The following is a 72,089-nucleotide window of genomic DNA, read 5'->3' on the forward strand; positions in this document are numbered from 1 at the left end:
GCATACAGCATAACATGACAGAAAACGTAATATGTCAAAGGCATAGACAGTGTTTAAAGGCAAAAAGTGTACAGAGAATATCACAATGCAGCAGCAAAAAAAAAAAAAAAAAAAAAAAAATGTAAAACAGTCACGATGTTGAGATATCATAGGGCAAAATGTCAAAGTCAAATGGTGTGTTATACTTTAACTAGTTCACAGTGCATACAAATAGAACAGAAAAACAGTCATACACAAAAAAAAAATGAAAAATGTGCACAGTCTGATGTGTAACGACAAGAAAAGCGACCTGTTAACCTTACCTTGCCGGGCACTTGCCAAGAAAAAATACGATAGTCATCATCAGTAATTAGTCATATAATTATAATTGCATAAGTGGTCATAAAATGTGTAAGTTCATCTGGAAAATATGCACGGTCTGATGTGTAACGACAAGAAGAGCGACCTGCTAACCTTACCTTGCCGGGCACTTGCCAAGAAAAAATACGATAATCATCAATAAGTAGTCATCTGAATATAATTGCATAAGTGGTCATAAAAATTAGCAAATAGCATTACGGCGTGATAAATCATAAAGTATGTTTACTCAATAAAGGGTTTTATGTTTGACCAATGGTGGTTGCCTTTCGATTTCCTGGTTCTCAGAGTTTCGACGTGTACAACATTGGGGTGAGGAATGCTGCGAATCCGATATGGACCTGCGTACAGAAGTTCAAATTTACTGCACTTACCTTTTAATTTGCTGGATAAATAGTGTGTACGTACTAATATCTTCTGTCCAACGTGAAAGTCTCGGCGTCTACAAACCTGTTTTTGCTGTCTTCTCCGGCGCTCTGCGGCACGTTTGATGTTGTTCAGCGCAATATCAATTATTTCGTGGTGTCGTAATCGACGAGATGTAGGAAATGTTACTAATTCTTTGATTTTGTTTGGTGGTTCAACGTTTTTCAGTATTACAGACGGAGATATCATAGTGGATTCATTTGGAATGGAATTAATTACATCTTGAAATGAGTGTATGTGTGTGTCCCAATTAACATGTCTTTTGTGGCAATATATTCTACACAGTTTACCAATTTCTTTCATTATTCGTTCACAAGGGTTCGAAGAAGCGTGGTACTTGGATATATAAATCGGAGAAATGTTTCTAGCTCGTAACATGCGTGTCCATATAGCAGAACGAAATTGTGATCCATTGTCAGAAATTACTTTCATCACATGCCCTACATGAAATAGAAAATGCTTTACAAATGCTTTCGAAACAGTTTTAGCAGTAGCTTTGCGTAACGGAGTGAAAGTAACAAATTTTGAAGTGAGTTCAACAGCGACAAAGATGTAGCAAAAACCTCTATTAGTTCTCGGAATTGGACCAAAAATGTCTACTGCGGCCATATGTCTTAATTTAACTGGTATAATGGGATATAACGGAGGAACGTGTGAAGTTGTGTCAGACTTAGCTTTCTGGCAAATTTTACATGACGCTAAAACTCGTCGTATACGTTTTTCCATGTTCGTAAAATAACAGTTCTGTCTCAGTATAAGAAAACATTTTCTAGCTCCGTAATGTGCATAACTTAAATGAGTGTACCAGATTAATTTGTTAACCAGTTCGTCAGGAATGCATAATAACCAATTGTTGCTGTCAGGATGAGAGCGGCGAAACAGAATGTCATTGCGTACAGTGTAGTGGTTCCTAATCGTAACATTATTCTTATCTTGCCAGAGGTGTTTAATTTGTTTCCACACGTTATCTTTATTCTGCTCACGTGCTATGTCTTGTAATGACGATGAAACAAAATTTTCAAATGCAACTTGCTGATTGTACATGACACTGAAATTTGCTTTGCAGAAGTTGGTTGCGACTTCTTGCTGATTGTTGCTGAGGGAACGAGAAAGTGCGTCTGCTATAACATTTTGTGTGCCGGGAATGTGAACTATCGTAAAATTAAATTCCTGTAAATAAAGTTTCCATCTACTTAATCTGTCGTGAGTGAATTTAGCTGAAAGTAAAAATTGAATCGCTCTATGATCTGTGTAAACGGTGGTGTGTCTTCCATAAAGAAAGTGTCGAAATCTCGTAAATGCCCAAACAACACATAATGTTTCCAATTCTGTGACGGAATAATTTCGTTCAGCAGGTGACAAAATGCGACTTGCAAATGCGATGTTCTTAATTACTTTAGAACCATCTTCTTCAATTTCCTGAAAAATGTGTACGCCTAAAGCTGTGTTGGAACTGTCGGTGGCAATGGAAAAATTTCTAGTAAGATCGGGGTGCGATAAAAGTGGAGCATTCAACAAAGCATGTTTCAGGTTCATAAATTCAGAGTGTGCTTGCTTATCCCATAACCAAATAGTGTTTTTACCTGTTAATTGGCATAATCTAGGCGTGTCTAAAGCAGAGTGATGAATAAATTTGCGAAAAAAGTTAATTAAGCCCAAAAAACTGCGTAATTGTTTCTTCGTTGTGGGAACAGTAATGTCACGTAGAGCTTGAAGTTTTTCTGGATCAGGCGCGATGCCTTCTGCTGAAATTACGTGTCCAAGAAATTTTATAGAAGTTTTGCCAAAATGCGATTTACTGAGGTTAACTGTGAGTCCTTGTGCATGAAAAGTTTGCAACAGTCGTTCTAAAATCACATTGTGTTCAGACCAGTTAGCTTCTGCGATAAGAATGTCGTCTACATACGTCGTAATTCTGTCTTTAAGTTCTGTCGGAAGTATTGTGTTCAAACCGCGAATAAAAGCTGCAGAAGAAATAGTTAAGCCGAATGGCAATTTGCAAAACTGATAACAGTCACCAAAACAGAGAAAAGCTGTATACTTTCTGCAATTCGGATGAAGTTGAATTTGCCAAAATCCCGATTTCAAATCTAATGTAGAATAAATAGCTGTACCGTGAAATTTCTGTAGTAGTTCCTCTAAAGTCTGTGGTCGGTCGGTTTCACTAATAATAATGTCATTAATGTGACGTGAATCAAGTACAAGGCGAAGTGAGCCATCTTTTTTCTTAACAATATGTAGCGGGTTTATGTACGGACTAACTGCTGGTTCTATAATTCCTTGATCGAGCATATCCTGCAACTCTTTTTTAACTTGTTCTCTATGAATATACGGAATGGGATAATGCTTTGCTTTAAATGTGTCGTGCTGTTTCACCTGAAATTCATACATAAAACCGGACATAGTACCAGGAATGTTGTCGAAAACTGAAGCTTGCTGCAAAAGAATTTTGTGTAATTGCGTTCGCTCGTCATCTGTATTTGCACTACTTTGTTTAACTTTGTCGGAAATCATCTGCATTACGTCGTACTCAGCTTCGTCTGGAGTATTATAGTTATGTACGTACGTATCCGTAAACAATGTGGAACTACAGTCTATGTTACGTGTTGCGGAAATGACCTCTGTGCGGTTAATTGTTTGTTCTTCCGCAGATAAAGAATGCTGAAACTCTAAAGCCAATTGCACATTTTCGTCCTTCAACATTAAATAGGAATTCTGAAAATCAACCACTGCGTCGTGTTGTACGAGAAAATTAGTACCTAAAATTACGTCTGTTGTCAATAAAGGAACAATCCAAAAATTTGAGTGAAAAGTATGACCTCCAATACAAAATGATAAATGCGTCTGTAATTTAACGTCTACTCCTTTACTCGATACTGCTCCTTTTACTTTCGTTTTGCCTAATGGTAATGTGGGATAAGTATTCTCTTTGTTGCACTCATTAAAAGTCTCCTCATTTATAACTGACATAGGTGATCCGGTATCAATTACTGCTGAAAATTTTGATGAACCAATTTTAATTTCGATGACAGGATGTGAAATAGTTTTCTGAACAACTGGTCTTTCCTGCAAGAGAGTGTCTCTGATATCGTCAAAAGTAATTACATTTTCGTGAACAACATTCTGCGTGTCTAAAGTAGTGCTTGTGTTACTGGAAGATGCGATCTGTACTGTATCTAGTCAAATTCTATCTGACGTGTTACTATTATCAGGAGGATGTCGTGGCATTTCTACTATTTGAACAGTTCTATTACTTCTTCCAGACGTACCACGCTCTGGATGATACCTACTGTCGGGTTCATTCACGAGAATATGTTGTTGCTGATCATTTTGCTGCTCGTAGGACCGACTGTTATTATATGTACGCTGATAATTGTGCTCATCGTTTCTACGTCTGTCGTAATAGTCATTCATATACGGTGCATTGCGATAGGAATTGAAATACTATCTTCTCTGTACGTAGTTATTTCCTTGCTGCCGTGTGTTACTATTTGTTGTAGCTGGGAGTATACGTGCACGCGGCGAAACATTAAAGTTGGGTTGACCTTGTGTATTACATTGTTGGTTAGGTATGCTAACCGGCTGGTTTTGTTGCTGTTGTTGTGAAAAACTTCTATTATTACTAAAATATGGTTCCTGTCGCTCATAATTTTGACGATACCGATAATTAGAATTTTGTCTGTTACCAAAGTTCTGGTAGTTGTCGTTTCTAAAGCGACTGTTACTTTTCCTATTGAAATTACGTCCCTGATCGTAATTACTGTAAGTTTGTTGACCTTGGTTATTATACGAAAAGTTTTTGTTTACAAACGAATAATCAGATTGTTGTACTTCCAAGAGCTGTAACAGATCTCTGAATGCTGAAATATTTTCCTTTTGCTGACCGGTTAGAAGTGAAACTCTTAATGACCGTGGTAATTTAGAAATGCATAATTGTATAAGTGCGGATTCACTATAAGGTTCACTTAGGTACTGGTTCTGCTGCACCATGTGCTCAAAAAATTGCGTCACACTCGGAAAGTTTGAGTTCTCATAGTTCGGTAAGCTAATTAGTTGATCTTTAATTCCGCGCTGTGTCGTCTTCGACCAGTACGCTGATAAAAAAGCATTCTGAAATTCCTCTACTGAATAACATTGTCTCGCGATCGGTCTCATACGAGTTGCCGGTTCGCCTTCCAAAAAGCTACAAATAAATTCCAGTTTGTGCGTTACAGGCCAAGTCGGTGGAAAAGCAAAGCTAAATTGTTGGATCCAATCTAGCGGGTGAATCTGTGTTCTGTCGTTTTTAAACACTTTAAATTTTCTTACTGACAGAAAATGTTTGTAATCGAAATTATCGTCTCTGTGTGATGGAACAGGATCAGGATTGCAAGAAAATCTGTTGAACTGTGGTTGTTCGGAATCTAAGTCCCGTACTCTCTGTAGATTACTCAAATTACACGCGCTGCGTGAGTCTGGCAAATGTTCGAAAAATGGCGTCTGCTGTGATGTGTTATTAACCGAAATGTTTTTTATCTCTGCTACCTCTTGCTGTAAGCTTGACAATTTTCTATGCAAGGTGTTATTAGACGAATCGATCTCATTAATCGTCTGCTGTAAATTTTGAAATTCAGGTGTTTGATTAAAAGAAACCGGTGTAGTATCGTTTGATTTATTGTCATTAGTACTTTCGATGACGTCAATACGACTGGCCAATTCATCACATTTTTCAGTCAGTATTTTAACATGATCATCGGTTTTAGAATCAGAGGCGTTAATCTGTTTTTGCAACTTACGTGTAGTTTCGTTCAGTTTTTTAACATCAGCTTTCACGACATCGGAATCCTGTGTTAGTTCTAATTGTTCGAGTCTGTCGGTCACTGTTTGAAAATCTGTTATGTATGTGTCTGTTTTCGATTTCAGATCAGAAATTTCGTCACGTAATTCTGTGTTTGACTGTTCGATGGTATTAATTTTGTCGGACACTGTAGCAATATTGTTGTCCACGTATGTTTTCGCTTTCGCAAACATCTTACGTTTGTCTTCCTGTCTCTGAGCAGTGATTGTTTCCATTACTTGACGTTTTACTTTATTTTGATCATCAATAAATCTGCGGAAACGCGTATCACTGTTTTCTATGTGAAGACTAAGACGTTCGTTTATTTGAGTATTCTGTTGTTCGAATTTCGCGTCAATCTTTTCATCCATTGAGCGCGAAAGTTCTGCTGTCATTGCTTTAAACTCGTCGCGTAATTGTGTAGCTTTTTCAGAGCATTGTTTAGCGACTCCGCTAATTTCGTCTCTGAGTGTTTCTGTTGCAGCTGTTTGCAATTCCCTTAATTCCTGAGCAACAGACTTAATTTCTTCGCTACTTTTTCGTGAACAAGCCTCAATTTCCTCGCGTAACTGTTCCTTAGTGTCATGGCACTGCGCGGCAACGGCTTTAATTTGTTCACTAAGCTGTCTCGAATTGTTGTCTAATTTTTCATTTAAGTGTTGTTTGAGATTTTCGTTATCTCGTTTGTTCTGTTCTCTAAGTTGTCTGAAATCTTCGCTCTGTTGTCTGAAACTGTCTTTAAATTGTTTGTTATCTTCACTCTGTTGTTTGTTCTCTTCAAGAATTTGCAACAATAATGCCCTAATTGGATCCGACACAAAATTAGCATTTCTATTCTCTGTGCTGTTTAATGGTCGATCTGGAATTGTCTCGCTTTCTGTAACCATTTGGTTATTCTGAGATTTACAAAAAGGTTTGTCAGTCGGATGTACACTGTCAGACATTATTTCGGAATTAAATAAATCCGTCGTACTTTGTGTATCCTGCTCATTTTCATTAGAGAAATTTGTCTGTACGTTATTTGAATTTTCCAAACCGGGTGTGTTAAGCTGCGCAGCGCTCATTCCAACAGAACGCCCCGCGTCATCAATTGTCATCAAATTAACAGAAGAGACAATTGAGTTCTCTTGTTCATCATTAAGGTAAAAGTCGTCATTCGCGATTGGAACGCACTGACTGTTAGTGAACACAGCATTGTCATCACTACTCTGCGTGTCACAATTGCTATCGGTCAAGTTGTTTAAGTCGATAAATTCGTTCACTACACCTCGCGACGTACTATTAATAGTCTTTCGCGGCATTTTTACAATAGTCACAATAAATCACAAAACAAATAAACACAATGCAAAAAAACAACACTCAAATACAGCAGAGCAACGAATTGCCGATGATCTGAGGAAAAAAGTCACAAATTAGTAAAAGCGTTGCGCCAAATTATAATTATATTTAAGCAAATAAGAGCAGATATCTGACTGTTTTTTAAAAGATTCTCACGAAATACGATCCTGGACTGGGTGTCGCCAAGTGTAACCTCCCCACAACAAATTCGAATGACAATACTTTAGAAATGGGAGCCAAGTGTAACCTCCCGCAAAAATATTAATGACAAAGACAATTAAACAAAAATTAGCAATCTGACCCAAGTATAAGCTCCCATAAAGTAATGAAAGATAATCCCATGACAATGGAAGTACAGTGATAATCAAAAAATCAATTTAACCGAAATGTCGGTCTTTGGCCCTGTGCAAAAATCAGAATTAATTTCTTACCTTAGTAAAACTGCATGTCAAAATTCTGCTCTTATTCTGCGCCACAGCTTGCAGCAGATGCATCGCAATAACTAAATTTTTGGAAGTTAATGGAAATTTTTTGTTTAAAGGAAATGGAAGGAAATCGAATGATTCTTTGTTAAAAATTGCTTTTAAATCAAAATTATTATTGGGGCGATTCTTACAGAAATTACACTTAATTAACATCATTAGCTGATCGCAAAGCTGCTTAATAATATACCTTGTCCTGAATCTCGACCATTGCGGTGCCGACGCCCGCCGAGTGCTCTGCGCTACCACTACTCACAGACTCCTCTCCGCTACATAACTCGGCTACTGCTCCCAACAGACTACCGTACTGCACTGGACAGACCACTGCTCGCTACTACTGCAACAGCACTACTGTGCCTCGAGCGCAACAGCTCTGCTCAGAGATTCTACAATGCCTCATCATCGTTGCCAACGAGTACATACGCCTTTCAGTATCCGAAACTCGATTACAACACGCTATTTCTCACGCACCAACATTGTTACGTTACACACCGCCATGTTACACGCCCCAATTCGGAACCCTCTGGCAGCAGAGTGCTGCAGATATGTAGAGCTGAATAATGTAGATACAGAATGATAATAACGTTTGTTTTATTTGAAAACGTTTAAGTGTTTCACATAAAAAAATAGTTTTCAGCATGTCCTCCTGCGTTAAAGATTTGACACAGTAAGACAAGTAATCAAGTTACAAACTGCGTGTATGCCTTGAGGCAGCCTAAAGCAAGGCGTGTAAATTACACAGGCTACATGTATATTCATCCAATATTTCAGAATGGGATACAGAGGATCTCCCACCAAACTTTACACGTAATATCTCTTCTATTTGAAACTTTTTCTCGCCGATACTCGTCCACAAAAGTAAAAAAAAAAAAAAGCTTATTACTTACTACACTTTCGCCATGCATACTGTAAAACGTCTCAAAAATCAGATCAACAGTCAGTGCTAAATGGCAAAGCAGGGATGGCTAGAGGACAAATGTAAGGATGTAGAGGCGTATATCACTAGGGGTAAGATAGATACCGCCTACAGGAAAATTGGAGAGAAGAGAACCACTTGCATGAATATCAAGAGCTCAGATGGGAACCTAAGCGTGAAGAGTTTGACAGAGCACTGAAAGACCTAAGTCGAAACAAGGCTCCGGGAGTAGACAACATTCCTTGGGAGAGACAGCCCAGACAAAACTCTATCATCTGGTGAGAAAGATCTATGAGACAGGCGAAATACCCTCAGACTTCAAGAAGAGTATAATAATTCCAATCCCAAAGAAAGCAGGTGTTGACAGATGTGAAAATTACCGAACTATCAGTTTAATAAGCCACGGCTGCAAAATACTGACACGAATTCTTTACAGACGAATGGAAAAACTAGTAGAAGCCGACCTCTGGATTCCGTAGAAATGCTGGAACACGTGAGGCAATACTGACCCTACGACTTATCTTAGAAGAAAGATTAAGGAAAGGCAAACCTACGTTTCTAGCATTTGTAGATTTAGAGAAAGCTTTTGAAAATGTTCACTGGAATACTCTCTTTCAAATTCTAAAGATCGCAGGGGTAAAATACAGGGAGCGAAAGGTTATTTACAATTTGTACATAAACCAGATGGCAGTTATGAGAGTATAAGAATCGAGGGGCATGAAAGGGAAGCAGTGGTTGGGAAGGGAGTAAGGCAGGGTTGTAGCCCATCCCCGATGTTATGCAATCTGTATATTGAGCAAGCAGTAAAGGAAACAAAAGAAACATTCGGAGTAGAAATTAAAATCCATGGAGAAGAAATAAAAACTTTTGAGGTTCACCGATGACATTGTAATTCTGTCAGAGCAAAGGACCTGGAAGAGCAGTTGAACGGAATGGACAGTGTCTTGAAAGGAGGATATAAGATAAACATCAACAAAAGCAAAACGAGGGTAATGGAATGTAGTCGAATGAAATCTGGTGATGCTGAGCGAATTAGATTAGTAAATCAGACGCTTAAATTACTAAATGAGTTTTGCTCTTTGTGGAGCAAAATAACTCATGATGCCGGCCGCGGTGGCCGTGCGGTTCTAGGCGTTGCAGTCTGGAACCGCGGGACTGCTACGGTCGCAGGTTCGAATCCTGCCTCGGGCATGGATGTGTGTGATGTCCTTAGGTTAGTTAGGTTTAAGTAGTTCTAAGTTCTAGGGGACTGATGACCTAAGATGTTAAGTCCCATAGTGCTCAGAGCCATTTGAGCCATTTAACTCATGATGGTCGAAGTAGAGAGGATACAAAATGTAGACTGGCAATGGCAAGGAAAGCGTTTCTGAAGAAGAGAAATTTTTTAACATCGAGTATAGATTTAAGTGTCAGGGAGTCGTTCCTGAAAGTATTTGTATGTACGTAGCCATGTATGGAAGTGAAAAGCGGACGATAAATAGTTTAGACAAGAAGAGAATAAAAGCTTTCGAAGTGTGGTGCTACAGAAGAATGCTGAAGATTAAATGGGTAGATCACATAACTAATGAGAAGGTATTGAATAGAATTGGGGAGAAGAGAAATTTGTGGCACAACTTGACTAGAAGAAGGGATTGCTTGGTAGGACATGTTCTGAGGCATCAAGGGATCACCAATATAGTATTGGAGGGCAGCGTGGAGGGTAAAAATCGTAGAGGGACACCAAGAGATGAATACACTAAAGAGATTCAGAATGATGTAGGTTGCAGTAGGTACTGGGAGATGAAGCAGTTTGTAGTTGTTGTATATTTGGAAGTTCGATTTCTTAAAGTACTTATGGTGGAGGGATTTTACTGCCAATACAGAAATGGATGATATTCTGGTATTCTTCAGTAGGCCTACAGACGCGCTCATTGTTTGAAGGTGTTGCCCAGTTCCAGAATGCTATTGCCCAGTTCCAGAATGCTATCACATAATTGAGTAATAGCAGAATAAGCGACTTAAAGTGATTTACGTATAGTTGTCAATATGACAGTGTATAATGACAGCAAAATTGCTATTTGTACGATGTGGAGCTCAACATGAGCAAAGTAAGATGACATGTCACATGCAAAAATGTATAAAATTGTAGCCATACCACAATAGTGAAAAATAAGTACTTGTCAAGGCTTCAGGATAGAGAACTGGGAACACACTTCAGCAGATGCAAAATTAGACTTCGTAACCCCACATACTTAAATAAACACGTGATTAAAGACGTTCATATCATTTTCAGTGTACTTCACGTAGAAATAATTATTAGTACAACTCGAAATACCTTTGCATAAAGAAAACCCATCCTGAAGCTGCATAAGTGAGCAAACTGATTTTAACAGCCTGAGTTACTTCAGTAATTTTACAGATATTTCTTTCCCAAAAACGATTACAGTTTAACAATTATACACACGTCACATCTGAATTCTATGGGAACATATCGTCTTAACTATTGTCACATCTTAGAAAAGGGACAAATACGCAATACAGCTGTGTACAGTTACTATTAGACACGTTTACAAAAAAATGTAATGTACGCGGGTATTCAAAAGGTAATCGTGTGGAAGAAAGTTGACTGTGATTTACTACGTATATTACACGAAATTTAAGTCTGTGCAACTAATAACAAAACCAGTTTATTTTGATCATAATTATTTGATCATAAGTTTAAATGCTCCTGAGTAATAGATCCAGTGAAAACTGCTACATACAAATAATTGTGACTAAATGACGTTTAACTCCTGAAAGTATGTCACCAAGATTTAAAAGAACAGCATGGGATGCGACTGAAGGTGTATTATTTGCTTCTAACGACTAGAAGAATAATCGCAACGGGAATAGTATAAATAACTATCTACATGTACCCGTACACCATTTAAATAATGTAATCGGAATCGAAAATAAAAAATACTAACGCAGTTACAGAGGCGCTGAAACACGGTGATCACCATTTTCAGTGAGCGAATTAATTAAAATGTGCACTTCAATGTGGCAACAGCTGTTACATACAAAAATATAATTAGATGCGCCAGCTGCAAGCAGCGTAAACAAACGTATCACAGAATCAAATTTTAATGCCACACTGATTATATCCGATTTAGCTGTCTCCAGATTCAGATAAAAATGAATAGGTCAGAACAGAACATGTGCGATGACTGCGTTTAAACTGAATTAACTTTACATTAGGTGGTCCACATTACTTCATCTGAGGATCATTTTGGCTAGGTATATAAATTTTCTTGGGCTTTGAGGCATATTATCGGACTATGTCAGGCTCTTAGTGCGTTTATGATACGGCGTTACTGAAGGAGGAGACGGCGGAAGGGACCATTTGTCGTCTCCAACAGAGTCTATCCATCAGAGGTGCCCAGAACAGAGGCTATATATCAACAGCAGAAATGACGAGGTCCATTTCAGACGTGCTCTCCGCTCGTGTGCATCAATGCTCGTCTCACTGTGACTGGCCAATACAAAAGTTTTAAAAAAATTATCATTGCACCAAGTGGCTTCGGGCGCCAATTGAAAAAGAAAATTTAACCGCAGTTCTGCAACTGCCTTTTCGAGTGACGTTCCATTTTATTTTAGATTGTTTGGTTCATCCGAGTTAATTCCTTTCTTCCTGCCAGAGGACTAAAGGGGCATCCGTTACTTGCGCTGTCGTACTTTGTTCAAGAGGTCTATTCCGCTTCCAGGTTGACACTGGATTTCTTTGTGATAAGTTGCGTGGACGTACGAAGAAACACATCAGTACTGTGGCGGTCTAATTACACATGTGGTTTAAACCTCCCTCTCCCTCCCCCCCCCCCCAGCCTAAAATACAGGGTGTTACAAAAAGGTACGGCCAAACTTTCAGGAAACATTCCTCACACACAAAGAAAGAAAATATGTTATGTGGACATGTGTCCGGAAACGCTTACTTTCCATGTTATGGCTCATTTTATTACTTCTCTTCAAATCACATTAATCATGGAATGGAAACACACTGCAACAGATCTTACCAGCGTGACTTCAAACACTTTGTTACAGGAAATGTTCAAAATGTCCTCCGTTAGCGAGGATACATGCATCCACCCTCCGTCGCATGGAATCCCTGATGCGCTGATGCAGCCCTGGAGAATGGCGTATTGTATCACAGCCGTCCACAATACGAGCACGAAGAGTCTCTACATTTGGTACCGGGGTTGCGTAGACACGAGCTTTCAAATGCCCCCGTAAATGAAAGTTAAGAGGGTTGAGGTCAGGAGAGCGTGGAGGCCATGGAATTGGTCCGCCTCTACCAATCCATCGGTCACCGAATCTGTTGTTGAGAAGCGTACGAGCACTTCGACTGAAATGTGCAGGAGCTCCATTGTGCATGAACCACATGTTGTGTCGTACTTGTAAAGGCACATGTTCTAGCAGCACAGGTAGAGTATCCCGTATGAAATCATGATAACGTGCTCCATTGAGCGTAGGTGGAAAAACATGGGGCCCAATCAAGACATCACCAACAATGCCTGCCCAAACGTTCACAGAATATCTGTGTTGATGACGTGATTGCACAATTGCGTGCGGATTCTCGTCAGCCCACACATGTTGATTGTGAAAATTTCCAATTTGATCACGTTGGAATGAAGCCTCATCTGTAAAGAGGATTGACACATTGTTGGATGAACCATTCGCAAAAGTGTACTCGTGGAGGTCAATCAGCTGCTGATAGTGCCTGCACACGCTGTACATCGTACGGAAACAACTGGTTCTCCCGTAGCACTCTCGATACAGTGACGTGGTCAACGTTACATTGTACAGCAGCAACTTCTCTGACGCTGACATTAGGGTTATCGTCAACTGCACGAAGAATTGCCTCGTCCATTGCAGGTGTCCTCGTCGTTCTCGGTCTTCCCCAGTCACGAGTCATAGGCTGGAATGTTCCGTGCTCCCTAAGACGCCGATCAATTGGTTCGAACGTCTTCCTGTCGGGACACCTTCGTTCTGGAAATCTGTCTCGATACAAACGTACCGCGCCACGGCTATTGCACCGTGCTAATCCATACATCAAATGGGATCTGCCAACTCCACATTTGTAAACATTGCACTGACTGCAAAACCACGTTCGTGATGAGCACTAACCTGTTGATGCTACGTACTGATGTGCTTGATGCTAGTACTATAGAGCAATGAGTCGCATGTCAACACAAGCACCGAAGTCAACATTACCTTCCTGCAATTGGGCCAACTGGCGGTGAATCGAGGAAGTACAATACATACTGACGAAACTAAAATGAGCTCTAACGTGGAAATTAAACGTTTCCGGACACATGTCCACATAACATCTTTTCTTTATTTGTGTGTGAGGAATGTTTCCTGAAAGTTTGGCCGTACCTTTTTGTAACACCCTGTATACCGCCTGGAAAAATGCAACGCCATTAAGGAATGTGTTCAATAGCACCAGGATATAATATCTGCATACTGAGTCTTGTAGTGTTAGTGCATCATTTGTCACGTACATCGACGATCAGAAGGCGCTCAAGATGCCTGGATGCCTGTCTGTGCACCCTCTGTTCTGACTCTGTAGGCAGTAGATTCCTTCTATGGTACAACCACGGACCACCGATGGGTATGTATTACTGTTGAACAGTTTCAGCCATTTTAAGACGGTCGTGTTGTGGGACTGCGGGAAGCAACATGGATTTATTGTCGACTTGTTGCCTATGTTGGGCACAATGTATCGATTATCTGTCGCTGTTTTCAATGGTGTTTTGTGGAACAAGCTCACACCTGCAGAACAGGCTTTGGACGTCCGCTTAGTAAAGACGCACATCAAGTTAGACGCATAGCGCGAACAGTGGTGGCTGAACGAACACCATCCAGAGACGAAATCCGGGAAAATGTTGCACTTGATGTATCATCAGGGACCACTGGAAACCGTATGCTTGGAGCAGGATTGAGGTCACGTGTGCCTCTGGTCAGGGAATCACTGAAACCACATAAACTTCCAGCACAGATATTCTGGTGTCGAGAAAGAATTGACTGGAGAGTGGAATGGCGGTCCGTTGACTTCATTGATGAGAGTAGGTTCTGTATGATGCACACGTTTATGGTGTTGAGCTGGTGAGCTATTTATTCCAAAGTACATTTACCCATGACGAACAGGTCCGATAGCAGGAGTCATGATGTCGTGGGCGGAGTGTGGGGGAGGGGCATCAGTTTCAACTCTCAGTCAAATTTGGTCTTTCTGCAGGATAAAGTAACCGATGCCGATTACGTTGAGCAAGCTGTAGTCAGTGAGCTCTTGCCACTTCCTGGACAGAGAGATGACCTGCCTTTTCTGTAGATCAATTCAAGTTTGAATACGGTTTCTGGGATCTCTGCGCTACTCGTGATGTACAGCAGCCGCCCTGACCAGCAAAATCGCCCCATCTCTCGGCAACTGATCATATACGGGATATGATGCGAGAACTTGAAAGTGTTGTTAATAAAACTTCTCTATTTAAACTTGACTGAACTGCATGTGACTGCTGTAGTTTTTAATAAAACTTGCATCACACTGCGTATTTAACTGAAATGAACTTTATCTGACTGCATGAAAATATTGTTGGAAAATTAATACTCAAAATACACATCTGACTGCATGAAAGTTTAGTGGTAAAAATAAATGAAAGTCACCAACCTGCATCTGACTGCGTCTGTGGACTTAGCTCGTGCACTCCTTCCCGTTTAGCCGATAATAAAACATATATTCAACGCAGCCGTAGTGCAATGGCATAAAATTGTCATTCTAGATAACTTTACTCATTTTGGCCCTGTTTGTTACTTAATAAAAATTATGTCCTGATCTGAATAATTTGCCAACTGTGCAATGGCATTAGATTATTTTACTCTGATAAATGAAATTATTAGCTTTACTCATGGGAACACTACTTTAATGTACCTTTTGGTTCAGTGCAAGCACAGGATGCGGAGAACGACATAAGGTGTGAGATGAAACTCTAATTTTATCTAAAAAATATTTATTGTTCAAACTTTTAAGGCACATGTGAAAAACTAGAAAAAAAACTTCGCCGGCCGCGGTAGTCTAGCGGTTCTAGGCGCGCAGTCCGGAACCGCGCGACTGCTACGGTCGCAGGTTCGAATCCTGCGTCGGGCATGGATGTGTGTGATGTTCTTAGGTTAGTTAGGTTTAAGTAGTTCTAAGTTCTAGGGGACTGATGACCTCAGAAGTTAAGTCCCATAGTGCTCAGAGCCATTTGAACCATTATTTGAAAAAAACTTCTATAGCATGGTTTTAGGAGAAAGTTTCACAAAACGCTTATTGCATCAACAATGGGATTTATATCTAGCTTTTAGACATTATTTAACCACAGAAAACCTATTTCATTAATTATTCTTTCTAGTTTCCCCAGGTATGTGCCGAGTTTCACTCAATATATAGCTTATTATGTGCGTAGCGCCAATTCTTACTTTGTAAGCGTAGGCTTCCGCCCGCGGCCGTTGTCTTCTTCAATAAAATTCTTCAGGGTATCAGACCGCATCGTCATAATTTAAAATGCGCCAACGTTTCGGCCAGCGTTGCAGCTAGCCTTCATCAGGGACTTACGTTAACGTAAGGCCCTGATGAAGGCTAGCTGTAACGCTGGCCGAAACGTTGGCGCATTTTAAATTATGACGATGCGGTCTGATACCCTGAAGAATTTTATTGAGTTCTTACTTTGATGCTGTCACGACCCGGCTGCCTCCTGCAGGCATCTCGCTCCGACTCGATACACGTCTGCTGTCTCTGCGCATCTCCTCACCACTACTCAAACTTTTACCGCGTGCACCTAGCTCTGTTAGCTGTCAAAGATCTTACTACTCGAAGATGTACTACTCGTCCAACCTTGCGGTTGGGAACTATCGACATTTTTCACTGGCTCTATCCTGATCGAATCTCAGCACATACCTTTCAAACTTAACCGTTCTTTTTGGCTTGCGAGAAACATTGTCGAATTGCTAAACAAGATGCTTGCGAGAATCTGTGGCGGGATGCCACTCGGCACCTTTGGGATCATTAGTACGGCGAGAATAGTTTTACTCATTGCCGCCATAGGAGGGTACACTGTGTACCGTTTGAGTACACGTGTATGTTTCATTTGCTCTGAATTTGTTATCTTGTGGTCCTACAATGATTTTTCAATCTGTCACATAACTTGTCAATAAAATGACCTTCTCCTTGAGACAGTTGCATTTTTTTTCTTAAAACATAAAAGAGAATATAATGAATCTTAAACGGTTACTCAGAGAAGGAAGAAGGATAACATGTAGGAAAAGATTGTAATATCAATAATAGTGGGGAAATGTATAGCATGTATACCGCAAAGGACTGGTGAGCCATCACGTATAATCGTGTTTCGAGGAGTGGAGTACTCGGGAAATATGTGGATGCGGCGGAGGCACGGAACGATTGCCATGGAACAAGAGCCACTACACAACCCACCAGCCCACGTATTTTTAAAGGGCCCTACATAGGCACAAATTTATCGGCCGTCCAATGGACAAATTGTTCGTACGTTGGCGTGGTCGCCGAAAAACCGACCGTTTTTTCTAGTCGGGCGATCGTTTGAGTATAACCACCCGACTGCAGCTTCCTCTCTTCTCCCCACGCCACCCTCTCCGCCCCTCAATCTATCCCACCCGCTACGCTTCGAAACAACAAATCGTGCCGTGTGCCTCAATTCTCGACAGTATTTCGTCGGAAGTACGAGGCGGATAAAACTGCGATGACAGAGTTAGTAGAGGAGTTAAAAGACTGCAGACGTTTGTGGGAAACATGTGAGAGGAGCGCAGCAATAGGGAAGTAAATAATGAAGCATTTGTTTCATTTTTTTAACGAGTCCCTAATGGTTTCTTCAGCAGTGGTGGCCGAAGACTTGCAGCGTAAGAAGTCACCTTCATTCAGCTGACGGCCTTGTCAAGAGGGTGGCGGAGCGGGCTAGAGGTTATGGACACTCTCTTACCTCTGGGGTGGAAACTGCCCCTAAAAGCGGAAGAATCAGAAATGATCAACGGAAAAAGGATGCAGCAGGCTGTAAGGTGGCAGGCTTTGCACCTTACATGATGCTAAATCAGTACTAATACACCGAATAATAATTGATAATTGGCCCACCGGTAGGAGAGAATGGACACAGAAAAGGAAGTTGTGTGTGTCACGTCAGACTAACGAGATGGTCTCAGAGGCTGGAACACGGCCGCAACCCCTAAGGAAGGTGTTTAAATCATGTCAAACTAACGGGTTGGCCGCGGCCGGACCCCTTTGTTGGCTGGCACTTCAGACCACCAAAGACGTTCGGAGAGGTAGGCCATCGCAACAAGATGCGAGAAGGAGCTATATGCGAAAGACAAAAAGACGATTTCGCGCCACAGTGGAAAATTTGAGGAAGACTGTGACGGGATTGGCGCAGAGCGCGTAGAGATACATGTTAAAAGTTTGGCGGCAACAGTAACCGCGGGAGAATTCTGTGTCGTGGTTGGGTACAAACGCGCACGGATACAAGGAAGTCTGTGTCGTGACTGGCTACCAACGCGCACGGACCCATGCGGCGAAGAACGGCCAGGTTTGCAAAAACTCTGAACGAGGACCGGGGGTGGGCTGTAGAGGAGAGCAGTCGCGGTGTCTGGCTGCCCTGCTTGAAGAGCGTGGAGAGAAGTAGGATGGAGAATTTACCGGCATTGAGTCCAGTGGTTACTCTCCAAGTCTGAATAGTTTAGAGCATACGACTCCACACACGTATCATTATCTGTTCCTCTGAGGAGAGAAACAGATTTGTACTAACTTGTGGTGTTCATATGCAGTCTGAAGTGTACCTTTGCTGCCGCGCACTTGAGTCGACCAACTACTCTTGGCATATGTGCAAGTAGCTTGAGTATTGACTAGTGACGGACTCCTCAATTGAACACTTACGTACAGGAGTTTACGGGTGCAAACCACGTTCACGTTGGAGATTAAAGCCAAGCTCGCTCACGGGAAAGACGGCATCACGACGTTGGCTGGGCTGACCGTCGTAATAATCAAGGAGAATTACGGTGATATTAGCAATAATCAACCAATGTAGGGCACTGTAATTCTAAATGAGTTCGTATTCCGCTAGCTGTTTGACTGGCGCTCTCTGAGTCTGTGTCCGTTCAGGCAGAACTGCAATAGAGTCACTTGCGGGTTCTGTGGTGACTTAAGTAGTTAGGAAAAGAGGATACATTGTGGCAATGACAGGCTAGTTAGGTTAGCGAGTGTATTGTATTGTCATGTTATGCTAGAAATACTGCTCATCCTGTTCTGAATAAATCTTAATTTGGTATCATATGCTAATCACCGGATTATTGATTTGGTAGCTAGCAATCACCATATTTTTGTTTAATAATGAGAGTGTAATGATAATTTCGATGCAAATGATACTGGGGGCATAACCGCGCGATTAAACAGAGCTAACAGTTAGATTACATCACGGTCAGGTAGAGATTCTGAAATGTGATACTGCTTTGTAAGGTGTACCAAGGAGCAGATATAGACTCAGATCGCAATTAGCAGTGACGAAGAATAGGCTACAGTTCAAGAGACTAATCAGGAGGAAGTGTGACACAGAAGCACTAAGGCACGAAGAGGTACGCTTTTAGTTCTCTAATGCTATAGATACTACGATAAGAAATAGCTCAGTTCAAAAGGAATGAACATCTCTAAAAGGAGCTATCAAAGAAGTTGTAAATAAAAACATAGATACAAAGAAGCTAACTGCGAAGACACCATGGATAACAAAGGAAATGCTTCAGTTGATCGATGAAAGTATTAAGCACAAAATGTTCAGGGAACTTCAAGCATACAGAAATACAAGTCACTTAGGAATGACATAATTCGGAGGTGTAGGGAAGAAAAGGTGAAATGGCTGCATTAAAATGTGAAGAAATCCAAAAAGGAACTCGCCCAGCTTGCAGTACAGTAAAAACAACGTTGGGTGAAATTGAAAGTAAGGGTGGTAACATTAAGAGTGCAATGGGAAATCCACAATTAAATGCAGAGAAGTGAACAGGTAGGCTGAATGAGTACACTGAAGGCCTCCATAAGGACGAAAACTTGTCTAATGACGCGATAGAAGAAAACACGGGAGTCGATATAGAAGAGAAAGAGGATTCAAAAGGGCTTTGGATATAGAAGTTATACAGAATTTAAAAGAGCCTTGGAAGAATTAAAATCGAATAAGCCAGAAGCGATCGATAACATTCATTTAGCATTTCTAAAATCACTAGGGGAAATGGCAACAAAACGATAAACCGATTATTTACATTGACGTGCAGAATGTATGAAACTGGCGATATACCACCAGACTTTTGCAATAAAACAATATACACAAAATTCAGAAGATTGCAAGAGCTTACAAGTGAGAGAATTATCGCACGTTCAGCTTAACAGCTCATGCATCCAGATTGCTGACAAGAATAATACACAGGCGAATGGAAAAGAAAACTGAGGCTGTGTTAGATGACGATCAGTTTCGCTTTAGGAAAGGAACGGGCAGCCCTTCTGTGGTTGCGGTTGATAATGGAAGCAAGACTAAAAGATATCAAAACACGTTCATGTGATTTGTCGACCTGGAAAAAGCGTTCGACAATGTAAAATGGTGCAAGATGTTCGAAATTCCGAGAAAAATCTGTAGGGATATACCGGTAATATACAACTTGTGCAAAATCGGAGAGGGAACAATGAGAACGGAAGACCAAGAACGAAGTGCTCGGACTAAAAAGGGTGTAAGACAGGGATTAGTCTGTCACCCCTACTGTTCAATCCATACGTCGACGATGCAATGACGGAAATAAAAGGAATGTTCGAGAGTAGAACTAAATTTCAAGGTGAAGGGATATCGATGGCAAGATTCGGTATCCTCAGTGAAAGTGAAGAATAATTACGGGATTCGGTGAATGGAATGTACAGTATAATGAGTACAGAATATGGATCGAGAGTGACTCGAAGAAAGACGAAAGTAATGAGAAGCAGCAGAAATGACAATAGCGAGGAACTTAACATCGGGACTGGTGCTCACGAAGTATATGAAGTTACGGAATTCTGCACCTACGTAGCAAAATAACCCAAGACGGACACAGGAGGGATGATATAAAAAACAGGCTAGCACAGACAGAAGAGGCATTACTTGCCAAGAATCTTTACTAATGTCAAATCTAGATCTAAACTTGAGGAAGAATTTCTGATTATGTACGTTTGGAACTCAGCATTGTATGGTAATGAAAAATATGCTGTGGGTAAAGCGGAACAGAAGAGAATAGAAACATTTGAGATACGGTGCTACGGAAGAATGTTGAAAAGTAAGTGAACTGGTAAGGAGAGCAATGAGGAAGTCCTCTCCAGAATCAGCAAGGAAAGTGATATATCGAAAACACTGACATGAAGAAAGGATAGAATGCTAGGGAATTTGTTAAGACATCAAAAGGGAATAACTTCCATGGTACTAGAGGGAGCTACAAAGGGTAAAAGTTGTAGAGGAAGACAGAGATTGAGACACATCGAACGAATACCTGAGGAAGTAGCTTAAGAGTGCTACTCATAGATGAAGAGGTTGGCACAGGAGAGGAATTCGTGGCGGACCGCATCAAACTGATGACATAAAAAAAAGTAATAAAACGAAACACCTCCAGCCATCGTTTCGATAAACACCTCCAACCATCCTTTCGATGTTATTTTTTATATAGCAACCAGTTTCCGTGACTCAATAAACCATCTTCAGGCCTGTGTGCATAAACAGAAATGGTAAAATCTTGAGCTTACAACCCATGCAAATACAAAGACAGACTAAAAACAGAATAAGCATCTGGAACAACACTATACAAGTGAATTTATAGTAATAATTTCATGAAACCAACAGATCCATTGTCACATATGCATCTGAAACAAAATTATATCTAGTATACCATAACGAATTTCTACTCTATACATTGAAAAAATTTACTCTGTATTAATGAAATCATTAATTAAATATTACATGATTAAAACTGGTCATTTGGGTGATACACTAAAATGCAAAATCCTAAGGTAATTAACTAATCTACAAAAATAACTGTAGAAATCGATAGTTACGTAAAAGTAACTACAATATGGGAAATAAGTAAACCAAAGAAATATGCATCTGTGTGCAAGTAGTCCTTGCGCAAGTACAGCATTAACAATATCTAAGTGCCAATACAAGTATAGCTATCAAAATGTCGGTATAAATACTTGTATACGTCACGCTAAAGCTAAAAAAATGCTAAGGTAAAAACCGTATGTAGGTATATTTACGTCATAAGCATAAAATGAATGTCCAGAAAAGTGTCAGAAGATCACTGTCATACGGTACACAGAATATATGGAACACAATATGATGTCCAGGATGAACAACATATATGCAGCTACACTGACGAGCCAAAACATAAGACCAGCTGCTTATTAGCTTGTGCGTCCATATTCCGAACGAAATACATCATTGATGCTACGTATCAGGGATCCGACAGTTTGTTGGTTGGTTTGTGGAAGTATATGACATTATATGTGTACGCACATGTCAAGTAATTCGAGTAAATAACGGGCCGCTGATTTGCATATGCAGTGATGGCGCTCGATAGCGACCCAGAGGGGTTCCATAGGATTTACATCAGGCGAATTTTGTCGCCGAAACATCTACGAGAGTTCACTAAAATGCTCCTCAAATCACTGTAGCACGTTTCTGCCTCCGAGACAGAGAGAATTATTCTGATGAAAAATGACATCGCCGTCGGGGGAGACATCAAGCATGAAGGGATGCAGGCAGTTTGCAGTTCTCAGCATGTCGTCGATAACTACCACAGTGAAATGCCTAAATACAGGATGGGGTAGGACAAGGAAAACATGGAAGAGCGAACCCAGAACAGCAGTGTCATTTTTCATTTGAATGGTTACATTTATTTACCTACCACATAATAGCATGCATAAACAAATACAATAAACACGAATTATTATAAGCGACAAGTTAAGGGCGAGTACTCACGTTCAGGACCTGCTCTCCTCGGGACAAAAGCTAGAGGGCGCCTTTCACCTAAACCTTCCTGTAAAAATACAGCAGAAACTTCGCCATTGGAAGCATTAGCCAGAACTATGAATCTCTTCGAAGTCTGACATAGCGAATACGGGACCGTTGCTGAATCTGGTCTTAACTCAAAGGCGGATTGCTCACTCTCTCCCCAAGCAAACTTTCCTCACTTTCTATGAAGATTGTTTAAGGGGCGCAGCCAGTTGGGTGAAATTAGGTGCGGACTTCCGAAAATAATTAGCCATACAGATGAATCCGGTCAACCCTTTTCTTTCTTTGGGGAAGGAAATTTTCTCATATCGGGAGTCCGTTCTTCATCAACCCTAATACCATCCCTGGAAACCAGGTGACCCAAGAAAGAGATCTGCTGCCTAGGAGAGTAAATTTCGATCACTTGACAGTTAATCCGGCAGATCGAAGCTTTAACAACATCTGCTCAAGATGAGAAAGATGTTCATCAAAAGAGCAGCTATAGACCACCACACCATCAAGATAATTAAATACACAACCAAACTGAATATCTAAGAGTTGTGAAAGAACCACAGCCCCGGTTGTCAAGCGAAATGGTACGTGGCACCCGATTCAATTGAAACAGATCTCAATCTGTACAAAAGGCAGTGCCGTGCTTAGACTTCTCGCTTAATGGGATCTGATAGTAAGCTTGAATTAAATAAAGTACGGTAAATTAGCAACCAGCAGCAAACCATGTGAAACAATTATGGAGTTAGGGAAGGGGAACTGAGTCCAAAACAACCTTATCATTAAGGGCTTGATAATCGACCACCGGCCTATAATCCTCATCCTGCCCCTGAGGAACGAGAAATACAGGTGAAGCATACCGTGTAGTTGATGGTCTAATAATTCCATCCCACTGCATATCATTAACCTTTAGCCTTAATATTCTCATCTTAGGGAGTGAGAGACGATACGGAGTATTGCTGTACCGGGATGTCATCTGCCAGACGGGTTTTGTATTGAATTGGATAGGTTACGCCCAACTTACTAGTCGATAAATCTGGAAACTGTTCTAGAAGAATCCACTAGAGGCAGCTCTTGTCCATTGGCCACACGGAATCTCTGGGTATAGGAGGCATCCTAGACAAATTACGAAATTCGAGGTACCAGCTATAGTCGAGCAAGGAAACGGAACTTCCAGAATCCAGAAGTACACAAACAGGTTCCCAGTTAAGCTGAGAACAAACGAATGAAACAGCAAATTTATTAAGAGCACGTATACAAGCACACTGAAGTTTTCTTGGAAGAGTATTATGCGGCACCCAATGGCGTCAGATATTAGGCCTAGGACCTTGTCTACCTGCGCACTCGCGCACGAGATGACAACTGGCACTACACCGAAAACAATGTTTACTGGCTGATGAATCAGAAGGGGACTGCTGATGATTGCCATTTCGGATTGGAGTTTAAGATTGAAAACCCTTACTCCGATCTCGTTGCTCGTCTGAAAATCTAAGTGCCTCGAAGAACCAAGTTACTCATTGAACTCGGAGAAAGTCGTAGGTTTGCGCACAAATACAAAACGCGTCCGATCTTCCCTCCTCATGGCTTCCAAAATGTTCGAGATACAGTCCTGTTCGGTAACCTCCATATTCAAACCCGAGACAGCAATTTGAATACGCTCAGTATACTGACTCAAGGTCTCGGCAGATGCTTGTGCCCGCCAATAAGTGTACCCACTCAAGTTCGTTCCACATACTTGGTGATAAATTTCTCTCTATTATATGAGTCCTGAGCTCACTTAGGTTACCTTGATTTCTGAATATCTCAGACAATAAACTACTTAACAACCTCTTCGACAAAGGTTAAAGCAAGGCAAGTATCACAGAATGCGATATGTGCAAGGCATCAGCATGAAATTCAGATCGGACAAGTAACCACAACAGTTGTAGAATTTGATCTAAGTGATCAATGAATAAGTCGGAAATACCACTAAACAAATGCACGATCGGCTTAGGTAATTTAGCATCAGAGCCCAAACAACCAATACCTCGAGCACCGACTTGTTTTAAATACACTCCTGGAAATTGAAATAAGAACACCGTGAATTCATTGTCCCAGGAAGGGGAAACTTTATTGACACATTCCTGGGGTCAGATACATCACATGATCACACTGACAGAACCACAGGCACATAGACACAGGCAACAGAGCATGCACAATGTCGGCACTAGTACAGTGTATATCCACCTTTCGCAGCAATGCAGGCTGCTATTCTCCCATGGAGACGATCGTAGAGATGCTGGATGTAGTCCTGTGGAACGGCTTGCCATGCCATTTCCACCTGGCGCCTCAGTTGGACCAGCGTTCGTGCTGGACGTGCAGACCGCGTGAGACGACGCTTCATCCAGTCCCAAACATGCTCAATGGGGGACAGATCCGGAGATCTTGCTGGCCAGGGTAGTTGACTTACACCTTCTAGAGCACGTTGGGTGGCACGGGATACATGCGGACGTGCATTGTCCTGTTGGAACAGCAAGTTCCCTTGCCGGTCTAGGAATGGTAGAACGATGGGTTCGATGACGGTTTGGACGTATCGTGCACTATTCAGTGTCCCCTCGACGATCACCAGTGGTGTACGGCCAGTGTAGGAGATCGCTCCCCACACCATGATGCCGGGTGTTGGCCCTGTGTGCCTCGGTCGTATGCAGTCCTGATTGTGGCGCTCACCTGCACGGCGCCAAACACGCATACGACCATCATTGGCACCAAGGCAGAAGCGACTCTCGTCGCTGAAGACGACACGCCTCCATTCGTCCCTCCATTCACGCCTGTCGCGACACCACTGGAGGCGGGCTGCACGATGTTGGGGCGTGAGCGGAAGACGGCCTAACGGTGTGCGGGACCGTAGCCCAGCTTCATGGAGACGGTTGCGAATGGTCCTCGCCGATACCCCAGGAGCAACAGTGTCCCTAATTTGCTGGGAAGTGGCGGTGCGGTCCCCTACGGCACTGCGTAGGATCCTACGGTCTTGGCGTGCATCCGTGCGTCGCTGCGGTCCGGTCCCAGGTCGACGGGCACGTGCACCTTCCGCCGACCACTGGCGACAACATCGATGTACTGTGGAGACCTCACGCCCCACGTGTTGAGCAATTCGGCGGTACGTCCACCCGGCCTCCCGCATGCCCACTATACGCCCTCGCTCAATGTCCGTTAACTGCACATACGGTTCACGTCCACGCTGTCGCGGCATGCTACCAGTGTTAAAGACTGCGATGGAGCTCCGTATGCCACGGCAAACTGGCTGACACTGACGGCGGCGGTGCACAAATGCTGCGCAGCTAGCGCCATTCGACGGCCAACACCGCGGTTCCTGGTGTGTCCGCTGTGCCGTGCGTGTGATCATTGCTTGTACAGCCCTCTCGCAGTGTCCGGAGCAAGTATGGTGGGTCTGACACACCGGTGTCAATGTGTTCTTTTTTCCATTTCGAGGAGTATATAATGACTGATTGTTGGTCGGACTGCCCTGTTCCGAACTACCCATACCACTATTCAAATTCAATGATCCAGTCCTAGCTTGTAGATCCTTCAAGTAATCCAGGAGCTGCCTAACAGGCTCCCTTTGCTGATCACTAAGCTCAAGACAATTTATATCAGCAAGACAGTTAGTCCAGTGAGCCCAATGGGCTTGGACCCTACACAACTGCCCATAAGTAGGTTGGCTGTGTTCCACAAATTGCAGATTACGAGCCACTTCTTCCGAAACTACAGAAGCAGCAGAAATAGCGGCACTCACCTCTCCAACGGTCTCACCGGAAATGTGAAGAGGGTTATCCTATGCTGCGCCCAACCTGGCCGCTTGTTCCGGGAAGCTACCTTTCACAAAACGCGCCGTACCTATAATTCATACGCAAAGTGTTTGCGCTTGAGATACGATGCGCGCATACAACCTCTGGCCTTCATGACAGTAAGTGGCTACCTGAAACAGCACAAAAAATTTAGTAAAGAAGTTCTTGAGTTTCAGACGAAAAATGACGCTAATGGGGTAGATAGTTCTAACCCTCTCCCTTTTCATCTTAACGGAACGCAGCCACGGTTTGCTACCATTGAAATCCCTCAACACAGGATGAGATAGGACAAGGAAGGTTGGAAGGGCGAACCCAGAATAGCAGCGCCATTTGTTGTTTGAATGGTTTCATTCATTTAATCTCCACTAATAGCATGAAAAAACAAATAGAACAATCACAAATAATTATTCACACAAATTCCAATCCGTACAAAATGCAGTGACATACTTACCTCTCTCCTAAAAGGATCAGATAGTAAGCTTGAATTAAATAAACTTCGGTAAAATAGCAAGCACGAGCAAACCATGTGAAACAATTATGAAAACGAGGAAGGGGAACTGACTCCAAAATAATCTTCCCATTAAGGGCTTGATTATCGACTATCGGCCTATAATCCTTACCCTGCTCCTTACGAACGAAAAATATAGGTGAAGCATACGGGGTAGTTGATGGTCTAATAACTCCATCCCACAGCATATCATTAATAATCTATGTCAATATCCACATCTTAAAAGATGTGAGATGATAAGATTGCCGTACTGAGATATCGTCGGCCAGATGGATTTTGTACTGAACTCAACGTAGTAGTCGATACATCGGGAAACTGCTCCACACGAATTGTTATCTGGTTAGCCTGATCAGGACTGGGGTGACTAATCTCGAATTCCGAGGTCTTTGCCTTCAAAGAATTGATGTTATCGATAAAATGACAACAGCAAAGGGCTATTTTCTCAGATGGACGGCTTACTGCCAAAACACCTTCCCAGAATACTACGGCACAAGTAAGCCGACGGCCATATCAATGGGAAAATCTAACATTACCGTTAGCCACTGAATTTAATCTTTCACACTGTGTGTAGCCAACACAAATACACTACAATAAAGCTCCCAGTGGAACAACAGGTACAGTTACTTATTCAGCCAAATATTCGACTGATGAGAAATAAAATAATCTGAAGCAACAGAGCCTTAGCTCAGATAATTACGCTCAAACTAAGTTTTCAGTAAACCACCAAACGCTGTCAATAGAGGTGGGCGAATCGTGGTAGGAGAAATACTGACCATAAAGGCAAGATGTGGCATACATTTGATAATCTTGGAAACATCCAGTGCAGCTCCCAGCATCCAGTGTCGCACAGCATGGAGTATCAATGCCGGACAAATCAGCGGACACGGGCTGAAGGATGCCGTAATCAGCTCAGTGTCGTAACTCTGACTTCACTGGTTTCATCAAGTATTGACGTAAACGGAGCTAACGGCCGACTGGCTCGCTATGTCTGGAATTCGGCCCGTTGTGCCCTCTCGTCTGCTGTCACTCTCTGCCTCTCGCTTCCTGCCCCACCAACGCTGCTCAAGGCCTACTTGTCCTAAAGTAAAGAGATAATTAGCGACAAACTAAATCGATTCGCGCTGTCAATAGTAGCTTCACTGATAATGCCTGAATTCAAGGCATGCGAAATCGACTGCGAGCCCCCAACGGCTCACTCAGCTCCCTTGAAAGAGCAGGAGAACGTCTCCCATAGCATAATGCCGCTCCCACCAGCCTGCATCCGTGGCGCGCTGCACGTTTCGAGCCGCCTTTCACCTCGATAACGACGTTTGTAGTGTAAGTAGGCTGTTTAGGTTTTTTTATTGATAACGCCACCTCAGTATGAAAATCACCGGCTGTGCCGTGTGCAGTCTGTGGCTGCTTTGCATTGTTGTAATACTCAACCATTGTAGTGTTAGGCAGCTGGCTGTGAACAGCGCGTAGCGTTGCGCAGTTGGAGGTGTGCCGCCAGCAGTGGTGGATGTGGGGATAGAGATGGCGCAGTTTTGTAATTTGTCATGATATCAAGGTAAATACATTGTTTGTTCTCTATTAATATCTTTCATTTGCTAACTATCCCTATCAGTAGTTAGTGCCTTCCATAGTTTGAATCTTTTATTTAGCTGGCAGTAGTGGCGCTCGCTGTATTGCAGTAGCTTGAGCAGCGAAGATTTTTGTGAGGTAAGTGATTTGTGAAAGAGATAGTTTAATGTTAGTCAGGGCCATTCTCTTGTAGAGAATTTTGAAAGTCAGATTGTGTTATCTGTATTGTTATGTTCTGTACTGATGTATTTTGTACCTTTGTTATTTTGTTCTTATGTTGTAAATTTATAATTGTATATTATTCAAAGGGGACGTTTCAGTAGAGACGACAGTCGACCTAGTGTAGCAAAAATATGATTCACCCAGAGATCCGACACGTTTCCCTTGATCGACGGTCCACCCCAATCGTAATTGACGATGTCCTTGGGTCAACATGTGGACCTGTAGGGATCGTATGCAGCAGAGTTCCATGTTCAACATCGTACGATGAACAGTGTGTTCCGAAACACTTATGCGTGCTCCAGTATTGTGCTTTTTCGACGGAGATGCCACAGATCAACATCTATCCTACTTTACAGAGCAGACCCCCACGTTTTATGAAGAGTCGTGGACGTCCAATTATTAGCACCGAGTGGTAGTTTTACTGTCCCATCCCTTTCCGTAGTTGCTCACGACAGTAGCACTTGATCATTCGTGTAGCTTCGCAGTTTTCGAGATACCCGTTCACGACTCTGCGTAATAATAATGAACCCATTGCTAAAGTTGCTTATGTCAATAGATTTCCCTATTTGGAGCCCATATCTTCACTAGGGTGATCCCGCATCCGTGTCTTCAACACCTCCTGGTGGCAACCAACGTCGCGGTGTGCAGTGGTCATAGGGTTTTGACTTATCAGTGTCTGTGCAAGTAGTCCTTGCGCAAGGACAATATCAACAAAATCCAAGTGTAAATATACATAAATCTAACACATTATATAAATACATCTATATGTCATGTCATAGTTACAAAATGCTGAGGTACTCACTGTAGAGGGCCATACTTGCCTCATATGCATACAACGAGTGTCCAAAACTTGTCAAAATACCAAATTCAGAAAACCACTTATATCATAACGTATGCACAACATATGGAAATGTCCACAAGACGCTATTCAGGGTGACAACATTCACATGTGAATGCATTCATACACCATGCACTATCATAAAACAAATACCAAAATTTATCTAACTCAAGTAAATGTTGTAACCTCCCCACAAATATTAAATAAATAATATGAACAATATGATTATGATTCTAATTTAGTGTAACCTCAAAACAGAATTCTTTCCCACAAAATTGGTTCCCATTTAATGTAAGCTCAAAACAGAAAAATTCCTAAACCTCTCAACAGTAAAAATTATAATTATGTCGTTCACATTCAGTGTAACGTCCCAATAAAAAAACGAATTCAGTAACCTGGTAATAAAACAATTTAACTAACCTCTCAATTAAATTGTCACTCACTTATGACATTTCAATAATTCACTGTGAATTTAACCTGGTAAATTTTGGACGACAACAGTGCTGTGTCATGGCCCTGAAAGATCATTCTGAACAAAAAAGGGAAAAATTCTTACCTCAGTGAAGTCGCCGGATATATCTGCTCTTACAATAAATTTTTCCGGCACAGCTCTGTGCAATGCTGGCCGACCTATCTGTCATTTATGAAAGGAAGCAACTGATTTTTCTATTGCAAGAATCGGGATGATCATGGATGGGAGAAATTAGTAAATTCTTTAAATTGAAATGAATGGTTGTTAAAAGTTACTTTTTATGAGACAGATGATTATTACGAGATTTTCAAAACATTTACATGGGACTTACATTAATACTCAGGCTCCGACATCGCTGCACCGCGACCGGGCCAGTCAACACGGTACACCATACCAGACCAGAGCAGACTCCCGACTAGCAACAACTTACTTCTACAGCTACACAGTTCCTACAGCAGTCAACACTGCTCTCTGGTCAGAGATTTTCTTATACCTTGCATATCGCAGGAGCAATACACCTCTTACATAACCCTCCACTGGGGGGCAAAAATTTGACAGCGATGGTGAGTCAATTGGACTTGCCATGAGCAACAAATTTTTCTAAAATCTGCTTAATTAACTAAGTTGACAGTCACAGAGTAAGTTTATATATATATATATATATATATATATATATATATATATATATATATATATATACTCCTGGAAATGGAAAAAAGAACACATTGACACCGGTGTGTCAGACCCACCATACTTGCTCTGGACACTGCGAGAGGGCTGTAAAAGCAATGATCACACGCACGGCACAGTGGACACACCAGGAACCGCGGTGTTGGCCGTCGAATGGCGCTAGTTGCGCAGCATTTGTGCACCGCCGCCGTCAGTGTCAGCCAGTTTGCCGTGGCATACGGAGCTCCATCGCAGTCTTTAACACTGGTAGCATGCCGCGACAGCGTGGACGTGAACCGTATGTGCAGTTGACGGACTTTGAGCGAGGGCGTATAGTGGGCATGCGGGAGGCCGGGTGGACGTACCGCCGAATTGCTCAACACGTGGGGCGTGAGGTCTCCACAGTACATCGATGTTGTCGCCAGTGGTCGGCGGAAGGTGCACGTGCCCGTCGACCTGGGACCGGACTGCAGCGACGCACGGATGCACGCCAAGACCGTAGGATCCTACGCAGTGCCGTAGGGGACCGCACCGCCACTTCCCAGCAAATTAGGGACACTGTTGCTCCTGGGGTATCGGCGAGGACCATTCGCAACCGTCTCCATGAAGCTGGGCTACGGTCCCGCACACCGTTAGGCCGTCTTCCGCTCACGCCCCAACATCGTGCAGCCCGCCTCCAGTGGTGTCGCGACAGGCGTGAATGGAGGGACGAATGGAGGCGTGTCGTCTTCAGCGATGAGAGTCGCTTCTGCCTTGGTGCCAATGATGGTCGTATGCGTGTTTGGCGCCGTGCAGGTGAGCGCCACAATCAGGACTGCATACGACCGAGGCACACAGGGCCAACACCCGGCATCATGGTGTGGGGAGCGATCTCCTACACTGGCCGTACACCACTGGTGATCGTCGAGGGGACACTGAATAGTGCACGGTACATCCAAACCGTCATCGAACCCATCGTTCTACCATTCCTAGACCGGCAAGGGAACTTGCTGTTCCAACAGGACAATGCACGTCCGCATGTATCCCGTGCCACCCAACGTGCTCTAGAAGGTGTAAGTCAACTACCCTGGCCAGCAAGATCTCCGGATCTGTCCCCCATTGAGCATGTTTGGGACTGGATGAAGCGTCGTCTCATGCGGTCTGCACGTCCAGCACGAACGCTGGTCCAACTGAGGCGCCAGGTGGAAATGGCATGGCAAGCCGTTCCACAGGACTACATCCAGAATCTCTACGATCGTCTCCATGGGAGAATAGCAGCCTGCATTGCTGCGAAAGGTGGATATACACTGTACTAGTGCCGACATTGTGCATGCTCTGTTGCCTGTGTCTATGTGCCTGTGGTTCTGTCAGTGTGATCATGTGATGTATCTGACCCCAGGAATGTGTCAATAAAGTTTCCCCTTCCTGGGACAATGAATTCTCGGTGTTCTTATTTCAATTTCCAGGAGTGTATATATAAGTGCAGAATATGAAATGAAATAGAGTGCACATGCACTGAGTACAGAACATATCAAGAAATGACAAAATGTATACGCAGTGAGTACAAAACATATTAACAAGTGACATAAAGTGCACACGCACTGTATATATCTCTACCATTTTACAAGAACTAGGAAAGGAAAGGGAAGGATTGCATCATGGTTGTAGCACAGTAGGTTGCACGTAGCTGCACTGAAAGTCCATATCTTTCTACAGAAGCACAACACCAAGTGAGACAATCTGAAGTTCTCTTCCCTGAAGTATTAATCAGTGTAGCCAAGACACTGAAATGTCCTATTAATATTCAATGTTATCATTTTGGTAGTACATTAGGTACACCAAACAGTGGGACCATAATAACATCTCCATCGTTCAAGGTGATGGACAGCATGATGTGTCAACACCACACTCCTGCAGAATTGATACTTTTTCACCAACGTAGAATTAGTGCAAAATCCAAATATAGTGCTCCATGATCATGAGGATGGACAGGACAAACGGATATTGCATTTAGGTCAGAAGGTGAAGGACATTAAGTCATAGATAATTACACTAGTCTATCAACCGATTTGAGTAATTGTTGACACTCATTGCCTAGTTACTAAACATTTCTGTACTATGTATGGAGTATTACAGAACAGTATTCATAAGTCATCTGATTACACTAAATATTGGCACTCATTGGCCAGTTACAAATCATATTTATGCATTGTTCAGAAATCATCATTCAAAGCAAGAGTTAATTAATGGCATACCATTTACATAATTCATCTAGTTATAGTAATCATGGGCACTCATTGGCCAGTTACAAACCATTTTTATGCACAATTCAGAAGTCATCATTCAAAACAAAAGTTAATTAATGGCATAGTGTTTACATAATTCATCTAATTATAGTAATCATTGGCACTCATTGGCCAGTTACAAACCATTTTTATGCATTGTTCAGAAGTCATCATTCAAAACAAAAGTTAATTAATAGCATAGTATTTACATAATTCATTTAATTATAGTAATCATTGGCACTCATTGGCCAGTTACAAACCAAAAATGGTTCAAATGGCTCTGAGCACTATGCGACTTAACTTCTGAGGTCATCAGTCGCCTAGAACTTAGAACTAATTAAACCTAACTAACCTAAGGACATCACACACATCCATGCCCGAGGCAGGATTCGAACCTGCGACCGTAGCGGTCACGCGGTTCCAGACTGAAGCACCTTTAACCGCACGGCCACACCGGCCGGCAGTTACAAACCATTTTTATGCATTGTTCAGAAGTCATCATTCAAAACCAAAGTTAATTAATGGCATAGTATTTACATAATTCATCTAATTATAGTAATCATTGGCACTCATTGGCCAGTTACAAACCATTTTTATGCATTATTCAGAAGTCATCATTCAAAACAAGAGTTAATTAATGGCATAGCATTTATAGAGTATAACAAAAATATTATTTACAGAAATTATTGGCATAGCATTTATGCATTATTACAAAACATCATTCAGTATTACTCAGAACTCATCATTCAAGTGACATAGGACACATTTAAAATGTAACACACTGTAACTATTATTCAAGGTCAACTTTTTTGTGCTAGCAATGCATTGCATTAGGATCGATAATTAATTGCTGGGGCATGAAAATATTTGCTTTTGACTTATTGCTGCAAATAAGGATTAGTAACGTCATTCGTCATGAGTCAGCTGTAGCAAGGTTATGAAACAAGTAGAGTATATGTGATCACATTCATGAATGACACACACAAATGGTAAAAAAAAATGCAAGTACTAGAACAGGTTTAATAACTAACTGCTTATAGCACATTAATTTCATGAATAGCTTCTCCTGGAAAAAATACAAAATGGATTATTCAGCTGAAAGAAGAATCGCATATTATGCTGAAAAGTAGTGAACTTCGAATTAACAGATAATGAAACGTGTACTCAATATGTATGTACTCTAGCTGTCCTTTCCAAAACATTCAGTCATTATACCATGCGACATAAGACATACTGTCAAAACGAACTGCAACAAATAGTTAAATAACTACATAGCATCTCTTAACTAATATATAAACTTCATCATTATTCTCATCTGCAAAGAAAAACTTAAAAGTGGTGCATTAAGTGGCCATATAAAATTCATCACTATCATCACCTGTGAAGAAAAACTTCATAATTCATATTAGCATATTCTTCATATAACTATTCATCATCATTCATTATCATCTGCAAAAAGACACTTCATTATTCACTATTCATATTACCATTTACTTCACATAACTATTCATAGTATAGAGTTTCTTATTTCTAGCATATTTCATCACTAAAACTAAGATGTGTAGTTCTTGTCTGACAGCCTGCATCAATCGCCTCGTATTCTGATAGAAAAAAAAATTGGTTAAGACTGCTATCATACGATGTGTGTAGTATAGTCTTGTTAATGCTTGTTAATTCTGATCCATTTACTCTTCACCACTAGGTATTCCATTTTCTTTCGTTCATTCAGAAGGTGAAATTCCCATTTCATAGTAATCCACTGTGGTTTGTTTAATTTATTTCTTTTACACGTTATTGCTTTCTGAAAATGATGAATAGGGATTAATATCTTGCATTTAAATCATATACCCATTAAATAAAAACTTGTTTCTAGTGATATAATTAAGCATACAGCATAGCATGACAGAAAACGTATTATGTCAAAAACATAGACAGTTTTCAAGTGCAAAAAATGTACACAGAGTATCATAATGTAGTAGTAAACAAATGTAAAATAGTTACGATGTTGAGATATCATATGGCAAAATGTCAAAGTCAACTGGTGTTTGTTATATCTTAAAGATTTCGTAGTGCATACAAACAAAACAGGAAAACAATCATACATACACGAAAAATGAAAAATGTGCACGGTCTGATGTGTAACGACAAGAAAAGCGACCTGCTAACCTTACCTTGCTGGGCACTTGCCAAGAAAAAAATATGATATTCATCAGTAAGTAGTCATATAAATATAATTGCATAAGTGGTCATAAAATATGTAAGTTTATCTGGAAAAATGTGCACGGTCTGATGTGTAACGACAAGAAAAGCGACCTGCTAACCTTACCTTGCCGGGCACTTGCCAAGAAAAAATACGATAATCATCAGTAAGTGTTCATATAAATATCTGCAAATGGCATTACAGTGTGACAAACCATAAAGTATGTTCATTCAATAAAGTGTTTAATATTGGAGACATGGTGATTGCCCTTGCTTTTTCTGGTTCTCAAAGTTTCTACGTGTACTACATTACGGTGAGGAATGCTGCGAATTCGATATGGACCTGCGTATAGAAGCTCAAATTTACTACATCTACTCTTTCCTCTGTTGGATAAATAATGTGTGCGTACTAATATCTTCTGTCCAATGTGAAAGTCACGGCGTGTACAAACCTGTTTTTGCTGTCTTCTCCGGCGCTCTGCGGCACGTTTGATGTTGCTGAGTGCAATGTCAATTATTTCATGGTGTCGTAGTCGACGAGAGGTAGGAAAGGATACTAGTTCTTTAATTCTGTTAGGTGGTTCAACATTTTTCAGTATAACAGTCGGAGATAGCACAGTGGATTCATTTGGTATGGAGTTAATTACATCCTGGAATGACAGTATGTGTGTATCCCAATCAATATGTTGTTTATGGCAGTGTATTCTACATAGTTTACCAATTTCTTTCATTAGTCGTTTACAAAGGTTCGAAGAAGCATGATACTTGGATATATAGATCGGAGAAATGTTTCTTGTTCGTAACATACGTGTCCATATAGCAGATCGAAACTGTGGTCCATTGTCGGAAATTACTTTCAATACATGCCCTACATGAAATAGAAAATGTTTTACAAATGCTTTCGAAACAGTTTTAGCAGTAGCTTTGCGTAACGGAGTGAAGGTTACAAATTTTGAAGTGAGTTCAACAGCGACAAAGATGTAGCAAAAACCTCTATTAGCTCTGGGAATCGGACCAAAAATGTCTACAGCGGCCGTGTGTCTCAATTTAACAGGTACAATGGGATGTAACGCAGGAATATGTGAAGTCGTGTCTGAGCTTTCTGGCAGATATTACACGACGCTAAAACTCGTCGAATACGTTTCTCCATGTTGGCAAAATAACAGTTTTGTCTCAGTATAAGAAAACATTTTCTGGCTCCGTAATGTGCGTAACTTAAATGAGTATACCAAATTAATTTGTTAACCAGTTCGTCAGGAATGCATAGTAACCAGTTGTTGCTGACAGGATGAGAGCGGCGAAACAGAATATTATTGCGTACAATGTAATGGTTTCTGATGGTAACATTATTCATATCTTGCCAAAGGTGTTTAATTTCTTTCCATACGTTGTCTTTACTCTGCTCTTGTGCTATATCTCGTAATGACGCCGAAATGAAATTTTCAAATGCAACTTGTTGAATATACATGACGCTGAAATTTGCTTGGCAGAAGTTGGTTGCGATGTCTTGCTGATTGTTGCTGAGAGAACGGGACAGTGCGTCTGCTACAATATTTTGCGTACCGGGAATATGAACAATTGTAAAATTAAATTCCTGTAAATAGAGTTTCCATCTGCTTAACCTGTCATGTGTAAATTTTGCTGAAAGTAAAAACTGTACAGCTCTGTGATCTGTGTAAACGGTAGTGTGTCTTCCATAAAGAAAATGCCTAAATCTCGCAAATGCCCATTCAACACATAATGTTTCAATTCTGTGACAGAATAATTGCGTTCAGCAGGTGACAGAATGCGACTCGCTAAGCCGATGTTTTTAATTACTGTAGAGCCATCTTCTTCAATTTCCTGAAAAATGTGTACGCCTAAAGCGGTGTTAGAACTGTCGGTGGCAATGGAAAAATTTCTAGTAAGATCTGGATGTGATAAAAGTGGTGCATTCAACAAAGCTTGTTTCAAGTTCACAAATTCAGAATGTGCTTGCCTATCCCAGGACCAAATAGTGTTTTTACCTGTCAATTGACATAATCTAGGGGTGTCTAAAGCAGAGTAATGAATAAATTTACGAAAAAAGTTAATTAAACCTAAAAAACTGAGTAGTTGTTTCTTCGTCGTAGAAACAGTAATGTCACGCAAAGCTTGAAGTTTTTCCGGGTCAGGCGTAATGCCCTCTGCTGGAATTACATGTCCAAGAAATTTTATAGAAGTTTCACCAAAGTGCGATTTACTGAGATTAACTGTGAGTCCTTGTGCACGAAAAGTTTGCAACAGTTGTTCAAGAATCAGATTGTGTTCAGACCAGTTAGCTTCTGCAATAAGTATGTCGTCTACATACGTTGTGATTTTGTCTTTAAGTTCTGTCGGAGGTATAGTATTCAAACCGCGAATAAATGCTGCTGAAGAAATAGTTAAACTGAACGGTAATTCACAAAATTGATAACAGTCACCAAAACAGAGAAAAGATGTGTAGTTTCTGCAGTTCGGATGGAGCTGAATTTGCCAAAATCCCGATTTCAAATCTAATGTGGAATAAATAGCAGTACCATGAAATTTCTGTAGAAGTTCTAGTGTCTGTGGGCGATCTGTTTCATTAATAATAATGTCACTGATGTGACGCGAATCAAGTACGAGGCGAAGTGATCCATCCTTTTTCATAACATTATGGAGCGGGTTTATGTACGGACTAGCTGCCGGTTCAATAATTCCTTGGTCAAGCATAGCTTGCAATTCTTTCTTAACTTGTTCTCTGTGAATATACGGAATGGGATAATGTTTGGCTTTAAACGTGTCGTGCTGTTTAACTTGCTGTAAAAGAATTTTGTGTAGTTGAGTACGTTCGTCGTCTGTATTTGCATTGCTCTGTTTAACTTTATCAGAAATCATCTGTATAACGTCATAGTCGGCTTCGTCTGGAGTATTATAGTTGTGTACGTACGTATCTGTGAACAATGTGGAATGACAGTCTATGTTACGTGATGCAGAAATGACCTCTGTCCGATTAATTGTTTTTTCTTCTGCAGATAAAGAGAGCTGAAATTCTAATGCCAGTTGTACATTTTCATCCTTTAACATTAAATACGAATTTTGAAAGCCAATAATTGCGTCATGTTGTACCAGAAAATTCGTACCTAAAATAACGTCTGTTGTCAATAAGGGAACAATCCAAAAATTTGAGTGAAACGTATGACCTGCAATACAAAATGATAAGTGTGTCTGTAACTTTACATCTACTCCTTTACCAGATACGGCTCCTTTTACTTTAGTTTTGTCTAATGGTAATGCAGGATAGGTATTCTCTTTGTTACATTCGTTGAACGTTTCCTCATTTATAACTGACATAGGGGATCCAGAATCGATTACTGCTGAAAATTTGGATGATCCAATCTTTACTTCAATGACAGGGTGGGAAATGGTTTTTTGAATAACTGGTTTTTCCTGCAAAAGAGTGTCTCGGATGTCATCCAAAGTAATAACATTTTCGTGAACAAGGTTCTGTGTGTCAAAAGTATTGCTTGCGTTGCTGGAAGATGCAACCGGTACTGTATCTAGTCAAATTCTATCTGATGTGCTATTATTTGCGGGAGGATGCTGTGGCATTTCGACTATTTGTACTGTTCTGTTATTTCGTCCTGACGCATTAGGTTCGGGATGATACCGGCTGTCTGGTTCATTCATGATAATCTGTTGTTGCGGATGATTTTGCTGCTGGTAAGACCGACTGTTATTAAACGTACGTTGAAAATTGCGCTCATTACTTTTACGTCTGTGATGATAGTCATTGCTATACGGTCCATTGTGATATGAGTTGAAATGATGTGTTTGCTGTACGTAGTTATTTCCTTGTTGCTGTGCGTTACTATTTGGCGGAGCCGACGCTATACGTGTAGGCGGCGAAACGTTAAAGCTTGGTTGACTTTGCACATTACATTGTTGGTTAGGTATGCTAACCGGCTGGTTTTGTTGCTGTTGTGGGGAAAAACCTGTATTGTTACCAAAATGCGGTTGCTGATAATTTTGACGATACTGATAATTAAAATTTTGTCTGTTATTAAAATTACTCTGTTATTTCTTTTCATTCCCGGAGTGTCTAATGAAAATTGTCACTTTCGGTAAAACTTGTCACATCGGGTTTTCTTTACTCGTTTCTAATCCTAGATAGATCGATAGTTGAAGAGCTGTTTTGATAGATATAAAGGATAGTAAAAGAGAAGGCAGCAGTGCAGAAAACTAAAGATGAAATAGCACTACTACGGCTCGGGGCCCTGTGCACGCTACGGCACATATTTATCGAAGTGAAATGAATCCCCTGAGGTCTATTACGCGCTGCAAATAAATTTTAGTTTCTGCGTTACAGGCAATGGCGGTGAAAATTCAAAAGGAAGTTGTTATATCCAATCCAATTCTAGTTCCTGCATTACATGCCAAACTGATGAAAATACAAAAGCAAATTGTCGTATCCAGTCCAAAGGGTGTACCTGTGCTCTGTCATTTTTAAATACCTTACATTTTCTCAAGGATAGAAAGTGTTTGTAATAAAAATTATCGTCTCTGTATGTCTTAGCAGGTTCAGGATTGTATGAGAATCTGTTTGTCTGTGTCTCTTCGGATTCTAAGTCACGTAGTCTCTGTAAATTACCTAAGTTACACTGGCTGTGTGAGTGTGACAAATGTTCGGAAAGTGGCGTATGCTGTGTTAAAGGCTGAAATATTTTTCATCTCCGTCACTTCTTGTTGTAAGGATGACAATTTTCTACGTAATGTATTATTGGACGAACCTATCTCACTGATCGTCTGCTGTAAATTTTGTAATTCGGGTGTTTCATTAAGCGAAACTGGTGACTTATCGTCTGATTTGGTGTCATTATTATTTTCGATAACATCAATACGACTGGCCAATTCATCATATTTTTCAGTCAGTGCTTTTACCTGATCATCGTTTTTAGTATCACAGCCATTAATTTGTTTTTGTATTTTACGTGTGGTTTTGTTCAGTTTCTTAACGTCTGCTTTGATGGCATTGGGGTCCTGTATTAGTTCCAACTTTTCAAATTTAAGATCGGAAATTTCATCATGCAATTCGGTGTTCAACTGTTTGATTTCGTCTGATACTGTAGCAATATTGTTGTCTACGTATGTTTTTGCTTTCGTAAACAATTTACGCTTATCTTCCTGTCTCTGTGCAGTAATTGTCTCCATGACTTGTTGCTTTACTTTACTTTATTCTGTTCCTGTATAAATTTACGGTAACGCGTTTCACTGTTTTGTAGGTGGTGATTCAAACGTTCGTCAATTTGGCTGTTCTGTTGGTCAAACTTCGCGTCTACTTTCGCATCCAGTGTACGTGAAAGTTCTGCTGACATTAATTTAAACTCGTCGCGTAACTGTGTTGCGTTTTCAGAGCATTGTTTAGCGACTGCACTAATTTCATCTCTAAGTAATTTCGTTGTTACTGCATGTGTATTACTTAATTCTTGTGCAACAGATCTAATTGCTTTACTACTGTTCCTAGCACAAGCCTTAATTTCCTCACGTAATTGTTCTTTAGTATCATGACATTGCACGGCAATGGCTGCAATCTGTTCACTAAGTTGTTTGTTCTGTTCATTTAGATTGTCGTGTTTTTCATTTAACTGTTTGAAATTTACATTAAGGTTGTCTTGTTTTTCATTCAACTGTTTGAAATTTTCATTACGTTATTTGAAGTTGTTGTCTTGTCTTTTATTCTTTTCATTAAGTTGTTGTTTTAAATTTTCATTAAGTTGTAGCAATAATGCCATAACTTGATCCATGCCAATATTACCTACTCTATTTTCTGTGCTGTTTAATGGCGTACCTGCAATTGTCACGTTTTGTGTAACCATTTGGTCATTCTCTGATTCATGAAAAGGTTCGCCAATTGGATGTGCACTGTTGGTCGCTAAATCGGAATCAAATAAATTTGACGTATTTTGAGTACATTGTTCACCTTCGTTAGAAACAATTACCTGTTCGTTACGTAAATTTTGCAAATTAGGCATGTCAAACTGGACATCGTTCATTGTAACGGAACGGGGTGAAAGACAATGCAAAATGAAAAAACACTCCTGATTTTTTAAAACTTTTTTATAAACTTTTGTAAAGAAGTTGGTTCAAAATAGTAACACTCTTCATTTATTTCTCTAGACGAATCATTGCTTACACTACATACTCTATATACACACCCTCAGCTGATGTGAGGATGAAGATGATGTTTTGTTTCCATTTTGTGTACCCCAACTTCCCATTTTCGTACCTCAAGAACTGTATAACTTCTCTCCATAATAAGAGAGGTGTTGAGCTCAGAAAGAGGATACGACGTCAGTATTATTCATTGCAGAACTATGGTACAAGGCTTTTCAGAAATATGTATTGCAAAGGTGTTTTATTATTATTACCTTGGGCTACAAAGGGTCTGTTTATAAAATAACTCCTTCTGCCACCAGTCACGATTTTTATTTATATTTTGTCCGACGCCTTGAAAGCTTAATACTTTCTTTTATAATCTGGACTTAATAAAAATGGCAAGGTACTGTTAATGAGAACACAGGAAAGAACTGTGATGTAAATAACAATAGATTTATTCGTTCTTAACATCACAAGACAAAAAAATGACTAAAGAAACGTCACACAAACTTTTTCATTTGACAAACGATTTCACTAATATGGGGTTTATGGTGGACAAAGTGATCAGCTGGGGATCGACACACGACACTAATCAGAACACTCATCGCTCTATCTGACTTCATACGCGTGAATCCGGGGAATGGCACAAAAACTACGCCACCATCAAGTATCTGTACTCTACTATTCCAAAAAGAAAAATAGGGTTCGAAAGAACAGGGTCCTGAGAAACATATATTGGAGCCCTACGCCGTAGCAGCGAATACTTTACCCAACTGCTAGTCAGGGCGCCACACCACGAAGTGTTCGGTGACTGCAAGTCATGGACGGCAGCAATCTGTTATTAATGGCGTGCGCCCGAAAAATGCAAGTACGCGGTATCGCGTTCGGCTAATTTGGAACACAGGTAGTTCCCTATGAGCCTCTGAAACCCTGGTGGATGCCAACTGCAGGTGGACCAGTTTGCTGATCTGCCAAACCAATCTGACTCCATCCCACGACTATGCGTGACAGAATACATCAAATGTTTAGACGGCCGCCTCAAGACAAATAAGTACTCGTTGTGTGCGCGATGCTAGAAGCAGTACCTCTGATGGTTCAGAAGATGACTGCCACAGGCTCTAAGTGGCACACTTGCGAAGGACAGAAGTCTCACAGTTTAGGTAGAGACCTGCAGTTCTTTACTAGCGAAGCGCCAGTACAAGAGTGACCTTTTCTCTTTTTCTCCGCTCTTCTCGCCAGCACGATAGCAAAGCCCATTTACATCTTAGACTGCTCCCACTTTAGCACAAGACAATCACGAGATGGAGCACAGCGTTCGAAGATGGGAGACTGCTCCGTGCTCTGCATACACCGATTTGACCAATCAGATACTTTAAAGTTAATTGGGGGAAAAGAAACAAAAAGATTCAGCTTCACGGCCTCTTTCTCAGGCATTTACGCCATGACACACAACATGACCAGGACGGAACCACAGGCCTCCATAAAAAGGTTGTTATCCTCCCTGTTGCGTCCATTTCGAAGTTTCCAAAGAACGGCCATAAACTCCCTAAAAGCCTCGTGCCTTCACAATTATGTTTTTGTAACAGAGTCTGGACGTCTGGGCGCCAGTGACCTGTCCCACGGAAATTCGCAGAACACTCACAGTCGTCTCATCGACTTCCTGCCTAACAAGGGCCCATCCTCTGCTTTATTGCCAGTCTTCAATGCTTTGGCCATTGCAGTGGCGTCTCCTCGGCGCTAGACATGGATGCCGACCAACCGGCGCCATCCAAACGTGTCTGCACAATGAGACCGCGGGACTCAGCAGTCCGGAAATGTTTTCACTCAGGTTCCGCAGAAAAGACGCGCTTCCCTCGGCCCTCGGTCGCCGTACTCTTTTACTGCAGTCGTTTAGATCGGCAAAAAAAAAAAAAAAATGGTTAAAATGACTCAAGCACTATGGGACTTAACATCTGAGGTCATCAGTCCCCTAGACTTAGAATTACTTAAACCTAACTAATCTAAGGACATCACACTCATCCATGCCCGAGGCAGGATTCGAACCTGCGAGCGTAGCAGCAGTGCGGTTCCAGACTGAAGTGCCTAGAACCACTCGGCCACAGCGGCCGGCCTTTAAATCGGCACCTTATTCCTTTGAACACAGGTAAAACTTACTGCTATTCCTTCACTAGAGCGCGCAATCCAGAGCGTTAACTACTGCCCACCATTTCATCATGATGTACGAAGTCAGATCGTAATAAAGATTATCTTCCCTAAGAACATTAAGCGGCATGACACTGTATCAGAAGTGAGAGAGCCCTGGAGTCTCTCAGGCTTTTGGGAATGTTTCCCAATTTTAAGGCGTTTTCTGTATGCTATGCCTGTTATTCGTGATGTATTCCATGTGTGAAGTGCTACATTATAGTGTTAGTGGCGAAATTTAGGAAGAACTTCAATTTGCAGTTTTCTTGTGGTCGACGTGCGCAGAAACTCACCCATATTAAACGTCACACACAATTTTCTGTGCTCAGTAGGCAATGAAAATAGGAAATGTACACATACTAGACCACTATATAAATTCGTATTGTTTTTCTTTAAGTTTAATAATGGCAACAGATACACATAACACAGACTTTACTTATGAATAATATATTCACCTTCACTATTTACAACAGTCTGCCAACACTGGGGTAACTTTTCGAACCCCGACTTAAGAAATGACGTGGTTTTGAGGCGAAGAACGCGTCGAGCCATGTTTTGAACGCATTTTCATCCAGAGTGGAGGTTCCGTGAAGGTTATTCGATAGAGATCAGAAAAGCTGAAAATCCGAGGGTTCAAGGTCAGGTGAATAAGGTCGGTGCGGTATGGCTTTCCAACCCATCTCCTGCATGGTGTTTTATGTCAGTCTAGCAGAATGCGGGCGGGCGTAATCGTGGAATAGCATTACTTCACTCAGTCTTCCCGGTCGCTGTAATTGGGCTGCGCCTGCGACACGTCTCTTTTGTTGACAATAAATGTCAGGAATGATTGTTACACTTTGGGGAAGCAATTCCTAGTACTCCACACCGTTGGTGTTCCACGAGATGCATAACATTATCTTTTGAGGATGCGCTCAGGTCTTTGTATTGGGAGTTGTTGCAATGTTTGGGTTCAAACATTACTTTCCTTTGCTTATGTTAGCGTAAAGACACGATTTCTCCTCAACGTAACGATACAGGATAGGAATGGTCGATGCTGTTCACGAGACAATTGATGACGAGCAAGCACAGATGCAAGTGTGGCCACCAGCTGATTCTTTGGTTTTGGCTTACAGCATGGGATACCTGTAAACCCTATTTTCGAATCTTCCCCATTGCATGTGAATGTTGCACGATGGTGGACTAATCGCAGTTCATCACATTTACCCGTTCTCGAGTAGACTCACGTAAACCATTGTTCATCAAACCCCAAAGGTCTTCCTGAACTTGGAATGTCCCTGTTGTCAGAACGATCCTCCTTAAAACGAGAAAACCAGTATCTTGCCTCGCTTCGTCCAATGGCATTATTGTCTTATACGACGCAAATGTTTCTGGCTGCCTCCGTTACTGTCACCCGTCTACTGAACTCAAACAGAAGAATATGTCGGAAATGTTGCGATTTCTCCACTTAGCACCCCATTTTCTAGCGCCCACAGCTCCACTCACGATCTCCAAATGTGAAAATAACAATATGTGAAATCCAATAGCAACAGTGAAATACAAAAAAAAATGGCAATCGATAAATAAATTTATAGCCATCGAAATAACAACAAGAAAAACAAAAAACGCTATGAGCTTGTGCACCAACCTAATTAAAACAGTTACGAAGATATTTTAACGTGAAGTCAACAGAGATAACGCTGTAGTTCGTATTATTTACTCAGAGACAGCATAGACTTGGAAGAGCAGCTGGACGGAATGGACAGGGTCTTGAAAGGAGGATATAGTATGAACATCAACAAAAGCAAAGCGAGAATAATGGAATGTAGTCGAATTAAGTTGGGTGATGCTGAGGGAATTAGATTAGGAGCCGGCCGCGGTGGCCGAGCGGTTCTAGGCGCTTCAGTCCGGAACCGCGAGACTGCTACGGTCGCAGGCTCGAATCCTGCCTCGGGCATGGATGTGTGTGATGTCCTTAGGTTAGTTAGATTTAAGTAGTTCTAAGTTCTAGGGGACTGATGACCTCAGATGTTAAGTCCCATAGTGCTCAGAGCCATTTGAACCATTTAGATTAGGAAATGAGACACTTAAAGCTGTAAAGGAGTTTTGCTATTTGGGGAGCAAAATAAATGATGATGGGCGAAGTAGAGAGGATATTAAATGTAGACTGGCAATGGCAAGGAATGCGTTTCTGAAGAAGAAAAATTTGTTAACATCAAGTATAGATTTAAATGTCAGGAAGTCGTTTCTGAAAGTATTTGTATGGAGTGTAGCCATGTATGGAATTGAAACATGGACGATAAACAGTTTAGACAAGAAGAGAATATAACCTTGCGAAATGTGGTGCTACAGAAGAATGCTGAATATTAGATGGGTAGATCACATAACTAATGAGGAGGTATTGAATAGAATTGGGGAGAAGAGGAGCATGTGGCAGAACTTGACTAGAAGAAGGGATCGGTTGGTAGGACATGTTCTGAGGCGTCAAGGGATCACAAATTTAGCATTGGAGGGCAGCATGGAGGGTAAAAATCGTAGAGGGAGACCAAGAGATGAATATACTAAGCAGATTAAGAAGGATGTAGGTTGCTGTAAGTACTGGGAGATGAAGAAGCTTGCACAGGATAGAGTAGCATGGAGAGCTGAATCAAACCAGTCTCAGGACTGAAGACCACAACAAAAACAACAACAACATCAACAACAACATTTTTTTTTTAGAATGGAATTTGTTTCACGTGTTACAGTTTTTCTTTAACTGTGCTTTCGAAGCATCTGCAGAACTTCACTGATTCATTTTCCAGTTTTTATTTAGTATTAATTATTCTCATATTTTTGAAATATGGATACATGTCCAGTCCTTCCAACAGATAATTTTATGACCTTCATTTAGTCGTTAGAGTACGACTTTTTGCTCCACTTTTCCAAATGGCTGTCTTGTGTCGTGGGTGTTTGTGTGTGTGTGGTTATTGCTGAGGTTGTGTGCTCTGTATACCTGGTGTTGAAATCTCGGCCTGTTTGTCCTAGGCAGAACGGAGCAAACCTAGCATGTAATTTCGTATTTTACAGAGTCTGTATATGGGTCGTTATTTCTCCTTATGTTATGTTTTAGTTATTGTTATGGTTCATTAGATGTAAATAACCCAATATTCACTTCATGGTTTTTGGAGATAAGATATTTGGAACCTTGTATGACATGTTAGCAATGTATGGGATTCTAGATATACATCTGTTTTTGTCTTTAGCTTCTTTGATGCGGTTTGTGTCACGAATAAACGGCGTAGCACACAGAAAACGCACCTGAAATTCGGAATAATTTCCCGAAACTATGATGATGACGTCCCATACTCCGAGGAGCGTAGGGGACGAAAAGGAAACCCGCACCGCCGTACTAGGCTAGGTCCTAGTGGAGTGGTTTCCGACCGTAATGGGGATGAATGATTATGATGACGACGACACAACAACTCTCAGTCATCTCGAGGCAGGAAAAGTCCCTGAACTGGCCGGGAATCGAACCCGGGACCCCGTGCGCGGGAAGCGAGAAAGCTACCACAAGACCACGAGCTGCGGACCGGACTCCCGAAACGGATCGCGCAAAATATAATAAAAGGAAATCATGGCTGGTAACAGAAATAAAAGTATTTTGTACACAAACCCATTGTTTTATAGTCGCAGACTTTGACCAACTATTTCTAACGGAACAAATCAAACTTTTGATTCATTTTTTTACCACGTCCCAACTCTGTGGTATTTACGTGGTCCTATATTGTACAAAATGTATTGCTTAACGAGGACTGTATAACTGCCATTATAAGTAATCTTCTGGGGAAAATTATTTTATAAGTTTATTCCTTCATAGGAATTACGGTTTTGACTACATATTTATTCATTCATGATCGTTCGGACTGGATGTTGCTTACTGGTTAATGTTTCATGGTCGTGAACAGAGTGGTTTATATCGTAATTATCAATGTTTTTTTGATGTACGTAACGAACTGGTAAATGCACTCCGATGATGTAAATAAAATACTGATTGTTTTGGATAGATGTTTACAGTCAGGCCTATAACTATTTATGGTTCCTGTTCTGGGGGCCTTTTTTTTGTATCCTTTTGTGCTTCTGTCCTCCGCGAGGGAATTCTATGGGCAAGGACTGATTATGCGTATAGATAGCATCTAAATAAGAGGCACTGGCACCAGTACACTGATGAAAGGACTCTAAGGGCATAACACCTCTGACGACATTGTAGCTGAAAGTATCTTTGTGTGGTCACATCACAACTGACAATGAATATATTATTTTTCAAAATTTCTAAAAGACTTGAAAGGCGAGTTCGTCTTCGCACCTACTGTAATAAAATTATGTCAGCATCAGAATAAAGACAGAAACACTTTCATACGCCTATTTATGATTCAGGGGAAAGAAAATTTGCATTAGGTTACAATTTACATCGCTTATATCAAACAGAAACAAAGTGTATAGTTAATGTGCTATAATATTCAAACAATTAAAAATTCACATTTAGCAGTACTGAAGAAACTGACCACGGTCTTCGATTTAAGAGATTTAGGGAAACCACGAAGAAAGTTACTCAGGTTGGTAGGGGGGAGGGTGGCTGATTCTGAGCCCTGTCCTCCGGTCTCAACCCCTAGATTACCTCATCCAGTGACATGCAACAACACTATTAAATGAGTCCTGTATTTTTTTCACGTTTGTACTAGTTAGTTATTCAGTTTTCTGTGAAGTAAAAGACGCCTTTCACGCAATATTGTGAGGTATGGATTACACGTACAAGCATCAGCGCCGTAGTAGCTACCGTGTTGTGGCATTCAGTAGATACAGCACGTATTAAGAGTCAAGATAAAACGAAACAAACATCCGGCGTATTAGCATCTGTATCTTTTGAGCACAAACATCTCCAGAAGCTACCATGTTCGGTAAGCATGCACTAAGAGTGATGCATGACAAGGAAAGCGTTAGTGCCGCACGGGATTAGCCGAGCGGTCTGAGGCTCTGCAGTCATGGACTGTGCGCCCGATCCCGGCGAAGGTTCGAGTCCTCACTCGGGCATGGGTGTGCGTGTTTGTCCTTAGGATAATTTAGGTTAAATAGTGTGTAAGTTTAGGGAATGATGACCTTAGCAGTTAAGTCCCATAAGATTTCACACACATTTGAACATTTGAAAGCGCTGGTGTATTCTAGGTCAACACCAAATTGATGAATGTTTCGAGTTATAAATGAGAATATTCTACTCTAGGCGCACCATTTTAGGAAACTGAACAATAACCACTTTTCAGAAATTATCTGACGCTGTTAAACTTTTTCTAGTAGTTTTAATGAAGAGGAGCGCCAGGTCGTACCGTTTAGAAAGTTCATACAGATTGATTTAAACTATCTGACCCACAATTGTGCTGCCATAGACAGTAATCAATGTCCTGAAGTCTGTTATAGTAATCTAACTGCTACAGACATTCTCTAACTGTTTATTTCCTATGTGATCGATGAGAGGTTATTTTATTTTATGTAGATTGTATATGGTGGCCAAAATGAAAGAGGCCTTATGTCTTGTAAACAACATACAGACTATTCACTCGTTTATTGTAAATATAGAATACAAAGTAGTAAATTATATTATGAAAAACAACGTACTGAACATTCAGTAGGTCGATAGTTCACAGTATGTGCTGAAAATAGTCATCACGAACCTCAACTCAGCACGTTTCTGGAAGCTTTTGTCAATTCATTTCGTATAATTTCCGCAGTCGCATTGCAATGTTTGGTTTCAGCTTTTCAGTTGCACACGCCACAGATAAAAATCACAGATAGACAGATCGGGCCATCTGCTAGGCCATAAACCTGAAGAAACTGTGAAGTTCTTCTCCTAAAGCTTCATGGACGTTTGACATAGAAAACCGTGGAGTATGGGCCGTAGCACATCTTGCTGAAAAAACGCATCCCCTCGTTCTTCCTGCGTTACCTCTGCTATGAATGGTTGCAACAATTCCGTTACATGCACTTTAGAGTTGTTAAAGAAAATAGGGCAGACAATCCATTGCCCTGAAACTGTACTCCAAATACCTGCCTTTAAATCATACAGAGGCACCTAAAAGCGTTCACTGGCACTGTCTCTTGACCATTAGCGTGTTTTTTCAGAGTTAACTTACCCGCCAAGATGAAACCATGCTTCGTCTGAGTTGAAGTAAAGCTTTGGGTTAGATAACAATCAGCGACGTGCACGAGTAACCATTCACAACAGCGTTGTGGTTCTGCGTAATTCGTAGGTTCAAATGGTTCAAATGGCTCTGAGCACTATGGGACTTAACATCTATGGTCATCAGTCCCCTAGAACTTAGAACTACATAAACCTAACTAACCTAAGGACACCACACAACAGCCAGTCATCACTCGTAGGTTCTAACGATTGCATCAGTCTTACTTCGCATGCTGACATATTTGAAAGCTTCATGTTCTGACATGACATTGGTTCGATATTTAGTTGGGAGTATAGGCGTCTAGTTGATTTCCGTGGACTTATTACCATACTGTCGTGAACAAGTTCAATATTTTCCGGCGAACAAATTTTCTTTAAACGGTTACGTTTTGCGATTTCGACTGAACCTGTTGCTCTTAATTTAGGATCCATTTCTGCACAAAACTTTTTGCAGGAGCAGCTGTCTCTGGATATTTTATCTTGAACCTTTCATTTAAAACGATTTACATCCTGAAAAAGTTTCAACAATGGACATTCTTTGGTTCGACTGAAAACGGCATTCAGCAGAACTGTATTCATAACAAGCTTCAAACTGACTACTGACAACGTAGCAATAATCTCTAAGTCGCCACTCGACATCACGTGATCCCGCTCGAGCGCCGCCCTAGTGTTAAGAAATAACAGCACTCAGATAGTTTCAAATATCACAGTCAAAATAACAAGGGACCTCCTTATCTTGGTCAACCAGTACAGCGTGCGATAATTAAATTTAAGGATTGATTCTGCATACGTACATCCACAGACGCATTCTGAAATGAAAAAAAAAAGAACAGGAGAACGGTTGCTTAGCGCATCTATGACGACGAGGTCATTGGTGACAGTCGTTGGTGGTAATCTCGTATAGAACAAAGGTCGGGAAGGAAATCAGTCTTACTTTTTTCGAAGAAACCACCCCGGCATTATCCTAAATCGATTCAACGTAACAACAGGAAACATAAGACTTGTTGTTCAGTTGAGGATCTGGAAATGAGTCCAGTGTCTTGAGCAATGCGCCACCTATCTCAGCGGAGCATCTCAAGTCATTAGGGTCATCGTCAGGCAACATGATGGGGACAGCTGAAACATAATTCGTTCCCACTTGTTCTACGTCCGATGTCCGACAGTCGTTAGACATAGAGGTACTAGACACTTCGTAGCTGAAAGTGCAAAGGCGTAACAAACGCAATGTGTTAAGGCTTTAAGCGTTTTATGCTTTCTGCTAATAGTCAATACATACAGGAAAAAACCGTAAGCAGTCACAGTATTTGATTGTTAACGTTTTCCTTTCATAACAACGCCTTTCAGAGGGAGAGTGCCAACGTCAGGTGATGTCAGCCCACTAGACGTACAGTTAAAATGAGTAACTATGACACGTTTCCGTTTTCTTACTCAGCTGCATTATCAGTTAAAATCACAGAACTGCAGACAGGAAGATGGTTGTATTTAGAATTAACAGGAGATCTCTTTCACCGGAATTTTTTATTGGTCAGCACTGTAGCAGAAACTTTAGTTTAAATTATTTTATTTCCTGGCCGTGTCTAACTCTTCTCACATGTCAGTGCGTGGTGGCAGATCGATGAGAAGTGGACTGCACCAGTTCTAGTGTACTAGAATTGTTACAGTGGACAACGGAAGAGCGTGTTCTTCACAAAGCTGCTTCCGAGTGCATCAGCATCAATTTTACGCTTCCAGTTAACCTACTTGTTTCGGAAATTCGACTTAGTTCACAACCGACTCTACATGCTTTACTAGTGTAAACGACGAACATTGCGCTCTCGAGTCACATCGTTGTCGCCATCTCCAGATTTGCGAGACTTACGGTCGGAATAACATTTTCTTGAAATTTTGTAGAGTCATTTACCCATGTATGAGCAACTTCTATAAATCCATCCTCAAAAATCACGTTGAGTGCTATGTGATGTTTATCTAGCACGTGGATGCTGGGGTCTCAGAGTGAAGCATTGGTTGAGGGTAAATTAGTAAATGAAACTGCATATTCTAAATTCACAGATGTTTACATTGAGAAAAAAGCGAAGCTCGAAATCACATGTTAAAAACTTAAATGTCTAACCATTGCAGTTTTGACTTTAGTGACAAAATCAAATTATGGAGACGAAAAAATCAGATTTTCGAGACGAAAATGTAAAAACGTTGACTTACTTTTTCTGTTTTCGTTTACTAATGTATAATAACGTATTCTTGGGTAAATCATCAGTGTGAAAGAAAGTGTCAGTTACACACAAGCGTATAATAAGGATAATATGTGGTGTCCTCTCTAGAACCTCTTCCAGACACACCTTAAACAGTTCGACACTTTCACAATTGTCTCACGGCATATTTAACCCCTTATGCAATGTGATGTTAACAATCACTTTCTTTTAGGAAACAACAGTAACATTCATAAATATAATAACTGAAGGACAAATGAATTACATTACCATTCACTCAATCTTAGTGCCGCACAGAAAGGAGTGAGCTATTCAACCTAAAATACCTTTGAACACGAGCTTATTGACGTAGAGAATTTAATATGTAGTAGAATTAACTACAAACACAAACTGAAATCCCGTCTTCTGGACAAGTTCTACAAGCACGCGCGCGCGCGTTTGTGTGTGTGTGTGTGTGTGTGTGTGTGTGTGTGTGTGTGTGTGTGATGTTGAGGGAGAGAGGGAGAGAGGTTAGAGAGATTGAAGTTACATAATTACGATCTCGTGGGGTTGGAAGCTCTTGACGATTTCTCGGTTTTTGAAAACTAAATTTGGATTTTTAAAAACTTCGCCTTCGGTTGCAAAACTCAACATGTTTCTGTTTTTTGTTCTTTAAGCGTGAAAGTATGCTTAACTACACAAATACATCATTCCAAGTGAAACAATTTAAAGGCAGCAGTAACAACAAAATAAAAACGCAGATATTTTAGTTTCTAGGTAACAGATAAGAAATCCCTGTCATTGAATAACATTTTACGGAATCAAAATGAGATCCACTGAAAATGACACATGTCAAAACATGTCTGGGTAAAAAACAGAAAAAATACATTGTATTTTGTAGAGAGTGGAGTTTTTAAAAACTTAAATTTTATAATTAATTATAAATCACTGTCTGTTGATAAAAACCATGGGTTGAGTCAATCGTGTAAATGGTCAGTATTTTGCCATATTTTTTAGTGAGCAAAGGTACTATAATTGTAAAACTGACTTGTTCCACACCACAGCAGGAGGTCGCAGTCATGAGACGTTTATTATGACAGTAAAGCTAGAAGTATCACAAAGGGCTGCAAGAGAACGATGAAGTTTTCAAAATACAATCTTGCCCTCCACGTATGCCAGATGATAACCGAATGCTCATCTGTGGGCCACTTCAGACGCCGGGTGATCATTCTGCTAAACATCTTTCAATAGCAGTGGGTAGCACATCAGAGAGCATCGTTCCAGGTACCTGTGGAAGTGGCTGACTCACTGCCAGCTCATCTGCCTGTTGCGTGTGCTGCAGGCGGCGATTGCACGAAACGCTGGAACGCTGCCATAACGATGTGACGCAACAGTGTACAGATATTTCATTTCCGCTCCGCAGCCTCTACAAATTGTATATATTATTTTTGTCATATTTGTACACGATTATTACAATATTGACCGTGAGGCCGTTGAGCGCGTAATTTCAAGCGCCCCGCCAGAGACGGTGTCGTCAAACGTGTCTTCCATTTGGTTTCCTAAAACAGAACAAAATAGAGATGCAAAAATCCGACTTGGTACAGTAGAAAGGATCGAGCCAGAGCCAAAGGCAGAGCGGTATCGTGCACTATGAGAACAACTGATACTGCAGTTAAAATCTTCTGGGTTATTAGGCCGCGTCTGATTTCTACTAAAATGATCAACGTTTCGACCTCTGTGCTGGGATCTTCGTCGGGACCTTCTGGTGTCCACTACTACTAGCAGTAATCTTACGGGTTATTAGGCCACGTCATATTTCTACTAAAATGATCGACGTTTCGACCCCTCTGCTGGGATCCACTATTGCTAGCAGTAGTGGACACCAGAAGATCCTGAGGAAGATCCCAGCAGAGGGGTCGAAACGTCGATCATTTTAGTAGAAATATGAAGCGGCCTAATAACCCAGAACATTTTAACTTCAGTGACAACGGCTATAGTCAGGAACCGCGCGACCGCTGCGGCCGCAGGTTCGAATCCTGCCTCGGGCATGGACGTGTGTGATGCCTTTAGGTTAGTTAGGTTTAAGTAAATATAAGTTCTAGGGGATTGATGAAAAAATGGTGCAAATGACTCTGAGTACTATGGGACTTAACATTTGAGGTCATCAGTCCCTTAGAAGTTAGAACTACTTAAAACTAACCTAAGGACATCACACACATCCATGCCCGAGGCAGGATTCGAACCTGCGACCGTAGCGGTCGCGCCGTTCCAAACTGAATCGCCTAGAACCGCTCGGCCACCAGGGCCGGCGGGACTGATGACCCAAATGTTAAGTCGCATAGTGCTCAGATCCATTTGAACCATTTTTTGACAACGGCCACGGAAGTCTGCAGAATTGCATAACTGATATTGCGTCCGGCGGGCCGCTTGAATTTGTGCACACAACGGCCTGATTGGATAATTTCAAAGTTAATTAATTCCTATCAAATTTTTTTATGAACAATTATTTCTCCGCGTAACCTACCCTGCAACATCCTTGAAAGCTTTTGAGACTGTTTCTGATCATAATTTTACATAACATTTTCGAGAACAGCGACCTTATTGTGATAAAATTATTAAAAGCAGTTTTGATCGCAGCCTATGTTAACTTCTGTCCGGTTTCGGCCTTTAAATTACGAACCATCATCAGAGTTTCCTCTGTAATAATAAAAGCAACAGTGCTATAATACACAGAGAAGCCAATATCGTAAAAATATACTCTAAAGCGATGTATCATTTCCCATCTGTATGGCATCGATGCCGCCTGACTCGCTAAATATGGGTCAGTCACTGTAACTGATGCTAATGGCCAAGCACCCACGAGTTATGTAGGGTAGACAGAGGGCGCTCCGGAGCTTAAGGCATCACCGTCAACCAATGGGGAACGACTTACGAATCATTTGAGTCTTCATTCTCAAATATTTATAGTTTAAATTTAATTAATCAAGAAACGAGTTTGTATTCATTTATGGATCTTGATCTGTGTTACAGCAAGTCTCACAAAGTGCATGACAATCTAGTGTAATTCGTTAAGCGAGGTCTAGAGCGTTGTCTGGATGAAATAATTAGCACTATAAGATAGTTAGCTCTACAGCTACTGCTATTTATTCATAATGAAACCAAATGCATGGCGTATTAATACGAAATTTATACATATTGACTTATTTGTATTAGTAGCCAGTTGTTTGAAGTCTTCTCAACAGCCGGCCTCTGTGGCCGAGCGGTTCTAGGCGCAGGTTCGAATCCAGCCTCTGGCATGGATGTGTGTGATGTCCTTAGGTTAGTTAGGTTTAAGTAGTTCTAAGTTCTAGGGGACTGAAGATCTTAGAAGTTAAGTCCCGTAGTGCTCAGAGCCATTTGAACCATTTTCTTCTCAACATACTAGAAAGAACTAAATACATTGTTGTATATGTGAGCCATTTTTTGTTCCTGTAATAACGTATTGCAAGGCCGTTTCCACGGAGACATCCAGGTTGATATGTCGGCCAGTTGTCAAAGATGTACTTGACACTTGTATAACACTGGAGGTCGATATCTCTCATCAAAGATGAAAGGGCCGATGTTTACAGAATCGGCGCCGGTGTAGTCACATTATGTTACTGTGGATAATCTGCAATAAATCACTGTTCACAAGAGGAAACGGTTTATAACAAATAATTTAGGAACATTTGGAGCTTAGTATGAAAATGTATCTTAAGAAGAACAGTAAAATTGTGGAAATTATGTATACATGTCATTTGTAAAATCGTTGACTTTACTGATATTGTAAATTAATATTTCTGCGACTGTTTCACGTTTTATATCAGGAGAGAGTGACAACTATTAGAATAATGAGGTACATTTCGCAGATAACATTGATTCCTCTAGGTAATATAGCATACTTTTGTTATTACAGTGCAAACTCTGACGATGGCTCGTAATTAAAAGGCCGAAACCGGTAAGGAGTTCACATCGGCTGCGATCAAGACTGCTTTTGAATAATGTTTCCGCCCAAACTGTATATCTGTCACCACATATCATGAACTGAAGTCCGTCGCCGCGTTTATCTGTCTCTTTGTGAAGGCTGATCTCAAGAACTACTTACGAGATTTTGATATGGTTCACGAGGACGGTTAGTGTATATAATTTGTTACCTCTATGCTAGACAAGTCGTTCAACCAAAGATATTTGTTGCTACTCGAGCGAACCCGTGGCAGGTCGCTAGTATATTAAAATTACGTAGGAATTATTATTTGCTTTCTAGACCTTTAATTTATAGATTAATTAGCCACCCTGGATTGGGCACCAGGTTACTGTACAGTAACAACTGATAATTTTTCTTCTACATTTTATTTTACAACTGGTCTCCACTAGATTCTCTCCACTTTTCTCTATCCTCTCCCGTTTCCTTAAGACGCAAGGCATTTGCTTCTCGTAGTAGGATACCGTCGGAGGTCCAGAGATTGGCGAATTTATATATCGACAGGAAAACTTGACTGCCTAACGAACGTGCACAATACATGCGGAACTTTCTATTATACTACCAATGCTTTTGTAGGAGGGGGAAATGATTGATATTTACGGGTTTATCGTCGCACTCGGAGGACTAAAAGCAACAAGGTCTCTGCAAATAGCAGTCTAATAGAAATTAGATCGCTCTCTTGGTTCAAAGTATCCACACAGCCGTAAATGTCGGCGCCCAGGTCCTTGTCGCATTAGTTGGAATGGCTCTATTATATAAGGACATGTTTTTAGAACAGATCTGAAGATGAACATGTTGTTGTTGTTGTGGTCTTCAGTCCTTAGACTGGTTTGATGCAGCTCTCCATGCTACTCTATCCTGTGCAAGCTTCTTCATCTCCCAGTACCTACTGCAACCTACATCCTTCTGAATCTGCTTAGTGTATTGATCTCTTGGTCTCCCTCTACGATTTTTACCCTCCACGCTGCCCTCCAATGCTAAATTTGTGATCCCTTGATGCCTCAAAACATGTCCTACCAACCGATCCCTTCTTCTAGTCAAGTTGTGCCACAAACTTCTCTTCTCCCCAATCCTATTCAATACCTCCTCATTAGTTACGTGATCTACCCATCTTATCTTCAGCATTCTTCTGTAGCACCACATTTCGAAAGCTTCTATTCTCTTCTTGTCCAAACTTGTTATCGTCCATGTTTCACTTCCATACATGGCTACACTCCATACAAATACTTTCAGAAACGACTTCCTGACACTTAAATCTATACTCGATGTTAACAAATTTCTCTTCTTCAGAAACGCTTTCCTTGCCATTGCCAGTCTACATTTTATATCCTCTCTATTTCGACCATCATCACTTATTTTACTCCCTAAATAGCAAAACTCCTTTACTACTTTAAGTGTCTCATTTCCTAATCTAATCCCCTTAGCATCACCCGATTTAATTTGACTACATTCCATTACCCTCGTTTTGTTTTTGTTGATGTTCATCTTATATCCTCCTTTCAAGACACTGTCCATTCCGTTCAACTGCTCTTCCAAGTCCTTTGCTGTCTCTGACAGAATTACAATGTCATCGGCGAACCTCAAAGTTTTTACTTCTTCTCCATGAATTTTAATACCTACTCCGAATTTTTCTTTTGTTTCCTTTACTGCTTGCTCAATATACAGATTGAATAACATCGGGGAGAGGCTACAATCCTGTCTCACTCCTTTCCCAACCACTGCTTCCCTTTCATGCCCCTCGACTCTTATAACTGCCATCTGGTTTCTGTACAAATTGTAAATAGCCTTTCGCTCCCTGTATTTTACCTCTGCCACCTTCAGAATTTGAAAGAGAGTATTCCAGTTAACGTTGTCAAAAGCTTTCTCTAAGTCTACAAATGCTAGAAACGTAGGTTTGCCTTTTCTTAATCTTTCTTCCAAGATAAGTCGTAAGGTTAGTATTGCCTCACGTGTTCCAACATTTCTACGGAATCCAAACTGATCCTCCCCGAGGTCCGCTTCTACCAGTTTTTCCATTCGTCTGTAAAGAATTCGCGTTAGTATTTTGCAGCTGTGACTTATTAAACTGATAGTTCGGTAATTTTCACATCTGTCAACACCTGCTTTCTTTGGTATTGGAATTATTATATTCTTCTTGAAGTCTGTGGGTATTTCGCCTGTCTCATACATCTTGCTCACCAGATGGTAGAGTTTTGTCATGACTGGCTCTCCCAAGGCCATCAGTAGTTCTAATGGAATGTTGTCTACTCCCGGGGCCTTGTTTCGACTCAGGTCTTTCAGTGATCTGTCAAACTCTTCACGCAGTATCTTATCTCCCATTTCATCTTCATCTACATCCTCTTCCATTTCCATAATACTGTCCTCAAGTACATCGCCCTTGTATAAACCCTCTATATACTCCTTCCACCTTTCTGCCTTCCCTTCTTTGCTTAGAACTGGGTTGCCATCTGAGCTCTTGATATTCATACAAGTGGTTCTCTTCTCTCCAAAGGTCTCTTTAATTTTCCTGTAGGCAGTATCTATCTTACCCCTAGTGAGACAAGCCTCTACATCCTTACATTTGTCCTCTAGCCATCCCTGCTTAGCCATTTTGCACTTTCTGTCGATCTCATTTTTGAGACGTTTGTATTCCCTTTTGCCTGCTTCATTTACTGCATTTTTATATTTTCTCCTTTCATCAATTAAATTCAATATTTCTTCTGTTACCCAAGGATTTCTATTAGCCTTCGTCTTTTTACCTACTTGATCCTCTGCTGCCTTCACTACTTCCTCCCTCAGAGCTACCCATTCTTCTTCTACTGTATTTCTTTCCCCCATTCCTGTCAATTGTTCCCTTATGCTCTCCCTGAAACTCTCTACAACCTGTGGTTCTTTCAGTTTATCCAGGTCCCATCTCCTTAAATTCCCACCTTTTTGCAGTTTCTTCAGTTTCAATCTGCAGTTCATAACCAATAGATTGTGGTCAGAATCCACATCTGCCCCTGGAAATGTCTTACAATTTAAAACCTGGTTCCTAAATCTCTGTCTTACCATTATATAATCTATCTGATACCTATTAGTATCTCCAGGATTCTTCCAGGTGTACAACCTTCTTTTATGATTCTTGAACCAAGTGTTAGCAATGATTAAGTTATGCTCTGTGCAAAATTCTACAAGGCGGCTTCCTCTTTCATTTCTTCCCCCCAATCCATATTCACCTACTATGTTTCCTTCTCTCCCTTTTCCTACTGACGAATTCCAGTCACCCATGACTATTAAATTTTCGTCTCCCTTCACTACCTGAATAATTTCTTTTATCTCGTCATACATTTCATCAATTTCTTCATCATCTGCAGAGCTAGTTGGCATATAGACTTGTACTACTGTAGTAGGCATGGGCTTTGTGTCTATCTTGGCCACAATAATGCGTTCACTATGCTGTTTGTAGTAGCTAACCCGCACTCCTATTTTTTTATTCATTATTAAACCTACTCCTGCATTACCCCTATTTGATTTTGTATTTATAACCCTGTAATCACCTGACCAAAAGTCTTGTTCCTCCTGCCACCGAACTTCACTAATTCCCACTATATCTAACTTTAACCTATCCATTTCCCTTTTTAAATTTTCTAACCTACCTGCCCGATTAAGGGATCTGACATTCCACGCTCCGATCCGTAGAATGCCAGTTTTCTTTCTCCTGATAACGACGTCCTCTTGAGTAGTCCCCGCCCGGAGATCCGAATGGGGGACTATTTTACCTCCGGAATATTTTACCCAAGAGGACGCCATCATCATTTAATCATACAGTAAAGCTGCATGTCCTCGGGAAAAATTACGGCCGTAGTTTCCCCTTGCTTTCAGCCGTTCGCAGTACCAGCACAGCAAGGCCGTTTTGGTTAATGTTACAAGGCCAGATCAGTCAATCATCCAGACTGTTGCCCCTGCAACTACTGAAAAGGCTGCTGCCCCTCTTCAGGAACCACATGTTTGTCTGGCCTCTCAACAGATACCCCTCCGTTGTGGTTGCACCTACGGTACGGCCATCTGTATCGCTGAGGCACGCAAGCCTCCCCACCAACGGCAAGGTCCATGGTTCATGGGGGAAGAAGATGAACATTGCTGATCGAAACCGATAGTCTGAGGACCTACAAGTTTGTGATCATAGACGTGAAATAAAGAAATTTATTCTACACTTTCTGAATCGCCGTTCCATTTGTTCAAAAAATGGCTCTGAGCACTATGGGACTTAACATCTTAGGTCATCAGTCCCCTAGAACTTAGAGCTACTTAAACCGAACTAACCTAAGGACATCACACACATACATGCCCGAGGCAGGATTCGAACCTGCGACCGTAGCAGTCCAACGGTTCCGGACTGCAGCGCCTAGAAGTTCCATTTGTTACCATGCCACAACTTCTTACTTGACAATCCAGAAAACTGTCGTGAAATGCTAGAGGACCTGCAGAGGAAGAATGTTCGGTGTAAGGTCTTGCAGCTGACTTTCAATGTAAATAAATGTGTAGTATTGTGCATAAATAGATGGAAAGACCCACTGCTCTTCGATTACACTATTGGCGATGAATTACTGGAGACGGTGACAAACGTAAAATACCTAGAAATAGCCATCCGCAGGAACCAAAAGTAGAACGAACACATAGAACTAATTATAAGCAAAGTATATACAAAGCCGATAGTGATTGCAATATTCCTAAGGAAATGTAACCCATTTACAAAAGAAGTTGCTAACAAAACATTCTACCCATTCTCGAAAATTGCTATTTAGTCTGGGACAAATACCACATAACATTAACAGAGAAAATAGAGACAAGACTCCTGAAAGAGCAGCACTTTTCGTCAATGGTTCGTTTAGTATGTCCGAGAGTGTTTCGAGAAAGCATTTCGGCAATGCGCAAAAAGCTCCAGTGGCAGACGCTTCAAGAGAGATTTTTTGCATCATGGAAAGGTTTACTGTTAAAATTCGCAGAACGGCCGTTAGAGGAAGAGTCAGGTAGAATATTACTGCCTTTCAGATACATCTCGCAATATGACGGCTACTGGAAATTCTGAGACATTAGAGCTACGGAAGTTTATCGACAATTGTTCTTTTCATGCACTATTTGAATATGGAACAGGGAAGGGGTAAAATGATAATGCTACTAGAATTACCCGCCATCACTCCCAGTAAGGTACTTTGTGGATATAGATATGTGAACCACATTTTAGTCTTTGCCTGCGGTGCAAGTAAACTTCGACAACGTATGGAAAGACTTAAGAGGACAAGTTTCAGAGTAAGACTGTGAATCAGTTACAAGAAGCCTGAAATAAAGTACAAAGAATATATAGGAAAGAAAACTGTTCTAATTAACAATGGAAACATATTACTAGCTGGTGAGTTTTTCTAATTAGTGTAACTGAAGACAACGACGGTTCGAAAGCAAAAGAAATAAACCAAAGGGTAAAAATGGTCTGTAGTGCTTTTTATAAACTAAATGCAGTTTTCAAAACAAAGATTTTAGTATGTATGAAACAGAAAGTTTTAAATCTATGCGCTAAAGCAGACTGACTTACGGAATTAAGACACAGACTCTGATTCAGAAAACCAGTCAAAAACTGAGCAACTGAGAATTATAACTGTGTTGGAGGCTACGATTTTTTTTTTTTTTTTTGGTTTTGAGTCATCAGTGTTCTGATTGGTTTGAAGCGGCCCTCCACGAATTCCTCTTCTGTGCCAACTTTTTCATCTCAGAATGACACTTGTAACCTACGTCCTCAATTATTTGCTGGATGTATCCTAATCCTGTCTTCCTCTACAGTTTTTGCCTTCTGTAGCTCCCTCTAGTACCAAGGAAGGTATTCTCTGATGTGTTAAAAGATGTCCTATTATCCTGTCCCTTCTTACATCTCAAATGCATTTATTTTCTCTTCCTGCTTTCCCACAGTCCATCTCTCACTGTCATACAATACTGTGCTCCAAACGCACATTCTCAGAAATTCCTTCCTCAAATTGAGGCCAATATTTGATAATATATGACTTATCTTGGCCAGGAATGCCCTTTTTGCCAGCGCTAGTGTGCTTTCATGTCGTCCTTACTCCGTCCGTCATGGGTATTTTGCTATCTAGGTACCAGAATTCCTTAACCTCATCTACGTCGTGATCACCAGTTATGAGGTTAAGGTTAAGTTTTCGCTGTTCTTATTTCTGCTACGTTTCATTACTTTCGTCTTTCTTCGATTTACTCTCACTTCATATTCTGTACTCACTAGACTGTTCATGCCACTGAAGAGATCATGTAATTCCTCTTCACTGCGCTGAGCATAGCAATGCCATCAGCGAACCTTAACATTGATATCATTTCACCTTGACTTTTAATCCCACACGTGAATCTCTTTTATTTCCATCATTGCTTCTTCGATGTACATCGAACAGTAGGCGAGAAAGACTACATCCCTGTCTTACACCCTTCTTCACTCGAGCACTTTGTTCTTGGTCTTCAACCCTTTTTGTTCTTGTGCATATTGTATATTAACCTTCTTTCCCTATAGCTTACGTCTATTTTTCTAACGATTTGGAACATCTTGCACCATTTTACGTTGTCGAACGCTTTTTCCTCGGTCGAACAATCCTATGAACGTGTCTTGATTTTTCTTCAGTTTTGCTTCCGTTATCAACCACAATGTCAGAAATGCTTCTGTGGTGCTTTGATCTTTACTAACCTAAACAGATCCTCAATTTTCTTTTTGATTCTTCTGTTTACCATTCTTGGAAATTTGAAATTTGTGGTAAGATCTTACGGGAACTGCGGAGGTCATCGGTCCCTAAGCCTACACACTATTGAATCTAACTTGAATTAACTTACGCTAAGGACAACACACACACCCATGCCAGAGGAAGGACTCGAAGCTCCGACGGGAGGAGCCGCACGAACCGTGACAGGACGCCTGAGGCCGCGCGGCTACTCCGCTAGGCTACCATTCTTGTCAGCAACTTAGAAGCAGTAGCTGTTAACCCGACTGTGTGATAATCCTAGCACTTATTGGCTATTGAAATCTTGGGAATTGTATCGACAAGTTTTTTTTCCCAGAGCCTCAACGTATGTAGCCAGTCTCACGAACGTGAATAATCGCCTTGTTGCCACTTCCCCGAAAGATTTTAGAAACTCCTATGGAATGTTATCTATTTCTTCTGTCTTATTTGATTTTGAGTCTTCCAGAAGCTCTCCTAATACTGGATGCTCTAACTCTTCCCTATCGACTCGTGTTTCGTCTTCTATCACGTCATCGGATAAGTCCTCCCTGTCATAGAGACCCTCAATGTACTCTTTCCACCCATCCGCTCTCTCCTCTCCATTTAATAGTACAATTCCTACTGCATTCGTAGTGTTTCTTTTCAGTTTCTTCAGATTTTTCATTCAGCAATTTCGCCTCAGCTTCCCTACACTTCCTATTTACTTAATTCCTAAGTGACTTGTATTTCCGTATTCCTGAATTTCCCGGGTCGTTTATGTACTTCCTTCTTTCGTCGATCAAGTTATTTTTCTTGTACCTACATTTTTCTCTCCAACTTCTGCCACTGCCCTTTTTTTCGATATGTCAATTCCTCTTCAACTGATCTGCATACTGAGCTATTCCTTATTGCAGAATCTATAGCCTCAGACAACTGTGAGCATAAGTCTTCATTTCTTAGCACTTCTGCATCCCATTTCTTTGCTCAATGATCCTTTATGACTAGTCTCTTAAACATCTTCCTCTTTTTCGTCATTACTAAATTGTGATCTGAGTCTCTATCTGCGCCTAGATACGCCTTACAATCCAATATCTGTTTCAGAGCCTCTGCCTGCCCATGATGTAATCTAAGCGAAATATTACCGCATCTCCCGGCCTTTTCCAAGTATACCTCCTCCTATTGTGATTCTTGAACAGAGTATTCTCTGTTACCATCTGAAATTTATTACAGAACTCAATTAGTCTTTTTCCCCTCTCATTCCTAATAACAAGTCCATATTCTCCCGTACCCCTTTCTTATACTCTTTCCCCTACAACCCTATTCCATTCCCCCATACTATTAGACACACTAAAAAAATCAAATGGATCGAGGAACAGTCTAGTGAAAGTATGGATAAGAAGTTCTCGGGTTTTGAGCCATTTCAAGTGATTGAAATTTCGCGAGATTTCAGCCAAGTACTCCTTGGCTATTTTCGAACCGTATTACTGCCAGTGGGCTGCTGGTACGCCCTTATATACACTAGGTGCCAGGTGTGACATTTCTGGCACTCGCGGCATCGTTACAAACGTTCGTACGGTATCTCGACGGGTTTCACACATCTAAAAGCCTGATCCAACCCATACTCTGCTGCGCAAATATTGCATGGCTCTCCGCTCCACCAAAGCTCTCTAAGCCTTGCTAATCCACGAACGTCATGAACTCCGCCGGGCTTTCCGCATCCGTTTATCTCCCGCACATTTATCTTCTACCATCCCATGAATTGCCTACCCTTCATCCACATAGAACACCTTCACATCTCCTACACCCCCTCTGATCACCAACCCTGGTATGCTGCCGCGCCTTTACAAACACGTAACTGCAACCAACTCCCTCTTTCAGACAATGAGATCTCCATCAGTTTTTATCCCTCCTACCAACTTTAACTCACATATCAGGACTCCTTTCGCCTTTTCCCTCTCCATGCATCCCAATCCCCTTCCTCCTATTACCACTACCCAACCTACACACCAAAATCCTCCTCACCCTCTATCTTTCCCACCTGCTGACTTCCCACTATCCACCCCAACACCTGCTTTCATCTCCATAGTGTCCCTACCTAACAGACTTCTAGTTTTTCTAACCTCACTCCCAACGCTATGGGACATATTCTCCCATCCCCATATACACCCATGTTCAGAAAAAACGACTAGATATAGAACGTTCATTTTCACAGGGTGTGTGCATTAGTATGTTCTGCAGAAATGATTAGCATTTGAACTATGTCGACCCGCGAGTTCCAGGTCAACATCGATATCGCGATGCAACATCACCTACCGGTAAAATGTACCTGCGGCTCTCGTTGTCGCTATAAACCGAGGGTAATGGATCAGTGTGACTTGACCAGAGGTGCAGGATGTCTGGTAGACGTACGCACGGGCCGTACCGTTAAACCAGTGAGTTTGAAAGAGGGCGCTTTATTGACATGAGAGAATATGACGCATCAATCCGGGAAATCACTGCTAGTGTGTGTTTCGGCAGTGCAACTGACGTGCGCAGAATAGTTCACGGAAGGTCGTAGAACAAGACGAGATTGGTCAGGTCGTATCACCCATATCATCCCCTAGAAGATCGACACCTCATCCGAGTAGCATTCCAGGACAGATCTGCGTCCTCCTCGCAACAGCGGAACACTGTAAAACATCGTACACTATCAGGAGTGACTGTCCGTCGCCGTTTATTGCGACATACGTTACAGGCGCATGGTCCACTTCTCCGCCTACGTTTGACGAATGTGCAGAAACATGGTAGACGGCAATGTAACGACGTCACTAGTGACATGAATGGCATCAGATAGTGTTTTCGGATGAATCCAGGTTCCGTTTCTTTGAAATTGATGGCCGCATTTTGGTTCGCGGCAGACAGGGGGAGCCGCATCACAGTAACTGCATTCGCACAACACATACAGCGCCAACTCGAGGCCGTATGGTGTGGGGTGCTGCTGGGTACAACCACAAATCACAGCTGGTGCGTGACCAGTGCAACGTGGCCAGTGTGACTTTTTTATTTTTTATTTACACGCCAAGTTCCATAGGACCAAATTGAGGAGCAAATCTTCGAGGTCATTGAACGTGTCTTAACATGAAATTACAACATAAAAGTAATAACAGATAAAACTAAAATGTTCATGAACCCAAATAAGTCAGGCCATAAGTTAAGTAAACGCAATGAACAATATAACATAAGAATCAGCTGAAGTGTTCAAGGAACTCCTCAACAGAATAAAAGAAGTGACCCACGAGGAAGCTCTTCAGTTTCGATTTGAAAGAACGTGGATTTCTGCTAAGATTTTTGAATTCTTGTGGTAGTTTATTGAAAATGGATGCAGCAGTATACTGCACACCTTTCTGCACAGGAGTTACGAAAGTCCGATCCAAATGCAGGTTGGATTTCTGCCGAGTATTAACTGAGTGAAAGCTGCTTATTCTTGGCAATAAGCTGATATTATTAACAATGAACGACAGTAAAGAATATATATATATATATATATATATATATATATATATATATATATATATATATATATTTTGAGAAGACAATGTCAAAATACCCAGACTAGTGAACAGTGTTCGAGAAGAGTTTCGCGAACTTACACTACTTATTGCCCGAACCGCCCGTTTCATACGACGTAAGCGACTATTTCAGATACCGTTCGAATAGTAAAAATGGCAGCATTAAGTCTCTGAACAAGATCCTGTGGGCTATCCACTATAGTTTACTATCTACCTGAACACCTAGAAATTTGAACTGTTCAGTTTCACTAATCATATGCCCATTCTGTGAAATTAAAACGTCGGGTTTTGTTGAAATGTGTGTTAAAAACTGTAAAAACTGAGTCTTACTTTGATTTAGAGTTAGTTTATTTTCTACAGGCCATGAATTTATGTCATGTACAGCACTATTTGAAACCGAGCCTATGTTGCACACAACATCCTTTACTACCAAGCTAAAGTCATCAGAAAACTGAAATATTTTAGAGTTACCCGTAATACTAGAGGGCACATCATTTATACAAATAAAGAACATGAGTGGCACCAACACTGATCCCTGGGGCACCCCCCATTTCACCGTACCTCACTCAGACCCCACATCACAGGCAATCTCAACAATGTGTCTGTTGTTAAAGTAAGAGGTGAACCAATTGTGAGCTACTCCCCATATTCCGTAATGGTCAAATTTCTGGAGTCTTTTTTTGTGATTAACACAATCAAGTGCCTTACGTATATAAAAAAAATATGCCTAGAGTTCGAGACCTTTTGTTTAACCCATCAAGCACCTCACAGAGAAAAGGGAATCCACCATTTTCAGTTGTTTAATGACTTTTAAAGACGAACTGTACATTTGATAGCAAACCGTGTGATATAAAATGATCAATTATCCTTACACACACAGCCTTTTCAATAACTTTAGCAAACACTGTTGGCTTAGAAATAGGTCTAAAATTGTATAAATTATCCCTCTCTCCCTTTTTATAAAGCGGCTTTACTACTGAGTACTTTAATCGTTCAGGAAACCATGCCTAAACGAAAAATTACAAAAATGGCGAAGTACAGGGCTAACATGTGCAGCACAGTACTTTAATATTCTGCTAGGCACTCTATCATACCCATGAGAGTCCTTAGTCTTCAGTGACCTACGTCAATGACATCCTGTGACCCGTAGTCATACCTTTCCGCCCAACAGCGAGACGCCATTTTGCAGCGAGACAATGCACGACCACACATTGCTTCACGAACGCGTGTCTTCTTGTTGTCACAGGATGTCAGCCTTTTGTCCTGGCTCCCCAGATCACCAGACTTTTCGCCAATCGAAAATTTGTGGTATCTGATGAAAGGACGGGTGCAGCACTGTGACTCAAAGCCAACCATCGCAGATGAACTTTGGAACCAGGTGAATGGAACATGGATAGCTATACCACAGGACGCCATTCGGCCTTACGCGTCGATGCCATCACGCGTAGAACAAATTGTCAGGGCCCATGCGGATCCCGTGCCTACTAGGAAACAAGACATGCTGAACCGAAGTGACTGAAATGCTAATCATTTCTGCGTAACATACTAATGTACATGTCCTGTGAATATGAACGTCCTATTTCTAGTCGTTCAAACTGTTACGTTTTTTCTCAACATGAGTAGACTTCTCTCCCATTGCAGAGCCTTTAGAATTCATGTGTAAGTGCAGTGCTTTAGTGCTTTTTGTTAGAGAAGATTCCGCATTCAGCTGTTTTTAAAATTATACATATTTTTTTTGTTTTTTAGCTGTCCGCCTTTTACTTTTAATTTAAAAGAAAAACATGCTAATGTTTTTCTCATCTTGTTTTATTTTTAAAAATGCTCGTGACTGAGGAATGGGATATTGTGCAGAAAGTGGGATAAAATAACAGTAAATAAAAAACTTGGTGGTAGATGTTCCACTGCAGCCATACTCCTTGACAATGGCCAAGGAGCGCTTGGGCGACAGATGGTGTAATTTTAATCATCTTACGCGGCTGGAAACCTGAGAACTTTTCATTCAATGTTACCACCGCGAGACTCCGCCTTCTTACATTAGAAATGAAATTGCGATTTTAATGAAAATTAAATGGAAGTTGGTGTGATACGTATTCAGGCGAAAGGTTGGCAAATGACCAAGGAAATATTTTAATGGATTTCAAGATACATGATAGCCAGAGTCTATATGACGACAGATGAGTGAATGCTGTAAGAAAAGACGCTGATGCAACATGTATAATTTGCCTCAGACTGTAAACCATTAAACCTAAAATAATGTCATATAGTTATTTACGGGACGGAGAAACAATGAAGGGAACAATTAGAGAATTTGGTGTTGAAGCAAATACAACGGGCGAAGCAAGGAAGATAACAAAACGGGGATTAGCGTAGGTCAAGTCCGCGACTCGTGGTCTTGCGGTAGCCTCCTCGCTTCCCCCGCACGGGGTCCCGTGTTCGATTCCTGGGGGGGGGGGGGGGGGGGGTAAGGGATTTTCTCTGCCTCTGGATGACTGGGTGTTCTGTGTCTTTCATCATCATTTCATCCTCATTCACTCGCAAGTCGCCGTAGTGGCGTTAAAGAACTTGTGGAGCGGCGGCCGAACCGCCCCGCGAGGGGTCTCCCGGCCACCAATGCCATACGCTCATTATTATTATTATTAGCGTAGGCCAAGAGAATATTCCTCAGTGAAAGAAAGTTGCTAATATCAAAAGTGGCTTTAATTACAGGACGAACTTTCTTAGAATATACGTCCGGTGCACAGCATTGTGTGGTAGTGAAAACGAAGCATTTAAGATGTATAGTTACAGATGAATGGCGTAAAGTAAGTAGATTTATACCATAAGAAACTCTCAAATCCTACACTGAATCGACGGGGAAAAGAATACTTGTAAAACACTCAGCAGAAAAGGGTCAGGATGGTGTGACGCCTTCAGATATCAGGGAATAACTTCCGTTGTACTGGAGGGAGATATAGGACAGAAACTGTATGGAGGGACAGAGAATGGTGCCCAGGGTGAATCGCCTAAAACTTGCACTGCAAGTATTACGGAAATGGAAAATGCTATTGACGTGCGGTTTTCATAGAATAGATTGATAGTCAGGGCTCGTATTGTTAGCCGATAAACAGATTGTAATAATACTTACAAAGTGTATTTTCTGCAAAAATATACACTTCTTTAAATGAGACAATGACTATTGATATTAACAAACTAAAAGAGGATTAATCACCGATATGTTATTAACTTTCATCTAATGATAACAAATCCTACCAAGATCGACACAGTTTTGATGTACCTTCATCGTGCTGGCGCTTAGAAACAGCATATCTTTTTAGGGTGAAGGTTACAGCATAAAACGCAGCATGTATGGCTTCAGTTGGACAGGACAAATACGGTGCCGCACAGGTTCTGCACGTGACAACAGAGAGCGTTCTTGCGTCTTATTGATGCTACTTTAAGTGGCACGTTGCCGAAATATCGCAGAACTTCCTTCGTGTTTCACATGACAAAATAGTTCAGCGTGAAATGGCAGGAAATGACGTCACAAAACTTGTAGAGCGTCACCTCAACGTTAACTAACTCGTCCCGTGTGGCGATAGCTTAAGAGTCACATGAGTGTTGAATACTTGGTTGGGCGGTCTGCGGCCGGCAAGTTGCCTTGATGTAGGTGAGCTACATGAGTCAGACGTGGAGGTGGACAGAGCAGCGGCTTAAGGCTGCCACACAGCTAATTGCATGCTTTACAAGTACGCATGCGCAAGCCTGTACACGGTGCAAGTATGCTTGAAAAAGCATTAGATTCTTTATCAGGAAATGTCGAGCTCAAACGACGAAGTGCTGACTTTGGCAACCTTTTAACTTCTATCAATAACTAATGAGAAAACGTTATATTTGTAAAAAAGAGATGTCAAAGAACCAAAAATCCTGTTACCATATTACCTATTCGTAGTAGACATGCTAAGGAAACTGTCAACTGACACACAGTACTGTTTATTTTCTTCTCTCTTTCTTCATGTAATATTGTATTCTTGGACTTGATCTACATTAAGTACAACTTTTATACAGAATGTAGTTTAACTGTGCCATACAAAAAGTAAATAATGTCGGACCAGTACTAAACGCTTGCACAAGCCTCCCTATTATTGGTACACACTCTCTAGCACACACAAGCCTGAACGCTTGCACATAGATGTATAATCGAAATTCGATCAAGCAGCAAGCTGCTTGTACAGTCCTGATGCTTGCGCAGATTTATTCTACACACACTTAAGCATGCTTGGGCAAGCACGCTTGAGCAAGCATGGTTGTGAAACATGCACTTCCAGCTCTGGCCGCCTTTATAAGTGCAGGCCTGGTGCTGGCTGGCAGATAGCAGCGAGTCGGCAGCCGGAAATCCTGACACCGTGTGAACTCAGCCTGCGTGCTCATTCAGCGAGCTAAGATTGACACGGTGACCGAGAGTAAAGATTAAAAATAGTAATAACTGGCATTACCTATAATGCTTTACAGACGTGCTGTGGTCAATCTAATGACAGCTTATGTATCACAGCGGTGAGACGAGCCCATGCAAAGTAAATCATGCTTGTTAACACATTACTGATAAAGTTCATTCATTAATTCGTATGGCTAGGGCCCCCCGTCGGGCAGACCGATCGCCGGGTGCCGGCTTTCAATTTGACGCCACTTCGGCGACCTGCAGTCGATGAGTGTGATAGGATGATGATGAGGACAGCACAACACCCAGTCCCTGGGCGGAGAAAATTCCCCTACCCAGCCGGGAATAGAACCCGGACTCAGAGGATTGACAATCCGTCACACTCACAATTCAGCTACCGGGGGCGGACACTGATAAAGTTATTAACATTTGTTGTTTATAAAATTCATGAAAATTGTAGTAGGCACGCAAAGAACAAATATGTCACATCGTTTAAAAGTGGTAGATACCGGCAATGGATATAGCTAGTCATTTGTATCATTACTGAGTGGTCAGCATGACGGATTGCTGTTCTACGGGCCCGGATTCGATTCATGGCTGGGTCGCGGATTTTCTCCGCTCAGGGACTGGGTGTTGTGTCGTCTTCATCATCATTTCATCCCCATCCGGCGTGCTGGTCGCCCGATGTGGCGTCGAATGTAATAAGACCTGCACCAAGGCGGCCGGATCTGCCCCGTAAGGGGCCTCCCGGCCAATGACGCCAAACGCTCAAAAATTGGTTCAAACGGCTGTGAGCACTATGCGACTTAAGTTCTGAGGTCATCAGTTGTCTAGAACTTAGAACTATTTAAACCTAACTAACCTAAGGACATCACACACATCCATGCCCGAGGCAGGATTCGTACCTGCGACCGTAGCGGTCGCTCGGCTCCAGACTGTAGCGCCTAGAACCGCACGGCCACTCCGGCCGGCCGAAACTCTCATTTCCGTTGTTAAACAAATGAGAAAATAGTTTTAAACAGGTTATTGAATAATATACAGAAATGTGCCTAAACTAAGTTTCGTCCACTTGAACACATTTCATTAAAACTTGTGGTGTCACCGCCAGACACCACACTTGCTAGGTGGTAGCCTTTAAATCGGCCGCGGTCCGTTAGTATACGTCAGACCAGCGTGTCGCCAATGTCAGTGATTGCAGACCGAGCACCGCCACACGGCAGGTCTAGAGAAACTCCCTAGCACTCGCCCCAGTTGTACAGCCGACTTTGATAGCGATGGTTCACTGTCTACTTACGCTCTCATTTGCAGAGACAACAGTTTAGCATAGCCTTCGGCTACGTCATTTCCTACGACCTAGCAAGGCGCCATATTCAGTTACTACGAATGTATTCTGCACAGATAATATTGTGAATCATGTACCGTCAAGAGCGACGTTCATAATTAATGGATTAAAGTTAAGTATCAAACTAATTACGTCCGCTTTCTGAATTCTAATTCCTTGTCATGTTCCAGACCTCACGTCAGTATAGTTAGTCCTTCCCTCCTCACGCCAGCCTGCGTTAGCTAAACCGCGTGCATTTCGGCCTCCACTAGTAACACGGTGTTGGCTCTTCTGCCAACACAACAAAACTAACACGAAGATCCCTGTGAATTGTTCTACTGATTCCCTGTTTATTTAACTATATTTCGATACTATATTTATTTAAAGTTGATGTTTTGTCTAGTTAAGGCTGCGCCGTTGGAAGTGGCGAATATATCTCTTAAAGTTGGTTGT

Source organism: Schistocerca nitens, chromosome 4 (genome assembly GCF_023898315.1).
Source record: "Schistocerca nitens isolate TAMUIC-IGC-003100 chromosome 4, iqSchNite1.1, whole genome shotgun sequence".
NCBI classification, from domain to species: Eukaryota; Metazoa; Arthropoda; class Insecta; order Orthoptera; family Acrididae; genus Schistocerca; species Schistocerca nitens.